This window comes from Coregonus clupeaformis, chromosome 29, assembly GCF_020615455.1.
Source record: "Coregonus clupeaformis isolate EN_2021a chromosome 29, ASM2061545v1, whole genome shotgun sequence".
Lineage (NCBI taxonomy): Eukaryota > Metazoa > Chordata > Actinopteri > Salmoniformes > Salmonidae > Coregonus > Coregonus clupeaformis.
This window is the reverse complement of record NC_059220.1, coordinates 6,504,172-6,563,674: the sequence shown is the minus strand read 5'-3', so window position 1 is coordinate 6,563,674 and position 59,503 is coordinate 6,504,172. Positions and strand designations below refer to the sequence as shown.

General features: G+C 49.0%; 1 protein-coding gene across 1 annotated transcript; it reads right to left on the bottom strand.

Annotated features, from left to right (window-relative positions):
* Positions 1–1,407: 1,407 nt before the first annotated feature.
* On the bottom strand, positions 1,408–57,599 carry znf106a (zinc finger protein 106a). Its single transcript, XM_041854126.2, is given in 21 exon segments — positions 1,408–2,063; positions 8,057–8,203; positions 11,268–11,339; positions 11,421–11,492; positions 15,057–15,176; positions 17,915–18,169; positions 18,408–18,524; positions 18,819–18,953; positions 19,461–19,618; positions 20,399–20,448; positions 28,699–29,593; positions 29,937–30,281; positions 30,463–30,523; positions 30,963–31,117; positions 31,239–31,816; positions 36,226–37,412; positions 37,414–38,842; positions 42,974–43,168; positions 51,009–51,070; positions 51,271–51,365; positions 57,319–57,599. Coding segments are annotated over 20 exon segments (6,150 nt in total). The 5' UTR covers positions 51,325–51,365; positions 57,319–57,599; the 3' UTR covers positions 1,408–2,000.
* Positions 57,600–59,503: the final 1,904 nt, after the last annotated feature.

Here is a 59,503-nt window from a genome sequence, read left to right as displayed (position 1 = left end):
GAAACCCCCGTTTAAAAAAATGAATAAGACAAAGATATGGTAGTGAGGGGGATCTAATGAAAGAAACAATTATCAAAATGGGGCATCACTCTCAAAAACAAAACAAAAAATACAAAATGAACTTCTTAAAATGCAAGAAATTACACTCCATAGCACTGAAATATGTCCCAGAAAAATCTAGGTCATGACACCATTAAAGCCTTCATTCAGCAGACTGGCTAGCCTAGTCTACACAACAAGACACTAGCATCCTGACTTCACTCCAAACACAACAAGACACTAGCATCCTGACTTCACTCCAAACACAACAAGACACTAGCATCCTGACTTCACTCCAAACACAACAAGACACTAGCATCCTGACTTCACTCCAAACACAACAAGACACTAGCATCCTGACTTCACCCCAAACACAACAAGACACTAGCATCCTGACTTCACTCCAAACACAACAAGACACTAGCATCCTGACTTCACCCCAAACACAACAAGACACTAGCATCCTGACTTCACCCCAAACACAACAAGACACTAGCATCCTGACTTCACCCCAAACACAACAAGACACTAGCATCCTGACTTCACTCCAAACACAACAAGACACTAGCATCCTGACTTCACTCCAAACACAACAAGACACTAGCATCCTGACTTCACTCCAAACACAACAAGACACTAGCATCCTGACTTCACTCCAAACACAACAAGACACTAGCATCCTGACTTCACCCCAAACACAACAAGACACTAGCATCCTGACTTCACTCCAAACACAACAAGACACTAGCATCCTGACTTCACCCCAAACACAACAAGACACTAGCATCCTGACTTCACCCCAAACACAACAAGACACTAGCATCCTGACTTCACTCCAAACACAACAAGACACTAGCATCCTGACTTCACTCCAAACACAACAAGACACTAGCATCCTGACTTCACTCCAAACACAACAAGACACTAGCATCCTGACTTCACCCCAAACACAACAAGACACTAGCATCCTGACTTCACTCCAAACACAACAAGACACTAGCATCCTGACTTCACTCCAAACACAACAAGACACTAGCATCCTGACTTCACTCCAAACACAACAAGACACTAGCATCCTGACTTCACTCCAAACACAACAAGACACTAGCATCCTGACTTCACTCCAAACACAACAAGACACTAGCATCCTGACTTCACTCCAAACACAACAAGACACTAGCATCCTGACTTCACTCCAAACACAACAAGACACTAGCATCCTGACTTCACCCCAAACACAACAAGACACTAGCATCCTGACTTCACTCCAAACACAACAAGACACTAGCATCCTGACTTCACTCCAAACACTCCCTTCACCCATGCCATGTAGTGGCAAACATTGTCTTTATAAAACTGAGGGTTGGATTCATTTTGAAAGTGTATTTGCAGCCGTTTGAATAGAAAACATAACAATGACTCTTTCATACCTGGTTTCTTTGCTTGGTGAACGGTTAGTTAGTCAGTCCTGTGTTCCTTTGTCTTATTTGGTCAGTGGTTCGAGCAACTGACATTAAGCAGTGTTCATTCATTCATGATGAGAGAACCATGGAGAGGAAGAGATGTTTTAGTTGGTAAAAAAAACTATAACACTTCACATCTCTCCTTTCATAACAAAACGACAGATTGGATTCCAACAGATTCATCATCATTATTCTCTGGTATGTATGGTCACCTTAGCCTGGATACCCGTCGGTTTGTGCTATCATTCCACTCACTGCCAAACATTGGCAAGAAGTGGAATGTTAGCACCAAACAGGTCTGGTTTTCAGGCTAGCAGTCACCTGGCACCACTTCGTAAAAGTCTTCCAGATGGTAAAACCAAGCTGAGCCACCACTGTTTCAACGATGCGCTCATCATTCAGACTGGTTTAACCAGGCGACCTTATAGACTGGGTCACCCCAATATGGGAGTTAAAGAGGGGGGATGGAGGGGTTACGGGAGGGTGGGGGTCACTCCCTCAGGGTTGGGCTGGTCTACTCCACTCCTCCTCAACATGTTGCAGCATGTGCCTTGGCGCCCCCTGTAGACAGGAGACAGAAACACACACATCACTTGTTATATTTAAGACGGCACAGGAAGAATCAACTGAGACACACAACCCAGATAGTAGATCTGTCAATATAAATAGGGGGTGTTTGGAACATCCATCCATTTAGCAGAAGAAGAAGGTCTGCCTCTGACTGGGGCTGGCACAATTACCATATAACTGTGTAACCGACGGTTATGGATGGAGACCGTCATGAAAATAAAATAGCCGTCATAACAGCTGACTGAAGACGGGAAGGCCGGACATTGGTGCGGTCGAGTCTGTTTCTGAGATAGCATGGACTCTTAACAACGTGATGAAACAAGCAAGGTATTGTAGTGGTCCTCTGTAGCTCAACTGGTAGAGCACGGCGCTTGTAACGCCAGGGTAGTGGGTTCGATCCCCGGGACCACCCATACGTAAACATGTATGCGCACATGACTGTAAGTCGCTTTGGATAAAAGCGTCTGCTAAATGGCATATTATTATTATTATTAGTAGTAGTAAACGATGAATAGAATGGGCTGGGAACCTCTGACCCTGGCAGTTTGACCTAACTCATTGTGTGTACATTCACAATGGCTGCCTGGTATTGTGATGCAATCATTTCCATGGTAATGTAGAATGTTCATTCTAATGATGCTAACTGATGTGGCTCATGCAATGGAATGTTTTTATGGTGCGTACATTTGTTTGATTTGTTATTCTAACAGTTGTTAATGGAGACCGAGGTCATTTGGCTTGCCAATTACCGACACTCAAAATTCCATAACAGTCACAGCCCTACCTCTGGACTAATACATTCTATAACAGTCACAGTCCTACCTCTGGACTAATACATTCTATAACAGTCACAGTCCTACCTCTGGACTAATACATTCTATAACAGTCACAGTCCTACCTCTGGACTAATACATTCTATAACAGTCACAGCCCTACCTCTGGACTAATACATTCTATAACAGTCACAGCCCTACCTCTGGACTAATACATTCTATAACAGTCACAGCCCTACCTCTGGACTAATACATTCCATAACAGTCACAGTCCTACCTCTGGACTAATACATTCCATAACAGTCACAGTCCTACCTCTGGACTAATACATTCCATAACAGTCACAGTCCTACCTCTGGACTAATACATTCTATAACAGTCACAGCCCTACCTCTGGACTAATACATTCCATAACAGTCACAGTCCTACCTCTGGACTAATACATTCTATAACAGTCACAGTCCTACCTCTGGACTAATACATTCTATAACAGTCACAGTCCTACCTCTGGACTAATACATTCTATAACAGTCACAGTCCTACCTCTGGACTAATACATTCCATAACAGTCACAGCCCTACCTCTGGACTAATACATTCCATAACAGTCACAGTCCTACCTCTGGACTAATACATTCTATAACAGTCACAGCCCTACCTCTGGACTAATACATTCCATAACAGTCACAGTCCTACCTCTGGACTAATACATTCTATAACAGTCACAGTCCTACCTCTTGGACTAATACATTCTATAACAGTCACAGTCCTACCTCTGGACTAATACATTCTATAACAGTCACAGCCCTACCTCTGGACTAATACATTCCATAACAGTCACAGCCCTACCTCTGGACTAATACATTCTATAACAGTCACAGCCCTACCTCTGGACTAATACATTCTATAACAGTCACAGTCCTACCTCTGGACTAATACATTCTATAACAGTCACAGTCCTACCTCTGGACTAATACATTCTATAACAGTCACAGTCCTACCTCTGGACTAATACATTCTATAACAGTCACAGCCCTACCCCTGGACTAATAAATTCCATAACCGTCACAGTCCTACCTCTGGACTAATACATTCCATAACAGTCACAGCCCTACCTCTGGACTAATACATTCCATAACAGTCACAGTCCTACCTCTGGACTAATACATTCTATAACAGTCACAGCCCTACCTCTGGACTAATACATTCTATAACAGTCACAGTCCTACCTCTGGACTAATACATTCTATAACAGTCACAGCCCTACCCCTGGACTAATAAATTCCATAACCGTCACAGTCCTACCTCTGGACTAATACATTCCATAACAGTCACAGCCCTACCTCTGGACTAATACATTCTATAACAGTCACAGTCCTACCTCTGGACTAATACATTCTATAACAGTCACAGTCCTACCTCTGGACTAATACATTCTATAACAGTCACAGCCCTACCTCTGGACTAATACATTCTATAACAGTCACAGCCCTACCTCTGGACTAATACATTCTATAACAGTCACAGTCCTACCTCTGGACTAATACATTCTATAACAGTCACAGTCCTACCTCTGGACTAATACATTCTATAACAGTCACAGTCCTACCTCTGGACTAATACATTCTATAACAGTCACAGCCCTACCCCTGGACTAATAAATTCCATAACCGTCACAGTCCTACCTCTGGACTAATACATTCCATAACAGTCACAGCCCTACCTCTGGACTAATACATTCCATAACAGTCACAGTCCTACCTCTGGACTAATACATTCTATAACAGTCACAGCCCTACCTCTGGACTAATACATTCTATAACAGTCACAGTCCTACCTCTGGACTAATACATTCTATAACAGTCACAGCCCTACCCCTGGACTAATACATTCCATAACCGTCACAGTCCTACCTCTGGACTAATACATTCCATAACAGTCACAGCCCTACCTCTGGACTAATACATTCCATAACAGTCACAGCCCTACCTCTGGACTAATACATTCCATAACAGTCACAGCCCTACCTCTGGACTAATACATTCTATAACAGTCACAGTCCTACCTCTGGACTAATACATTCTATAACAGTCACAGTCCTACCTCTGGACTAATACATTCTATAACAGTCACAGCCCTACCTCTGGACTAATACATTCTATAACAGTCACAGTCCTACCTCTGGACTAATACATTCCATAACAGTCACAGTCCTACCTCTGGACTAATACATTCTATAACAGTCACAGTCCTACCCCTGGACTAATACATTCTATAACAGTCACAGTCCTACCTCTGGACTAATACATTCTATAACAGTCACAGCCCTACCTCTGGACTAATACATTCCATAACAGTCACAGCCCTACCTCTGGACTAATATATTCTATAACAGTCACAGCCCTACCTCTGGACTAATACATTCCATAACAGTCACAGTCCTACCTCTGGACTAATACATTCTATAACAGTCACAGTCCTACCTCTGGACTAATACATTCTATAACAGTCACAGTCCTACCTCTGGACTAATACATTCTATAACAGTCACAGTCCTACCTCTGGACTAATACATTCTATAACAGTCACAGTCCTACCTTTGGACTAATACATTCTATAACAGTCACAGCTCTACCTCTGATGGACTAATACATTCTATAACAGTCACAGTCCTACCTCTGGACTAATACATTCTATAACAGTCACAGCTCTACCTCTGATGGACTAATACATTCTATAACATGCACAGTCCTACCTCTAAACTAATACATTCTATAACAGTCACAGCCCTACCTCTGGACTAATACATTCCATAACAGTCACAGCCCTACCTCTGGACTAATACATTCTATAACAGTCACAGCCCTACCTCTGGACTAATACATTCTATAACAGTCACAGTCCTACCTCTGGACTAATACATTCTATAACAGTCACAGCCCTACCCCTGGACTAATAAATTCCATAACCGTCACAGTCCTACCTCTGGACTAATACATTCCATAACAGTCACAGCCCTACCTCTGGACTAATACATTCCATAACAGTCACAGCCCTACCTCTGGACTAATACATTCCATAACAGTCACAGCCCTACCTCTGGACTAATACATTCCATAACAGTCACAGCCCTACCTCTGGACTAATACATTCTATAACAGTCACAGTCCTACCTCTGGACTAATACATTCTATAACAGTCACAGCCCTACCTCTGGACTAATACATTCTATAACAGTCACAGTCCTACCTCTGGACTAATACATTCCATAACAGTCACAGTCCTACCTCTGGACTAATACATTCTATAACAGTCACAGTCCTACCCCTGGACTAATACATTCTATAACAGTCACAGTCCTACCTCTGGACTAATACATTCTATAACAGTCACAGCCCTACCTCTGGACTAATACATTCCATAACAGTCACAGCCCTACCTCTGGACTAATATATTCTATAACAGTCACAGTCCTACCTCTGGACTAATACATTCCATAACAGTCACAGTCCTACCTCTGGACTAATACATTCTATAACAGTCACAGTCCTACCTCTGGACTAATACATTCTATAACAGTCACAGTCCTACCTCTGGACTAATACATTCTATAACAGTCACAGTCCTACCTCTGGACTAATACATTCTATAACAGTCACAGTCCTACCCCTGGACTAATACATTCTATAACAGTCACAGTCCTACCTCTGGACTAATACATTCTATAACAGTCACAGTCCTACCTCTGGACTAATACATTCTATAACAGTCACAGTCCTACCTCTGGACTAATACATTCTATAACAGTCACAGTCCTAACTCTGGACTAATACATTCTATAACAGTCACAGTCCTACCCCTGGACTAATACATTCTATAACAGTCACAGTCCTACCTCTGGACTAATACATTCTATAACAGTCACAGTCCTACCCCTGGACTAATACATTCTATAACAGTCACAGCCCTACCTCTGGACTAATACATTCCATAACAGTCACAGCCCTACCTCTGGACTAATACATTCTATAACAGTCACAGTCCTACCCCTGGACTAATACATTCTATAACAGTCACAGTCCTACCTCTGGACTAATACATTCTATAACAATCACAGTCCTACCTCTGGACTAATACATTCTATAACAGTCACATTCCTACCTCTGGACTAATACATTCTATAACAGTCACAGTCCTAACTCTGGACTAATACATTCTATAACAGTCACAGTCCTACCCCTGGACTAATACATTCTATAACAGTCACAGTCCTACCTCTGGACTAATACATTCTATAACAGTCACAGTCCTACCCCTGGACTAATACATTCTATAACAGTCACAGCCCTACCTCTGGACTAATACATTCCATAACAGTCACAGCCCTACCTCTGGACTAATACATTCCATTCCATAACAGTCACAGTCCTACCTCTGGACTAATACATTCTATAACAGTCACAGACCTACCTCTGATGGACTAATACATTCTATAACAGTCACAGCCCTACCTCTGGACTAATACATTCCATTCCATAACAGTCACAGTCCTACCTCTGGACTAATACATTCCATAACAGTCACAGTCCTACCTCTGGACTAATACATTCCATAACAGTCACAGCCCTACCTCTGGACTAATACATTCCATAACAGTCACAGCCCTACCTCTGGACTAATACATTCTATAACAGTCACAGTCCTACCTCTGGACTAATACATTCCATAACAGTCACAGTCCTACCTCTGGACTAATACATTCTATAACAGTCACAGTCCTACCTCTGGACTAATACATTCCATAACAGTCACAGCCCTACCCCTGGACTAATACATTCCATAACCATCACAGTCCTACCTCTGGACTAATACATTCCATAACAGTCACAGCCCTACCTCTGGACTAATACATTCCATAACAGTCACAGCCCTACCTCTGGACTAATACATTCTATAACAGTCACAGTCCTACCTCTGGACTAATACATTCCATAACAGTCACAGTCCTACCTCTGGACTAATACATTCTATAACAGTCACAGTCCTACCTCTGGACTAATACATTCCATAACAGTCACAGCCCTACCCCTGGACTAATACATTCCATAACCGTCACAGTCCTACCTCTGGACTAATACATTCCATAACAGTCACAGCAGTCTGTAGTGTGTGTTACAGTATATGCCTCATATAGGAACACTCGATGCCAAACCTGCTTGGAGCCGTTGCGAGCAGTGAAATACTCATCGCAGTTCTTCCATCGACACTTGAGGGTCTGTGTGTTGGGAGAGGCGTGGTCTTGGAGCAGGTGCTGCTGAAGGTGCTCCAACACTCCAAAGATCAGGGAACAGCCATGCCACTGGGAGGACGGAAGAGGCAGAGGGAGGGAGTTAGATCAGGGAACAGCCATGCCACTGGGAGGACAGAAGAGGCAGAGGGAGGGAGTTAGATGAGAGAACAGCCATGCCACTGGGAGGACAGAAGAGGCAGAGGGAGGGAGGTCACTAGAAGGAGAGGCGTCGGGGGGAGGGAGTTAGATCAGAGAACAGCCATGCCACTAGAAGGAGAGGAGTCGGGGGGGAGGGAGTTAGATCAGAGAACAGCCATGCCACTAGAAGGAGAGGAGTCGGGGGGGAGTTAGATCAGAGAACAGCCATGCCCCTAGAAGGAGAGGAGTCGGGGGGAGGGAGTTAGATCAGAGAACAGCCATGCCACTAGAAGGAGAGGGGTCGGGGGAGGGAGTTAGATCAGAGAACAGCCATGCCACTAGAAGGAGAGGAGTCGGGGGGAGGGAGTTAGATCAGAGAACAGCCATGCCACTAGAAGGAGAGGGGTCGGGGGGAGGGAGTTAGATCAGAGAACAGCCATGCCACTAGAAGGAGAGGAGTCGGGGGGGAGGGAGTTAGATCAGAGAACAGCCATGCCACTAGAAGGAGAGGAGTCGGGGGGAGGGAGTTAGATCAGAGAACAGCCATGCCACTAGAAGGAGAGGAGTCGGGGGGAGGGAGTTAGATCAGAGAACAGCCATGCCACTAGAAGGAGAGGAGTCGGGGGGAGGGAGTTAGATCAGAGAACAGCCATGCCACTAGAAGGAGAGGAGTCGGGGGAGGGAGTTAGATCAGAGAACAGCCATGCCACTAGAAGGAGAGGAGTCGGGGGGAGGGAGTTAGATCAGAGAACAGCCATGCCACTAGAAGGAGAGGAGTCGGGGGAGGGAGTTAGATCAAAGAACAGCCATGCCACTAGAAGGAGAGGAGTCGGGGGGAGGGAGTTAGATCAGAGAACAGCCATGCCACTAGAAGGAGAGGAGTCGGGGGAGGGAGTTAGATCAGAGAACAGCCATGCCACTAGAAGGAGAGGAGTCGGGGGAGGGAGTTAGATCAGAGAACAGCCATGCCACTAGAAGGAGAGGAGTCGGGGGGAGGGAGTTAGATCAGAGAACAGCCATGCCACTAGAAGGAGAGGAGTCGGGGGGGGACATAAGATACTGAACAAACACACCGTTCAGAATGTGGGACATAGTAGCAACTAAAACTACTGAGCCATAAAGAAAGACCTATCCTCTACTTAGTATTATTAACTTGGTTATCCCAGTAGAACGACGTAGTAGAACATTCCCTTCACATCCCAGTTCCCTGTCTTACCCAGCAGACCCCTTCACATCCCAGTCTCCTGTCTTACCCAGCCGACCCCTTCACATCCCAGTTCCCTGTCTTACCCAGCAGACCCCTTCACATCCCAGTTCCCTGTCTTACCCAGCAGACCCCTTCACATCCCAGTTCCCTGTCTTACCCAGCAGACCCCTTCACATCCCAGTTCCCTGTCTTACCCAGCAGACCCCTTCACATCCCAGTTCCCTGTCTTACCCAGCAGACCCCTTCACATCCCAGTTCCCTGTCTTACCCTGCAGAGGCCCCTTCACATCCCAGTTCCCTGTCTTACCCAGCAGAGACCCTTCACATCCCAGTTCCCTGTCTTACCCAGCAGACCCTTTCACATCCCAGTTCCCTGTCTTACCCAGCAGACCCCTTCACATCCCAGTTCCCTGTCTTACCCAGCCGACCCCTTCACATCCCAGTCTCCTGTCTTACCCAGCAGACCCCTTCACATCCCAGTTCCCTGTCTTACCCAGCAGACCCCTTCACATCCCAGTTCCCTGTCTTACCCAGCCGACCCCTTCACATCCCAGTCTCCTGTCTTACCCAGCAGACCCCTTCACATCCCAGTTCCCTGTCTTACCCAGCCGACCCCTTCACATCCCAGTTCCCTGTCTTACCCAGCAGACCCCTTCACATCCCAGTTCCCTGTCTTACCCAGCAGACCCCTTCACATCCCAGTTCCCTGTCTTACCCAGCCGACCCCTTCACATCCCAGTTCCCTGTCTTACCCAGCAGACCCCTTCACATCCCAGTTCCCTGTCTTACCCAGCCGACCCCTTCACATCCCAGTTCCCTGTCTTACCCAGCCGACCCCTTCACATCCCAGTTCCCTGTCTTACCCAGCCGACCCCTTCACATCCCAGTTCCCTGTCTTACCCAGCCGACCCCTTCACATCCCAGTTCCCTGTCTTACCCAGCAGACCCCTTCACATCCCAGTTCCCTGTCTTACCCAGCAGACCCCTTCACATCCCAGATCCCTGTCTTACCCAGCAGACCCCTTCACATCCCAGTTCCCTGTCTTACCCAGCAGACCCCTTCACATCCCAGATCCCTGTCTTACCCAGCAGACCCCTTCACATCCCAGTTCCCTGTCTTACCCAGCAGACCCCTTCACATCCCAGTTCCCTGTCTTACCCAGCCGACCCCTTCACATCCCAGTTCCCTGTCTTACCCAGCCGACCCCTTCACATCCCAGTTCCCTGTCTTACCCAGCCGACCCCTTCACATCCCAGTTCCCTGTCTTACCCAGCAGACCCCTTTACATCCCAGATCCCTGTCTTACCCAGCAGACCCCTTTACATCCCAGTTCCCTGTCTTACCCAGCAGACCCCTTCACATCCCAGATCCCTGTCTTACCCAGCAGACCCCTTCACATCCCAGTTCCCTGTCTTACCCAGCAGACCCCTTCACATCCCAGTTCCCTGTCTTACCCAGCCGACCCCTTCACATCCCAGTTCCCTGTCTTACCCAGCCGACCCCTTCACATCCCAGTTCCCTGTCTTACCCAGCCGACCCCTTCACATCCCAGGTCCCTGTCTTACCCAGCCGACCCCTTCACATCCCAGTCTCCTGTCTTACCCAGCCGACCCCTTCACATCCCAGTTCCCTGTCTTACCCAGCAGACCCCTTCACATCCCAGTTCCCTGTCTTACCCAGCAGACCCCTTCACATCCCAGTTCCCTGTCTTACCCAGCAGACCTCTTCACATCCCAGTCTCCTGTCTTACCCAGCCGACCCCTTCACATCCCAGTCTCCTGTCTTACCCTGCAGTAATAGTTCTGGATCAGGTTCAGTTTGACCGCCTGCACACTGCCGTCATAGCAACCTGTGTAGACCTAGAACACAGAGAAACGTCAGTGATAAACGGATATGTTTTCTTTATTTCTGTGTATTTGGACTGAGGACAGAGGACTCACCATACTCTTGTGGATAGCCATACACATCACCATGTCCGTGTGTCCACCGTACACCTGCAGACGATCATGTGACTGTGGGGGAAAGAGTTAAATCAAATTCAGAGCACTAACTACTCCATTAAAAAAAACAGGTGATTGTACAGTCTGGCTTTAATGTCGAGGAACAGACACATGGCTACCAACTCTACAGTGGGGCTGGAGAGGGGACTGACCTGTAGTTCATAGACTCTACAGTGAGGCTGGAGAGAGGGGACTGACCTGTAGTTCATAGACTCTACACTGAGGCTGGAGAGAGGACTGACCTGTAGTTCATAGACTCTACAGTGAGGCTGGAGAGAGGACTGACCTGTAGTTCATAGACTTTACACTGGGGCTGGAGAGAGGACTGACCTGTAGTTCATAGACTCTACACTGGGGCTGGAGAGAGGACTGACCTGTAGTTCATAGACTCTACAGTGGGGCTGGAGAGGGGACTGACCTGTAATTCATAGACTCTACAGTGGGGCTGGAGAGAGGACTGACCTGTAGTTCATAGACTCTACAGTGGGGCTGGAGAGAGGACTGACCTGTAGTTCATAGACTCTACAGTGGGGCTGGAGAGAGGGGACTGACCTGTAGTTCATAGACTCTACACTGGGGCTGGAGAGGGGACTGACCTGTAGTTCATAGACTCTACACTGGGGCTGGAGAGGGGACTGACCTGTAGTTCATAGACTCTACACTGGGGCTGGAGAGAGGACTGACCTGTAGTTCATAGACTCTACAGTGGGGCTGGAGAGGGGACTGACCTGTAGTTCATAGACTCTACAGTGGGGCTGGAGAGGGGACTGACCTGTAGTTCATAGACTCTACAGTGGGGCTGGAGAGAGGACTGACCTGTAGTTCATAGACTCTACAGTGGGGCTGGAGAGAGGACTGACCTGTAGTTCATAGACTCTACAGTGGGGCTGGAGAGAGGACTGACCTGTAGTTCATAGACTCTACACTGGGGCTGGAGAGGGGACTGACCTGTAGTTCATAGACTCTACACTGGGGCTGGAGAGGAGACTGACCTGTAGTTCATAGACTCTACAGTGAGGCTGGAGAGAGGGGACTGACCTGTAGTTCATAGACTCTACACTGAGGCTGGAGAGAGGACTGACCTGTAGTTCATAGACTCTACAGTGAGGCTGGAGAGAGGACTGACCTGTAGTTCATAGACTCTACACTGGGGCTGGAGAGGGGACTGACCTGTAGTTCATAGACTCTACAGTGGGGCTGGAGAGGGGACTGACCTGTAGTTCATAGACTCTACAGTGGGGCTGGAGAGGGGACTGACCTGTAGTTCATAGACTCTACAGTGGGGCTGGAGAGAGGACTGACCTGTAGTTCATAGACTCTACAGTGGGGCTGGAGAGAGAGGACTGACCTGTAGTTCATAGACTCTACAGTGGGGCTGGAGAGAGGACTGACCTGTAGTTCATAGACTCTACACTGGGGCTGGAGAGGGGACTGACCTGTAGTTCATAGACTCTACACTGGGGCTGGAGAGGGGACTGACCTGTAGTTCATAGACTCTACACTGGGGCTGGAGAGAGGGGACTGACCTGTAGTTCATAGACTCTACACTGGGGCTGGAGAGAGGGGACTGACCTGTAGTTCATAGACTCTACACTGGGGCTGGAGAGGGGACTGACCTGTAGTTCATAGACTCTACACTGGGGCTGGAGAGAGGGGACTGACCTGTAGTTCATAGACTCTACACTGGGGCTGGAGAGAGGAGACTGACCTGTAGTTCATAGACTCTACAGTGAGGCTGGAGAGAGGGGACTGACCTGTAGTTCATAGACTCTACAGTGAGGCTGGAGAGAGGACTGACCTGTAGTTCATAGACTCTACAGTGAGGCTGGAGAGAGGACTGACCTGTAGTTCATAGACTCTACACTGGGGCTGGAGAGAGGACTGACCTGTAGTTCATAGACTCTACACTGGGGCTGGAGAGAGGACTGACCTGTAGTTCATAGACTCTACAGTGGGGCTGGAGAGGGGACTGACCTGTAGTTCATAGACTCTACAGTGGGGCTGGAGAGAGGACTGACCTGTAGTTCATAGACTCTACAGTGGGGCTGGAGAGAGGACTGACCTGTAGTTCATAGACTCTACAGTGGGGCTGGAGAGAGAGGACTGACCTGTAGTTCATAGACTCTACAGTGGGGCTGGAGAGAGGACTGACCTGTAGTTCATAGACTCTACACTGGGGCTGGAGAGGGGACTGACCTGTAGTTCATAGACTCTACACTGGGGCTGGAGAGGGGACTGACCTGTAGTTCATAGACTCTACACTGGGGCTGGAGAGAGGACTGACCTGTAGTTCATAGACTCTACAGTGGGGCTGGAGAGGGGACTGACCTGTAGTTCATAGACTCTACAGTGGGGCTGGAGAGGGGACTGACCTGTAGTTCATAGACTCTACAGTGGGGCTGGAGAGAGGACTGACCTGTAGTTCATAGACTCTACAGTGGGGCTGGAGAGAGAGGACTGACCTGTAGTTCATAGACTCTACAGTGGGGCTGGAGAGAGGACTGACCTGTAGTTCATAGACTCTACACTGGGGCTGGAGAGGGGACTGACCTGTAGTTCATAGACTCTACACTGGGGCTGGAGAGGAGACTGACCTGTAGTTCATAGACTCTACAGTGAGGCTGGAGAGAGGGGACTGACCTGTAGTTCATAGACTCTACACTGAGGCTGGAGAGAGGACTGACCTGTAGTTCATAGACTCTACAGTGAGGCTGGAGAGAGGACTGACCTGTAGTTCATAGACTCTACACTGGGGCTGGAGAGAGGACTGACCTGTAGTTCATAGACTCTACAGTGGGGCTGGAGAGAGGACTGACCTGTAGTTCATAGACTCTACAGTGGGGCTGGAGAGGGGACTGACCTGTAGTTCATAGACTCTACAGTGGGGCTGGAGAGAGGACTGACCTGTAGTTCATAGACTCTACAGTGGGGCTGGAGAGAGGACTGACCTGTAGTTCATAGACTCTACAGTGGGGCTGGAGAGAGAGGACTGACCTGTAGTTCATAGACTCTACAGTGGGGCTGGAGAGAGGACTGACCTGTAGTTCATAGACTCTACAGTGGGGCTGGAGAGAGGACTGACCTGTAGTTCATAGACTCTACAGTGGGGCTGGAGAGGGGACTGACCTGTAGTTCATAGACTCTACACTGGGGCTGGAGAGAGGACTGACCTGTAGTTCATAGACTCTACAGTGGGGCTGGAGAGAGGACTGACCTGTAGTTCATAGACTCTACAGTGAGGCTGGACAGAGGAGACTGACCTGTAGTTCATAGACTCTACAGTGGGGCTGGAGAGAGGACTGACCTGTAGTTCATAGACTCTACAGTGAGGCTGGACAGAGGAGACTGACCTGTAGTTCATAGACTCTACAGTGAGGCTGGAGAGAGGGGACTGACCTGTAGTTCATAGACTCTACACTGGGGCTGGAGAGAGGACTGACCTGTAGTTCATAGACTCTACAGTGAGGCTGGAGAGAGGGGACTGACCTGTAGTTCATAGACTCTACAGTGAGGCTGGAGAGGGGACTGACCTGTAGTTCATAGACTCTACAGTTAGGCTGGAGAGAGGGGACTGACCTGTAGTTCGTAGACGCGGACCAGTTTGTCAAGACAGGCAGTGACCATCACCTTCCCCAGGATGGCCACCACTGTGACAGCATGACTATGTCCTTTATAGATCCGCACCAACTCTCCAGTCTAGAGAGAGAGAGAGACAGAGAGAGAGACAGAGAGAGAGAGAGAAAAACACTCATGCCAATAAATATCTATACAATTACTGATAAGAGACTCTAGGAAACATGTGACCAGATAAGGGACTCTAGGAAACATGTGACATGTTTTGAATGAATCATCACCTCAGAAACCGCTGTCCATTTCATTGTGTTTGGCTTTGAAACAACATCAGCAACAGCTATGTTTAAACACTCAGTTTCAACCCGTTGTTGAACTTTATTTTCTTCAAATGGATTGATCACAGTGACGTCAAAGAAATGTAGCCTGACGGTGAGTTTTAAAAGCATGATACTGTTTTGATGATAAGTGTTTGATGTGATTTTTTGATTGTTATTTGCATTGATGTCAGAGTCATTAGAGGGACAATAGAGTGCTGAGTACCAGGCCATTAGGACCTGATGGTTAGAGGGACAATAGAGCCCTGAGTACCAGGCCATTAGGACCTGATGGTTAGAGGGACAATAGAGCCCTGAGTACCAGGCCATTAGGACCTGATGGTTAGAGGGACAATAGAGCCCTGAGTACCAGGCCATTAGGACCTGATGGTTAGAGGGACAATAGAGTGCTGAGTACCAGGCCATTAGGACCTGATGGTTAGAGGGACAATAGAGTGCTGAGTACCAGGCCATTAACGACCTGATGGTTAGAGGGACAATAGAGCCCTGAGTACCAGGCCATTAGGACCTGATGGTTAGAAGGACAATAGAGCCCTGAGTACCAGGCCATTAGGACCTGATGTTAGAGGGACAATAGAGTGCTGAGTACCAGGCCATAGGACCTGATGGTTAGAGGGACAATAGAGCCCTGAGTACCAGGCCATTAGGACCTGATGGTTAGAGGGACAATAGAGCCCTGAGTACCAGGCCATTAGGACCTGATGATTAGAGGGACAATAGAGTGCTGAGTACCAGGCCATTAGGACCTGATGGTTAGAGGGACAATAGAGCGCTGAGTACCAGGCCATTAGGACCTGATGTTAGAGGGACAATAGAGTGCTGAGTACCAGGCCATTAGGACCTGATGGTTAGAGGGACAATAGAGCCCTGAGTACCAGGCCATTAGGACCTGATGGTTAGAGGGACAATAGAGCCCTGAGTACCAGGCCATTAGGACCTGATGGTTAGAGGGACAATAGAGCCCTGAGTACCAGGCCATTAGGACCTGATGGTTAGAGGGACAATAGAGCCCTGAGTACCAGGCCATTAGGACCTGATGGTTAGAGGGACAATAGAGCCCTGAGTACCAGGCCATTAGGACCTGATGGTTAGAGGGACAATAGAGCGCTGAGTACCAGGCCATTAGGACCTGATGGTTAGAGGGACAATAGAGCGCTGAGTACCAGGCCATTAGGACCTGATGGTTAGAGGGACAATAGAGCGCTGAGTACCAGGCCATTAGGACCTGATGGTTAGAGGGACAATAGAGCCCTGAGTACCAGGCCATTAGGACCTGATGGTTAGAGGGACAATAGAGCCCTGAGTACCAGGCCATTAGGACCTGATGGTTAGAGGGACAATAGAGCGCTGAGTACCAGGCCATTAGGACCTGATGGTTAGAGGGACAATAGAGCGCTGAGTACCAGGCCATTAGGACCTGATGTTAGAGGGACAATAGAGTGCTGAGTACCAGGCCATTAGGACCTGATGGTTAGAGGGACAATAGAGCCCTGAGTACCAGGCCATTAGGACCTGATGGTTAGAGGGACAATAGAGCGCTGAGTACCAGGCCATTAGGACCTGATGGTTAGAGGGACAATAGAGCCCTGAGTACCAGGCCATTAGGACCTGATGGTTAGAGGGACAATAGAGCCCTGAGTACCAGGCCATTAGGACCTGATGGTTAGAGGGACAATAGAGCCCTGAGTACCAGGCCATTAGGACCTGATGGTTAGAGGGACAATAGAGCCCTGAGTACCAGGCCATTAGGACCTGATGGTTAGAGGGACAATAGAGCCCTGAGTACCAGGCCATTAGGACCTGATGGTTAGAGGGACAATAGAGCCCTGAGTACCAGGCCATTAGGACCTGATGGTTAGAGGGACAATAGAGCCCTGAGTACCAGGCCATTAGGACCTGATGGTTAGAGGGACAAAAGAGCGCTGAGTACCAGGCCATTAGGACCTGATGGTTAGAGGGACAATAGAGCCCTGAGTACCAGGCCATTAGGACCTGATGGTTAGAGGGACAATAGAGCCCTGAGTACCAGGCCATTAGGACCTGATGGTTAGAGGGACAATAGAGTGCTGAGTACCAGGCCATTAACGACCTGATGGTTAGAGGGACAATAGAGTGCTGAGTACCAGGCCATTAGGACCTGATGGTTAGAGGGACAATAGAGCCCTGAGTACCAGGCCATTAGGACCTGATGGTTAGAGGGACAATAGAGCGCTGAGTACCAGGTCATTAGCGACCTGACGGCCGTTAGCGTGTTGGTTACTACTAACGCATGTCTACAGTGCATTAGAGGAGAATACCGTGACTCAATAATCACATGGAATGTGACTGCGGTCATGACTCGTGGTAATACAGTCACTACAACAGCCCTATGAATAACACTGGAGAGAGAGAGAGAGAGAGAGAGAGAGACACCCAGGCCAATGAATCAAGCATTATTCATCAGAATGACTTCTATACAAAACTAAATGTAGATATACTCTATTAGGTTATCAAACATGAACTGAATATTGTATTTCAATAACTCACGTGTATATTGTGTGCATGGACCGACTGGTCGCTGGAGCCACTGAAGACCAGGTCATTGACCACCTTCATACATAGTACTGTCTTGGTGTGGCCCTCTAGAGTCCGTAGCAACAGGCCACTCTTGGCATCCCGAACACTAATGGTGCTGTCGTAGGATCCCACCAATAGGATGCGGCGAGTTCCTTCCTGGGCTGTCGCTAGGCAACTCACCGCCCGCGGCCCGTGACACTCGAACACATCCAGCTGCTTGTTGGTCTGAACAAGAACAACAACACAGGAAAAACAAATACGACAAATAACAAATAAGATCTCAAAATGTGTTTGAAGAATAGCCTCTGGTAGTAACTGGGGTGGTTCCATAATGTTATAATTCCAGTTGGGTTCTAGAATGTGTTCTAGATTACAATGCATTCTAGACTGTGTTCTATTGTCGGTTTTACACAATGTGTTCTAGATGGTGTTCTAGTGACGGTTCTAGAGTTCTGGTTCTGACCTTGAGGCTGAAGGTGACCACGGAGCCGTTGGCTAGGCCAGCATACAGAACTTTCCAGCGGTTGTGGAGGCAAAGAACCCGGTCTGGGAGAGAGAACTGATCCACACACTCCCTGGACTGTGGAGAACATAGAACACAGTCAGAGAACATAGAACACACTAGTAGGAGTAGTGTAGTATTAGTATTAGTATTAGTATTAGTGTAGCAGTGTAGTAGTATTAGTGTAGTAGTGTAGTAGTATTAGTGTAGTAGTATTAGTGCAGTAGTATTAGTATTAGTATGTAGTAGTAGTAGTAGTAGTAGTAGTAGCAGCAGCATTAGTAGTATTAGTGTAGTAGTATTGGTGTAGTAGTAGTAGTAGTAGTATTAGTGTAGTAGTATTAGTGTAGTATTAGTAGTATAGTTACTTACCCTGAGGCTGTAGCAGCGGATTGTCTGGTCACTGGAGCCAGAGTAAAGGCGTTGTTGTAGACCTGGTCCAGAAGAAACCAGCAAACAGTTGACCTTGGTGCTGTGGCCCTCAAACACAGCCACACACTCACGGCTCTGCAGGGGAGAGGACAGACTGTTAGAGAGGACAGTCTGTTAGAGAGGACAGTCTGTTAGAGAGGACAGTCTGTTAGAGAGGACAGACTGTTAGAGAGGACAGACTGTTAGAGAGGACAGACTGTTAGAGAGGACAGACTGTTAGAGAGGACAGACTGTTAGAGAGGACAGTCTGTTAGAGAGGACAGTCTGTTAGAGAGGACAGACTGTTAGAGAGGACAGACTGTTAGAGAGGACAGTCTGTTAGAGAGGACAGTCTGTTAGAGAGGACAGTCTGTTAGAGAGGACAGTCTGTTAGAGAGGACAGACTGTTAGAGAGGACAGTCCCTTTGGATAGAATTCACTTGGTATGATGTAGAAGTCAATGTCTTGTCTGAGTTTGTTTTCTAAATTAACTAAGACATTTATATAAATGCTTTGTAGTCAAATAATGGTGAGGGCAGCAACAGACAGACAGACAGACAGACAGAGACAGACAGACAGACAGACAGAGAGACATGGACTTACCACCAGGCTGAAGGCTCTAACAGTGCGGTCTCCAGAACAGGTATAGAGCAGACCCATGTGGACCTGCATGGCATTAACAGTCTCCTGGTGACCCTCAAACACCCCCTCAGACGGCAGCTCCTCCTCCCCATGCTCTGACGACGCATCTAGAGACAGATCTAGAAAGACAGAGATGCACATGTACTGAAATATACACATATCAAAACAGCTTCTCTCCTCCACAAGCTTACAAGGTTAATTCCATTTCAATTCAGTCAACTCCAAATGTCCTTATTGAAATGCAGAGGGGGACATTTGAGGGGGGGGGATTGATAGTAGACATCCATTTGCTTAGTTAAATATACACTCACAAATATGCCCATAATTTATCACAGGCCATTACCATGCTGTCTGTCTAGTTGAAGACGAACCAGCAAGGGGGTCTGGGTATTGTAACTATCAGGTCCAATGGACTATTCTGGTCTGGATCTAGCCTATCCTACCTGAGCATGTGAGATCATGTGACCTACCTGAGGAAGTATTGGACCAGTGTGGGTACTGTGACCTATCTGATGAAGTATTGGACCAGTGTGAGTACTGTGACCTACCTGAGGAAGTCTTGGACCAGTGTGGGTACTGTGACCTACCTGAGGAAGTATTGGACCAGTGTGGGTACTGTGACCTAACTGATGAAGTATTGGACCAGTGTGGGTACTGTGACCTATCTGATGAAGTATTGGACCAGTGTGGGTACTGTGACCTACCTGATGAAGTATTGGACCAGTGTGGGTACTGTGACCTATCTGATGAAGTATTGGACCAGTGTGGGTACTGTAACCTACCTGATGAAGTATTGGACCAGTGTGGGTACTGTGACCTACCTGAGGAAGTCTTGGACCAGTGTGGGTACTGTGACCTACCTGATGAAGTATTGGACCAGTGTGGGTACTGTGACCTACCTGAGGAAGTCTTGGACAGATTGACAGACGTCAGGGGCAGCTGGACTTCACTGTAGGAGAAGACAGGACAGGCATGTCAAGAATGAGAAACCTCCCATTCCTTTGATGCTGCTGGTGGCAGAGGGACAGGGGAGCTGGGGGCAGGGGAGCTGGGGGCAGAGGGACAGGGGAGCTGGGGACAAGGGAAGCTAGGGGCAGAGGGACAGGGGAGCTAGGGACAGGGGAGCTGGGGGCAGAGGGACAGGGGAGCTGGGGGCAGAGGGACAGGGGAGCTGGGGGCAGAGGGACAGGGGAGCTAGGGCAGAGGGACAGGGGAGCTAGGGACAGGGGAGCTGGGGGCAGAGGGGCAGGGGAGCTAGGGGCAGAGGGACAGGGGAGCTAGGGACAGGGAGCTGGGGGCAGAGGGGCAGGGGAGCTAGGGGCAGAGGGACAGGGGAGCTAGGGGCAGAGGGACAGGGGAGCTAGGGCAGAGGGACAGGGGAGCTAGGGGCAGAGGGACAGGGGAGCTAGGGGCAGAGGGACAGGGGAGCTGGGGGCAGAGGGACAGGGGAGCTAGGGCAGAGGGACAGGGGAGCTAGGGGCAGAGGGGCAGGGGAGCTAGGGACAGAGGGACAGGGGAGCTAGGGGCAGAGGGACAGGGGAGCTGGGGGCAGAGGGACAGGGAGCTAGGGGCAGAGGGACAGGGAGCTAGGGCAGAGGGACAGGGGAGCTAGGGGCAGAGGGACAGGGAGCTAGGGGCAGAGGGACAGGGGAGCTGGGGCAGGGGAGCTAGGGGCAGAGGGACAGGGGAGCTAGGGGCAGAGGGACAGGGGAGCTAGGGGCAGAGGGACAGGGGAGCTGGGGGCAGGGGAGCTAGGGGCAGAGGGACAGGGGAGCTAGGGGCAGAGGGACAGGGGAGCTGGGGGCAGGGGAGCTAGGGGCAGAGGGACAGGGGAGCTAGGGCAGAGGGACAGGGGAGCTAGGGCAGAGGGACAGGGAGCTGGGGGCAGAGGGACAGGGGAGCTGGGGGCAGGGGAGCTAGGGGCAGGGGAGCTAGGGGCAGAGGGACAGGGGAGCTAGGGGCAGAGGGACAGGGGAGCTAGGGCAGAGGGACAGGGGAGCTGGGGGCAGAGGGACAGGGAGCTGGGGGCAGAGGGACAGGGGAGCTAGGGGCAGAGGGACAGGGGAGCTGGGGGCAGGGGAGCTAGGGGCAGAGGGACAGGGGAGCTAGGGGCAGAGGGACAGGGGAGCTGGGGGCAGGGGAGCTAGGGGCAGAGGGACAGGGGAGCTAGGGCAGAGGGACAGGGGAGCTGGGGGCAGGGGAGCTAGGGGCAGAGGGACAGGGGAGCTAGGGCAGAGGGACAGGGGAGCTGGGGGCAGAGGGACAGGGGAGCTGGGGGCAGGGGAGCTAGGGGCAGGGGAGCTAGGGGCAGAGGGACAGGGGAGCTAGGGGCAGAGGGACAGGGGAGCTAGGGCAGAGGGACAGGGGAGCTGGGGGCAGAGGGACAGGGGAGCTGGGGGCAGAGGGACAGGGGAGCTAGGGACAGGGGAGCTAGGGACAGGGGAGCTAGGGCAGAGGGACAGGGGAGCTAGGGGCAGAGGGACAGGGGAGCTGGGGGCAGAGGGACAGGGGAGCTAGGGCAGAGGGACAGGGGAGCTAGGGGCAGAGGGACAGGGGAGCTAGGGCAGAGGGACAGGGGAGCTAGGGCAGAGGGACAGGGGAGCTGGGGGCAGAGGGACAGGGGAGCTGGGGGCAGGGGAGCTAGGGGCAGGGGAGCTAGGGGCAGAGGGACAGGGGAGCTAGGGGCAGGGGAGCTAGGGGCAGAGGGACAGGGGAGCTAGGGCAGAGGGACAGGGGAGCTGGGGGCAGAGGGCAGAGGGACAGGGGAGCTGGGGGCAGAGGGCAGAGGGACAGGGGAGCTAGGGGCAGAGGGACAGGGGAGCTAGGGGCAGAGGGACAGGGAGCTGGGGGCAGGGGAGCTAGGGGCAGAGGGACAGGGAGCTAGGGGCAGAGGGACAGGGGAGCTGGGGGGCAGGGGAGCTAGGGGCAGAGGGACAGGGGAGCTAGGGCAGAGGGACAGGGGAGCTAGGGGCAGAGGGACAGGGGAGCTGGGGGCAGAGGGACAGGGGAGCTGGGGGCAGGGGAGCTAGGGGCAGGGGAGCTAGGGCAGAGGGACAGGGGAGCTAGGGGCAGAGGGACAGGGGAGCTGGGGCAGAGGGACAGGGGAGCTGGGGGCAGAGGGACAGGGGAGCTGGGGGCAGAGGGACAGGGAGCTAGGGCAGAGGGACAGGGAGCTAGGGCAGAGGGACAGGGGAGCTGGGGGCAGAGGGACAGGGGAGCTGGGGGCAGGGGAGCTAGGGGCAGGGGAGCTAGGGGCAGAGGGACAGGGGAGCTAGGGGCAGGGGAGCTAGGGGCAGAGGGACAGGGGAGCTAGGGCAGAGGGACAGGGGAGCTGGGGGCAGAGGGCAGAGGGACAGGGGAGCTGGGGGCAGAGGGACAGGGGAGCTAGGGGCAGAGGGACAGGGGAGCTGGGGGCAGAGGGACAGGGGAGCTAGGGGCAGAGGGACAGGGGAGCTAGGGCAGAGGGACAGGGGAGCTGGGGGCAGAGGGACAGGGGAGCTAGGGCAGAGGGACAGGGGAGCTAGGGCAGAGGGACAGGGGAGCTAGGGCAGAGGGACAGGGGAGCTAGGGGCAGAGGTAGGGGCAGAGGGGCAGAGGGACAGGGGAGCTAGGGGCAGAGGGACAGGGGAGCTAGGGGCAGGAGAGCTAGGGGAAGAGGGACAGGGGAGCTAGGGGCAGAGGGACAGGGGAGCTGGGGGAAGAGGGGCAGGGGGCAGAGGGACAGGGGAGCTGGGGGCAGAGGGACAGGGGAGCTAGGGCAGAGGGACAGGGGAGCTGGGGGCAGAGGGGCAGGGGGCAGAGGGGCAGGGGAGCTGGGGGCAGAGGGGCAGGGGAGCTAGGGCAGAGGGACAGGGGAGCTGGGGGCAGAGGAGCTGGGGGCAGAGGGGCAGGGGAGCTGGGGGCAGAGGGACAGGGAGCTAGGGCAGAGGGACAGGGGAGCTGGGGGCAGAGGAGCTGGGGGCAGAGGGGCAGGGGAGCTGGGGGCAGAGGGACAGGGGAGCTGGTGAAGGGGAGCTGGGGGCAGAGGGACAGGGGAGCTAGGGGCAGGGGAGCTAGGGGCAGAGGGTCTGGAAGCTTGGGGTTGGACGCTGGTCTACTGCCTTTTAACCTACAGCCTAATCTACTGCCTTTTAACCTACAGCCTAATCTACTGCCTTTTAACCTACAGCCTAATCTACTGCCTTTTAACCTACAGCCTAATCTACTGCCTTTTAACCTACAGCCTAATCTACTGCCTTTTAACCTACAGCCTAATCTACTGCCTTTAACCTACAGCCTAATCTACTGCCTTTTAACCTACAGCCTAATCTACTGCCTTTTAACCTACAGCCTAATCTACTGCCTTTTAACCTACAGCCTAATCTATAACCTTTTAACCTACAGCCTAATCTATAACCTTTTAACCTACAGCCTAATCTACTGCCTTTTAACCTATAGCCTAATCTACTGCCTTTTAACCTACAGCCTAATCTACTGCCTTTTAACCTATAGCCTAATCTACTGCCTTTTAACCTACAGCCTAATCTACTGCCTTTTAACCTACAGCCTAATCTACTGCCTTTTAACCTACAGCCTAATCTACTGCCTTTTAACCTACAGCCTAATCTACTGCCTTTTAACCTACAGCCTAATCTACTGCCTTTTAACCTACAGCCTAATCTACTGCCTTTTAACCTATAGCCTAATCTACTGCCTTTTAACCTATAGCCTAATCTATAACCTTTTAACCTACAGCCTAATCTACTGCCTTTTAACCTACAGCCTAATCTACTGCCTTTTAACCTACAGCCTAATCTACTGCCTTTTAACCTACAGCCTAATCTACTGCCTTTTAACCTACAGCCTAATCTACTGCCTTTTAACCTACAGCCTAATCTACTGCCTTTTAACCTACAGCCTAATCTACTGCATTTTAACCTACAGCCTAATCTACTGCCTTTTAACCTACAGCCTAATCTACTGCCTTTTAACCTACAGCCTAATCTACTGCCTTTTAACCTACAGCCTAATCTACTGCCTTTTAACCTACAGCCTAATCTATAACCTTTTAACCTACAGCCTAATCTACTGCCTTTTAACCTACAGCCTAATCTACTGCCTTTTAACCTACAGCCTAATCTACTGCCTTTTAACCTACAGCCTAATCTACTGCCTTTTAACCTATAGCCTAATCTACTGCCTTTTAACCTACAGCCTAATCTACTGCCTTTTAACCTACAGCCTAATCTACTGCCTTTTAACCTACAGCCTAATCTATAGCCTTTTAACCTACAGCCTAATCTACTGCCTTTTAACCTACAGCCTAATCTATAGCCTTTTAACCTACAGCCTAATCTACTGCCTTTTAACCTACAGCCTAATCTACTGCCTTTTAACCTACAGCCTAATCTATAACCTTTTAACCTACAGCCTAATCTACTGCCTTTTAACCTACAGCCTAATCTACTGCCTTTTAACCTACAGCCTAATCTATAACCTTTTAACCTACAGCCTAATCTACTGCCTTTTAACCTACAGCCTAATCTACTGCCTTTTAACCTACAGCCTAATCTATAGCCTTTTAACCTACAGCCTAATCTACTGCCTTTTAACCTATAGGCTAATCTACTGCCTTTTAACCTACAGCCTAATCTACTGCCTTTTAACCTACAGCCTAATCTACTGCCTTTTAACCTACAGCCTAATCTATAGCCTTTTAACCTACTGCCTTTTAACCTACAGCCTAATCTATAGCCTTTTAACCTACAGCCTAATCTACTGCCTTTTAACCTACAGCCTAATCTACTGCCTTTTAACCTACAGCCTAATCTATAACCTTTTAACCTACAGCCTAATCTATAACCTTTTAACCTACAGCCTAATCTATAACCTTTTAACCTACAGCCTAATCTACTGCCTTTTAACCTACAGCCTAATCTATAACCTTTTAACCTACAGCCTAATCTACTGCCTTTTAACCTACAGCCTAATCTACTGCCTTTTAACCTACAGCCTAATCTACTGCCTTTTAACCTACAGCCTAATCTATAACCTTTTAACCTACAGCCTAATCTACTGCCTTTTAACCTACAGCCTAATCTATAGCCTTTTAACCTACAGCCTAATCTACTGCCTTTTAACCTACAGCCTAATCTACTGCCTTTTAACCTACAGCCTAATCTACTGCCTTTTAACCTACAGCCTAATCTACTGCCTTTTAACCTACAGCCTAATCTATAACCTTTTAACCTACAGCCTAATCTACTGCCTTTTAACCTACAGCCTAATCTACTGCCTTTTAACCTACAGCCTAATCTACTGCCTTTTAACCTACAGCCTAATCTATAGCCTTTTTAACCTACAGCCTAATCTACTGCCTTTTAACCTACAGCCTAATCTACTGCCTTTTAACCTACAGCCTAATCTACTGCCTTTTAACCTACAGCCTAATCTACTGCCTTTTAACATACAGCCTAATCTACTGCCTTTTAACCTACAGCCTAATCTATAGCCTTTTAACATACAGCCTAATCTACTGCCTTTTAACCTACAGCCTAATCTACTGCCTTTTAACCTACAGCCTAATCTATAACCTTTTAACCTACAGCCTAATCTACTGCCTTTTAACCTACAGCCTAATCTATAACCTTTTAACCTACAGCCTAATCTACTGCCTTTTAACCTACAGCCTAATCTACTGCCTTTTAACCTATAGCCTAATCTACTGCCTTTTAACCTACAGCCTAATCTACTGCCTTTTAACCTACAGCCTAATCTACTGCCTTTTAACCTACAGCCTAATCTATAGCCTTTTTAACCTACAGCCTAATCTACTGCCTTTTAACCTACAGCCTAATCTACTGCCTTTTAACCTACAGCCTAATCTACTGCCTTTTAACCTACAGCCTAATCTACTGCCTTTTAACCTACAGCCTAATCTACTGCCTTTTAACATACAGCCTAATCTACTGCCTTTTAACATACAGCCTAATCTACTGCCTTTTAACCTATAGCCTAATCTACTGCCTTTTAACCTACAGCCTAATCTACTGCCTTTTAACCTATAGCCTAATCTACTGCCTTTTAACCTACAGCCTAATCTACTGCCTTTTAACCTACAGCCTAATCTATAACCTTTTAACCTACAGCCTAATCTATAACCTTTTAACCTACAGCCTAATCTACTGCCTTTTAACCTACAGCCTAATCTATAACCTTTTAACCTACAGCCTAATCTACTGCCTTTTAACCTACAGCCTAATCTACTGCCTTTTAACCTACAGCCTAATCTACTGCCTTTTAACCTACAGCCTAATCTATAACCTTTTAACCTACAGCCTAATCTACTGCCTTTTAACCTACAGCCTAATCTATAGCCTTTTAACCTACAGCCTAATCTACTGCCTTTTAACCTACAGCCTAATCTACTGCCTTTTAACCTACAGCCTAATCTACTGCCTTTTAACCTACAGCCTAATCTACTGCCTTTTAACCTACAGCCTAATCTATAGCCTTTTTAACCTACAGCCTAATCTACTGCCTTTTAACCTATAGCCTAATCTACTGCCTTTTAACCTACAGCCTAATCTACTGCCTTTTAACCTATAGCCTAATCTACTGCCTTTTAACATACAGCCTAATCTACTGCCTTTTAACCTACAGCCTAATCTATAGCCTTTTTAACCTACAGCCTAATCTACTGCCTTTTAACCTATAGCCTAATCTACTGCCTTTTAACCTATAGCCTAATCTATAGCCTTTTTAACCTACAGCCTAATCTATAACCTTTTAACCTATAGCCTAATCTGCTGCCTTTTAACCTATAGCCTAATCTATAACCTTTTAACCTACAGCCTAATCTATAGCCTTTTAACCTATAGCCTAATCTATAGCCTTTTTAACCTATAGCCTAATCTACTGCCTTTTAACCTACAGCCTAATCTATAGCCTTTTTAACCTATAGCCTAATCTACTGCCTTTTAACCTACAGCCTAATCTATAGCCTTTTTAACCTATGCTCAGATAAACTAAAATGAGCGGAAGCCTTTGTTAAATATTAACAGTGGATCACCACCACCTCCTGTTGCATAGGAGTGTCAACTAAAATACTCTTACAGGCATAAGAGTTGCAGTCAAAGCAGCACTACCAGGACAGTTCCAGACAGATCCATCTACCCTTCCACTTTTCAGAAATAACTTCCTATTTCTTCTACAATAAATAAGACATTTCAAAACTACTTTTGGACTCCACACCTTGTTATTGGATTTTCAACATCGCAGAACCAAATTGTTTATTTTTGTAAACTTAAGTTCAGAAAATAAAGACGAAAGGCATGGACAGAATGATTGGCACCACGGAGCTGGGACTTGGACAGCCTTTGGACAGAATGATTGGCACCACGGAGCTGGGACTTGGACAGCCTTTGGACAGAATGATTGGCACCACGGAGCTGGGACTTGGACAGCCTTTGGCTAAGATAATTGGGGACAAAAGATCCTTGTAGCATACATTACATTTGGGACGACCCTCCCATGTTCCAATTTGCGTGCTCAGAGCACAGAAACAAATATTTTTTTATAACCAATCCAAGGTAGACCACAGCCTGTCGTTACCAACGGGAGCAAATGAATCATAGTGGGCAGGACAAGCAAGGAGGTGGGCAGAGCCAAGCACGAGCTAGTGACACCCTATTGGCGCGTTCTAGCATGTATTTGCATATTTCCGTTAGGGAACGCCTACTCTGAAATAACCCAATGCACCCTTTCACTCCTTCTAAACAACGCAATTTTTGGAAACTTTGGCAAAGGGTAACGTCTACAATACGCTGTCCACTCTGTTACCGATTCTAGTTTTGGAAAAAAGAAAACTGTATGGAGATCAAATGTTTTTCATAGATGAGAAAATTAGCAAAATGTCGGCCAACATTTTTTGAATTAGAGCAATTTGATGCTGAAGAGTGGCCCAAACTTCCACTAGAAGTTGCAGCAAGCTCATTGATGGCTACAATAATCATTTGTCTGCCGTTATTTTGGCCAAAGGCTGTTCAACCAAGTACTAGTGCAGTGGTGGCAAAAATAAAATTGGTTCTGAAATGTTGAAAATCCCAAAACTTTATTTTTTTTCATTCAACTTATTTTAGAAGAAATAGGGAATTATCTGAGAAACGTGTAACGGTGCCAATTTATCTGTCCAGAACTGTACGGGACATATCACTCTCACCTCTCACAGGTCCTGACTACAGAGCTGACATCCATCTCGCTGGTGGAGGTGACCTCATTGCAGGCCAGCTTCTGGGGCTCTGTCTTCAGTGTGTCTGGGGCTGAGGCTGGGGCTGGGGGTAAGACAGTGGGCTGGGGCTGTGGAGAGGCAATGCTGCACACTTCCATGTCTCTATCCTCTGGGCCTGAGGTGTCGATGGTAACCACCTCAGCTGGAGCTGCCTGGGGGAGCATTACCATCTCTAGAGAGGAGTCAGAGTCCTCCTGCCTCTCCTCAGGCCTAGTGGCTGGAGGTCCTGGAGGTCCTGGAGCCTCTACTCTAACCTCCCCCCTGTCCTCTGCTGCTCCGGGCGGGCTGGAGGTGGATGTGGTGACCTGGGGCTGGGATCCTCCGCTGGCTTTCTTGCGGGTGCGGAGGAGTCTGACGGGTCGGGAGAGGGTCGTCTCCGCCTCCAGTTCTGTGTCGCTGTTGTCAAGCTGTTGCTCCGCCCCCTTGGCCTTCCTCAGCACCCTCTTCTTCTTCAACTTCCTCACGCGCTTTACGGTCGTCACCTCCGCCTGGGGCGGAGCGTGGGATGGAGGGAGGCCGGGGGAGGTGTGCGAGGAGAGGACGAGGACAGGGGAGGTTTCTAGGTCCTGGACCCCGGTCCTGGAGCTCTTGCGGCTGGACGGGCCTGACAGCGGGGCCGGGTGGGGCTCGGAGTTACCCCTGTCTTCTCTGGTAACCTGGACACCCCTCTCTACCGACTGGGCCAGGTCTGGTGAGCCTGCTGAGGGTTCCTTCCATTCTGCAGATGCTCCTACAGGTAGGCCGCTGTCCTCCTGAGAGAGCGCTCTGCTGGCTCTGTGATGCTCAGACCTCATCCCGCTGACCGATTGGCAGCTGAGGGCACAATCTAAGAGAGAATGAGAAACAGCTGATTCAATTCAGGCCATTTCTGAATGAACGTTTACTAGTGTGTGTGTGTGTGTGTGTGTGTGTCTCTGTGTGTGTGTGTGTGTGTGTGTCTGTGTCTCTGTGTCTGTGTGTGTGTGTGTGTGTGTGTCTGTGTCTCTGTGTCTGTGTGTGTGTCTGTGTCTCTGTGTGTGTGTGTGTGTGTGTGTGTGTGTGTCTCTGTGTCTCTGTGTCTCTGTGTCTCTGTGTCTCTGTGTCTCTGTGTCTCTGTGTCTCTGTGTCTCTGTGTCTCTGTGTCTCTGTGTCTCTGTGTCTCTGTGTGTGTGTGTGTTGACAGGCCATACCTGTGCGAGGGTCTGTACGGATTGGCGTGGCCTCTGGCGTGGGGCAGTGAGGAACTTGCTGGTGGACTGTGACTGTGCTCTCTGCAGCCTCCGTCTCAGTGGTCACCCTACCAGGGGACAGAGGCTCCTGCTTCACAACTACTGACTGTGTGACCGCCTGGGGCTGGGCGTGGGGGCTAGGGGACAGGGAGGGGGGCGTGGAGCAGGGGGGGAGGTAGAGGGGAACCTGGTTAGGTCTGGGGACAGGGGCTTCTGTTAGAGACGACAGCAGGGAGGGGGGCATCTCTAAAGGCATCTCCTCTTCACAGCTCTTCACTCTGGGCAGGGAAAGGCTCTCGACACCACCTGAGATACACACCAAGAGCCAAAACAGAACATATTAAAAGCTGTATTGTAAGACATTACAAAAGGTTCATACACGCTTAAAACAAGTTACCCAATACCCATATTTCAAATAGTGAGAAAAGACAAGATGTCAAATCCATACTTACACCAGACTCATCCATTAAAGCCTGGTGGGTCTTACCTTGGATCCCTTGGAGCAACTCAATACGCTTCCTTCTGAGAGTGCTCATCTCCATGGAAACCTGAGACCATCAAAACAATAACACGAAGTCAGGCCAAGGCTTTTGGATGGGTTAGTTCGCCGTTATCATGTTATCATGGACCATTTCTATCTGGGGATATTGTCTACAGCTGCTCCCTCCCGTTTCTAGTCCCAACAGATCTCACCACATGGTAGGGACACACACACTGACAAGGACTTTATGATCGTCACTCGGATTAATGATGTCATTTTTCAACTGAAATGAATGGAATCCGACAGGGCCAGTGTGGTCCTCTGTAGCTCAGCTGGTAGAGCACGGCGCTTGTAACGCCAGGGTAGTGGGTTCGATCCCCGGGACCACCCATATACAAAAAAAAAATGTATGCACACATGACTAAGTCGCTTTGGATAAAAGCGTGTGCTAAATGGCATATTATTATTATTATTATTATTATAGGCTGGGGGTGAAGATGTAATACCTGCTGTTTGACCACTAAGAGGCGCTGGACCTCCATGTAGGCAGTCTGAAGAGCAGCCCTGGCCTGGATCAGGCTGATGTCGACCCCCTGTAGAGACCGGCTCAGATCCTCCTCTCTGAGAGACACAGCCAGGAGTTGTTCCAACTGCACACGCTCTGGAGAACAATACAACAGAATAAAATGGTTTACTGAGCGAGAAAAAGACTTGGACCTGAGCCATGACCATCTGGATTGGACTGCCGTCACGTATTATTATAGACAGCGTGCTGAGTTCACCTTTCTTGGACTTGACCTTCATTCTTTTATTCTTCCTCTCTAAATGAGGAATGTCCCCAGCTGCTCGTCGTTTGGTCCTGGCTCCCTGCGTGTCGTTCTGCTCCGTCCCGGAGCTGCTGTCCCCCATCACTGAGTCAGGTCTCTGCTGGACCAGGGCCCCTGGTGGCCCCTGTGCTAGTGGCCCCTGTACTTCTCTCTGTGCTCTGTCCTCACACTGTGTCCCCTCACACTGTGTCCCCTCCACCTCAGGCTGCTCGGGGTCTCCGAAGGACGAGGAGCTTTGCTGCTCTGAGCTTAGTTTCCCTTTCCTGCCAGCCCCATCTCTGGGTGCCCTCTCCCCCGGCATCGCCTGACCCTGGGTCTGACCCCCGAAGAGAGAGGAGAGGTTGGCGGACGAGCGGTCAGGAGCCACGCTGCTCTCCGAGAGGCTGCGTTTGCGAGGAGTCACGGGGGCAAGGGAAGGTCCAGAGTCTCCGAGGCCGAAGAGCGTCTCCCACTGGAACCCCTCGGTCAGAGGGATGTCTTCTTCCTCCTGGCTCAACCCCTCCTGGTCACAGGACACCATCTCTATACCAAACCTGACAAGACAGACAGGATACATCTCACGTTAAGTCAGCCATTACCATCAACGACAGATATTTAACACGACTGACAGAACAGGACACGTGTACTTTTAAAAAAGGTCCCAGATCTCTAAGTGCTTTTGTCTACTCTATTGTCCTTGTCAAGCCGGGCATTATGGATTCCATCAAGAGAGGAGAAACAGACTGGTACCTAGACTATTGTTAAAGGTCTTCAAAAGTCAAGGTTTCAGTACCGGGTCGGACCCCCCTTTGCCTACAGCACAGTACAATTCTTCGGGTCAAACGTTGATCAATTGGTATCATTCCCCCACCGCCACCAGCCTGTACTGCTGACACCAGACAGGATGGGGCCATTCCCCACACCATTCCACCACCGCCACCAGCCTGTACTGTTGACACCAGACAGGATGGGGCCATTCCCCACACCATTCCACCACCGCCACCAGCCTGTACTGTTGACACCAGACAGGATGGGGCCATTCCCCACACCATTCCACCACCAGCCTGTACTGCTGACACCAGACAGGATGGGGCCATTCCCCACACCATTCCCCCACCGCCACCAGCCTGTACCGTTGACACCAGACAGGATGGGGCCATGGGACTCTGACATCAGCATGGCGCAACAGGAACCGGGATTCGTCGGACCAGGCAATGTTTTTCCACTCCTCAGTTGTCCAGTGTTGGTGACGGCGTGCCCAATGGAGCCACTTCTTCTTGTTTTTAGCTGATAGGAGTGGAACCCGGTGTGGTCGTCTGCTGCATTCTCCTTCGACCTCTCATCAACGAGCTGTTTTCGCCCACAGGACTGCCGCTGACCGGATGTGTTTTGTTTGCCGCACCATTCTCGGTAAACCCTAGACACTCGTGCATGAAAAGCCCAGGAGGCCGGCCGTTTCTGAGATACTGGATCCGGCGCGTCTGGCACCGACGATCATCCCACGCTCAGTCGCTTAGGCCACTCGTTTTGACCATTCTAACGTTCAATGGAACAGTAACTGAATGCCTCGATGCCTGTCTGCCAGCTTTATATAGCAAGCCACGGCCACGTGACTCACTGTCTGTAGGAGCGAACCATTTTGGTGAACGGGGTGTTGTACCTAATAAACTGTCTGTAGGAGCGAACCATTTTGGTGAACGGGGTGTTGTACCTAATAAACTGTCTGTAGGAGGGAACCATTTTGGTGAACGGGGTGTTGTACCTAATAAACTGTCTGTAGGAGCGAACCATTTTGGTGAACGGGGTGTTGTACCTAATAAACTGTCTGTAGGAGCGAACCATTTTGGTGAACGGGGTGTTGTACCTAATAAACTGTCTGTAGGAGGGAACCATTTTGGTGAACGGGGTGTTGTACCTAATAAACTGTCTGTAGGAGCGAACCATTTTGGTGAACGGGGTGTTGTACCTAATAAACTGTCTGTAGGAGCGAACCATTTTGGTGAACGGGGTGTTGTACCTAATAAACTGTCTGTAGGAGCGAACCATTTTGGTGAACGGGGTGTTGTACCTAATAAACTGTCTGTAGGAGCGAACCATTTTGGTGAGCAGGGGTGTTGTACCTAATAAACTGTCTGTAGGAGCGAACCATTTTGGTGAACGGGGTGTTGTACCTAATAAACTGTCTGTAGGAGCGAACCATTTTGGTGAACGGGGTGTTGTACCTAATAAACTGTCTGTAGGAGCGAACCATTTTGGTGAACGGGGTGTTGTACCTAATAAACTGTCTGTAGGAGCGAACCATTTTGGTGAACGGGGTGTTGTACCTAATAAACTGTCTGTAGGAGCGAACCATTTTGGTGAACGGGGTGTTGTACCTAATAAACTGTCTGTAGGAGCGAACCATTTTGGTGAACGGGGTGTTGTACCTAATAAACTGTCTGTAGGAGCGAACCATTTTGGTGAACAGGGTGTTGTACCTAATAAACTGTCTGTAGGAGCGAACCATTTTGGTGAACGGGGGTGTTGTACCTAATAAACTGTCTGTAGGAGCGAACCATTTTGGTGAACGGGGTGTTGTACCTAATAAACTGTCTGTAGGAGCGAACCATTTTGGTGAACGGGTGTTGTACCTAATAAACTGTCTGTAGGAGCGAACCATTTTGGTGAACGGGGTGTTGTACCTAATAAACTGTCTGTAGGAGCGAACCATTTTGGTGAACGGGGTGTTGTACCTAATAAACTGTCTGTAGGAGCGAACCATTTTGGTGAACGGGGTGTTGTACCTAATAAACTGTCTGTAGGAGCGAACCATTTTGGTGAACGGGGTGTTGTACCTAATAAACTGTCTGTAGGAGCGAACCATTTTGGTGAACGGGGTGTTGTACCTAATAAACTGTCTGTAGGAGCGAACCATTTTGGTGAACGGGGTGTTGTACCTAATAAACTGTCTGTAGGAGCGAACCATTTTGGTGAACGGGGTGTTGTACCTAATAAACTGTCTGTAGGAGGGAACCATTTTGGTGAACGGGGTGTTGTACCTAATAAACTGTCTGTAGGAGCGAACCATTTTGGTGAACGGGGTGTTGTACCTAATAAACTGTCTGTAGGAGCGAACCATTTTGGTGAACGGGGTGTTGTACCTAATAAACTGTCTGTAGGAGCGAACCATTTTGGTGAACGGGGTGTTGTACCTAATAAACTGTCTGTAGGAGCGAACCATTTTGGTGAACGGGGTGTTGTACCTAATAAACTGTCTGTAGGAGCGAACCATTTTGGTGAACGGGGTGTTGTACCTAATAAACTGTCTGTAGGAGCGAACCATTTTGGTGAACGGGGTGTTGTACCTAATAAACTGTCTGTAGGAGCGAACCATTTTGGTGAACGGGGTGTTGTACCTAATAAACTGTCTGTAGGAGCGAACCATTTTGGTGAACGGGGTGTTGTACCTAATAAACTGTCTGTAGGAGCGAACCATTTTGGTGAACGGGGTGTTGTACCTAATAAACTGTCTGTAGGAGCGAACCATTTTGGTGAACGGGGTGTTGTACCTAATAAACTGTCTGTAGGAGGGAACCATTTTGGTGAACGGGTGTTGTACCTAATAAACTGTCTGTAGGAGCGAACCATTTTGGTGAACGGGGTGTTGTACCTAATAAACTGTCTGTAGGAGCGAACCATTTTGGTGAACGGGGTGTTGTACCTAATAAACTGTCTGTAGGAGCGAACCATTTTGGTGAACGGGGTGGTGTACCTAATAAACTGTCTGTAGGAGCGAACCATTTTGGTGAACGGGGTGGTGTACCTAATAAACTGTCTGTAGGAGCGAACCATTTTGGTGAACGGGGTGGTGTACCTAATAAACTGTCTGTAGGAGCGAACCATTTTGGTGAACGGGGTGGTGTACCTAATAAACTGTCTGTAGGAGCGAACCATTTTGGTGAACGGGGTGTTGTACCTAATAAACTGTCTGTAGGAGCGAACCATTTTGGTGAACGGGGTGTTGTACCTAATAAACTGTCTGTAGGAGCGAACCATTTTGGTGAACGGGGTGTTATACCTAATAAACTGTCTGTAGGAGGGAACCATTTTGGTGAACGGGGTGTTGTACCTAATAAACTGTCTGTAGGAGCGAACCATTTTGGTGAACGGGGTGTTGTACCTAATAAACTGTCTGTAGGAGCGAACCATTTTGGTGAACGGGGTGGTGTACCTAATAAACTGTCTGTAGGAGCGAACCATTTTGGTGAACGGGGTGGTGTACCTAATAAACTGTCTGTTTCAAGCATCTTAGAGTAGCAGTGCTGATCTAGGATCAGGTACCCCTTATCTCTAAAATCACTAAACACTGACTATACCAAACATTAGGAACACCTTCCTAATATTGAGTTGCACCCCCTTTTGCCCTCAGAACAGCCTCAATTCGTCGGGGCGTGGACTCTACAAGGTGTCGAAAGCGTTCCACAGGGATGCTGGCCCCACGTTGACTCCAATGCTTCCCACGGTTGTGTCAAGTTGGCTGGATGTCCTTTGGGTGGTGGACCATTCATGATACACACGGGAAACTGTTGAGCATGAAAAACCCAGTAGCGTTGCAGTTCTTGACACAAACCGGTGCGCCTGGCACCTACTACCATACCCCATTCAAAAGGCACTTAAATATTTTGTCTTGCCCATTCACCCTCTGAATGGCACACATACACAATCCATGTCTCAATTGTCTCAAAGCTTAAAAATCCTTCTTTAACCTGTCTCCTCCCCTTCATCTACACTGATTGAAGTGGATTTAACATGTGACATCAATAAGGGATCCATAGCTTTCACCTGGATTCACCGGGTCAGTTTATGTCATGGAAAGAGCAGGCGTTCTTAATGTTTTGTACACTCAGTGTATATTACTAATCTAAAAGGCTAATCTGATCCTAGATGAGATGCGTCATACATTCTGCTCCAGATGACCTCTCACCTGGGCATGCCTTTCCCCTGCTCCTGCTTCTTCCTGTGGACTTCCTGGTACACCTGGTCCCAGTTGACACAGCGCCGTGACCCCGAGGAGCTGATGAGCTGTCTTAACGTCGGCTTCAGACCCGAATCCTTCTCCGCATCCCCTCTCACATTCCTGATCCGCCGGGCGATGTTCAGATTGGGCTCGTGGCTGCCGCTCTTGGTCTTGGAGCCGATGTGTCGGGTGAGGTCCCTCTTTAGGCCGAGGGGTAGGGTGGGTTTGGTCAGGGTGGAGCCTGAGGAGGGGTCAGAGGTCGTGTGGAGGTCAAGGTTAGGGTCGATGGTTCTCAAGGGGTCACTGTCTGACCACAACCCTGCGTCTGCTACCTCCATGGCCTCCTCTCCATCTCCATCACCAGCCACCCTGGGAGAGAGAGAGAGCGCAGCCCCACCTGGGGACTCCATGGTGGAGGTGCTGACCTGGACAGACTGGACAGAAAGGTGATTGTCTGAGGGAGACGTCTCACTGTCCCCAGCTGGGTTAGCGCTGCTGCTAGCTCTGTCCTGTCTGGTCGGTCTAGAGGTCTTCCTTCTATTCTGTCTGTTGTTGGCTCTGACCTCGACGCCCTCAGAGCTCTCCACCTGCTGCTGCGGTTCCTCGATGTGTAGCACCGTCTTCCTCTCCCCGTTCTCCATCCTCTGGCCGTTAGAGTTCGTTGTCTTCTCTCGCTCCGTCCTGTGGTTAGCAGCAGACAGATCCACGGAGCTCCTCTTGTCTAGCAGCGTCTCCTTGGCTCTCCTCAGCATCTCGGTCAGCTGCTGCTCCTGGTCCTGCTGTGGGGTAGAGGACTTTGATCCCAGCCTCCTCCCCAAATCCTGGCTGCTGTGTCTGGACGACCCGGGCTGGTCCGAGTCCTGGCTGGAGGCTCGGCTCAGCTGGGTCCTGGGGGTGGTGGAGGGGCTAGGGCTGGAGGCCCCACTGAGGTGGGTCTTGGGGCTGGGGGCTAGGTTGAGGGTGGGGCTGGAGGCCCCACTGAGGTGGGTCTTGGGGCTGGGGTCTAGGTTGAGGGTGGGGCTGGAGGCCCTACTGAGGTGGGTCTTGGGGCTGGGGTCTAGGTTGAGGGTGGGGCTGGAGGCCCTACTGAGGTGGGTCTTGGGGCTGGGGGCTAGGTTGAGGGTGGGGCTGGAGGCCCTACTGAGGTGGGTCTTGGGGCTGGGGGGCTAGGTTGAGGGTGGGGCTGGAGGCCCTACTGAGGTGGGTCTTGGGGCTGGGGGCTAGGTTGAGGGTGGGGCTGGAGGCCCTACTGAGGTGGGTCTTGGGGCTGGGGGCTAGGTTGAGGGTGGGGCTGGAGGCCCCACTGAGGTGGGTCTTGGGGCTGGTAGTAAAAGGGAAGGACAGGCCCTTCTCAAGGCACTCTGATGGCTTAGCTGCCCTCCGTCTTGTGGAGGTGGACCCAGAGGAGGAGGAGTCTGTCCTCAGACTGTTCCTGGTAGAGACGTCTCTACACTTCCTGTGTTCCCTCCCTTCTACAATGTGATCAGGAGACCTCTGCTGCGGTGCTGCTCGCTGGTCCCATCTGGACTGGGTCGGCTTCAGACCCGAGGAGCGGTGGGGCTCCAGCGCTATGTCGCGTCTGGGCCTCAGGTCCACATCTCTGCCCTGGGCCGAGGGGATCTGGGGGGTCTGGGTCTGGAGGGTTGGGGGAGGAGGAGGACCCTTTGGGTGCCTCTCTGAGGGGGGAGGATGAGGGTGGGGGTGAGTCTCCTTATGGGACGGATAAGGTGACCAGCGACAGGCCTTGTCTAGTTTAGGATTACTACCAAACGCCTTGGGCCCCATCCCCATGACGTTGTTACGATCTCGTTCTGCTCCACCGCCTGGCCCTTCCTGGGCCATGTTCTGGTGTCCACCCTTCCTACCGTCATCCTGACCGTCTTGACGGAGCTGGTCGAAGGACCCGGCTGGAGCCAGCTGGTCGCTGGTGAAGTCCATCCTGTGAAGAGACTCTGTGCTGCTCAGCCCTTCTCTCATGACAGGTTCAGCAAGCAGACCAGGCGGTCTGTTACCCCCTCTGCTGTTGCTGCTGCTGTATAGACCGGTGGTACCACCTCCTCTGCTGTTCTGCTGCCAGGGTCCCCTCCCTCCTCTCTGCTGCTGGGCTGGGGGGTGGAGATACACCTCCTGCTCCCATCTCTTATTGGTCCCTTCCCTGCTGTGCAGGCTGCCGCTGCCCCTCCCTCCAGCGCTCCACTTGGAGAAGTTGGGTGGTTCCTGGGCGTGCCAGGTGGCGCTGCGGCCCTGTTTCCTGTTGTGCCAGTTAAACCTGATGTCCTCCTGGGTCCCCCATGGACCTGGACCCCCAGCGGGGATTGAGCTCCAGTCCCAGCACCCCTGCCAGGCGGGCCCTTTGCATTTTCGAGGAGGGGGTGGTGGAGGGGTGTTGCTGGGGTCTCTCCAGCCCCACGACGCCCCCTTCTGGCAGAAGTACTGCCGTGCGTCACTCCACTTCTGGATCTGTTGCTGCTGTTTCCTCCGCTCCTCCTCCTCTCTCCTCCTCTCCTCCTCCTCTCTCCTCTTCTCCTCCTCCTCTCTCCTGCTCCTCTCCTGCTCCTCTCTCCTCCTCTCCTCCTCCTCTCTCCTAGAGAGATGAGAGAAAACACAAGTGTAAGTCAAAGCTCACTCACAACAAGCCCCAGTTCAATAAATGCTAGCCTTCATGATATAACTACTAGTGTAGCACCATGGGATCGTACTGGAACATTGGAGACTGTCCAGGAAATAATCATTCATAGATCTAGTCTACAGGGGCTTCATGATCTGTGGTTTGATGACAGGTAGTACGTTCACGTGCACACTAATAATTCAATATTTAAATGATTATGGCAGTAGGCCCGAATATGGCATTAGTCATGCAAACACCTTACTATGCTTATCTTAAAATCTGCCGTATGGTCAACATCGAAGTAAGCATACGCCGATTAAAACAGCTGATTTTCTGAGCAATCTTTCAAATGATTAGGACATGTGGATCAGAGTTCCAGCGGTGTGTTTGATATGTGCCTGTATCAGCACAGTAAGCTTCCCTCTTATAAAGCCACTGATGTGAGTTTCGGAAAAACTGAACGTTTGCATCGAACTCAGAATCAAATAGGCTTCCCAAAAATAACATGGTCGCTGTGGCAGAACGTTTAAATCGATTGGACTTTTGATAAATGCAGAAAATCTCCATCAGGTAGCCTAATTTCAGACGTGTCCATGTAAAAACAGGATTATTAGAGAAATCGTTCTTCTTGCAAAGCACGTAAACATTCAAATCAAACTATTATATAAAAAATCTGACTATTCACAATAAAAACGTATTATTGTGTGCATGTAACTGTCCTAATTGTGACATTTGAAAGTCTGCCTAGCAACAATATCTATTTCCCCCCCAGAGTTTTGGCATGGTCCTCCTGTGCCCCAGCGTGCATACCAAATGGCACCCTGTATAGTGCACTACTTTTCACCAGGTTCCAGTGCACTATAAGGAATAGGGTGTTAATTGGTACGGGCCCCAGAGTGCTAACCCCCATGAGGCCTCGGGTATCTGGTCGAAAGTAGTACACTATATAGGAAATAGGGTGGCATTTGGGACGGGACCAAGCCCAGAGTGTTAAACGCGGGGGGACAGGGACAGCTGCAAGCCAACTGCTGCTGGTGACGATCGTAACACACCTTCCCCTACTGCTCTAGTTGGCCAAGGCTCAAACATCCTTTCGGCCTCTTAAGATTAATTAGAGAGACACGTGATCATTTAAAAAAAACGTAAGCTGGATTTATAATTGTGTTTTAGTCAAATATTATATCTGTTTGGGCTTCTTGCGGTCAATTTGCATTTTGTAATTGCTATTTGTAATTATGTTCTGGAACCCCAAACATCCGCTCAAGAATTGAGTTGATGATCCCCTGGCCTTTAGTCTTTCAACGCTGTGTGGAACCTGTGGCATATAATATGTAGGTCAGAAACACAGGTCAAAGGTCTATGGAAGGCCGATGTGTTTCCAACTGAACATCCTACCGCCACTATGTTCTCTGTGACTCAGCCCTCTCTTCAGAAAGGTTAAGCCAGTGATCATGGCAGCCCTGCGATCTTGGCAGCCCCGTGATCTTGGCAGCCCCGTGATCTTGGCAACCCCGTGATCATGGCAGCCCCGTGATCATGGCAGCCCAGTACATCACTGGGGCAAAGCTCCCTGCCATCCAAGACCTCTATACCAGGCGGTGTCAGAGGAAGGCCCTCAAAATTGTCAAAGACTCCAGCCACCCTAGTCATAGACTGTTCTCTCTGCTACCGCACGGCAAGCGGTTCCGGAGTGCCAAGTCTAGGTCCAAAGACTTCTCAACAGCTTCTACCCACAAGCCATAAGACTCCTGAACAGCTAATCATGGCTACCCGGACTATTTGCACTGCCCCCACCCCATCCTTTTTACGCTGCTGCTACTCTGTTAAGTATTTATGCATAGTCACTTTAACTCTACCCACATGTACATATTACCTCAACTACCTCAACTAGCCGGTGCCCCCGCACATTGACTCTGCACCGTTACCCCCTGTATATATAGCCTCCCTACTGTCACTTTATTTTACTTCTGCTCTTTGTTTTCTCAACACTTTTTTTGTTGTTGTTTTATTCTAACTTTTTTTTTTTTTTTGTTTAAAATAAACGCACTGTTGGTTAAGGGCTGTAAGTAAGCATTTCACTGTAATGTCTGCACTTGTTGTATTCGGCGCATGTGACCAATAAAATTTGATTTGATTTGATTTGATTTGATCATGGCAGCCCCGTGATCATGGCTGCAGTTTCTGGTGCAATGCAGATACTGAGTGACACAGCATACATTCTATAGGCAACATTCAATGCTATTATTATCTATCAATATTATCAATATAAAAAATGATAACTTATCAATATCTTTATAATCAGCTATCATTATCATCTATTACTATGTTGAGATGCCCCAAAACCAAACATATGTTCAACTCCTATACATTAGGCCAGTGAGAGGACGGTTTTCCACTCCTATTCATTAAATTAGGCCAGTGAGGACGGTTTTCAACTCCTATACATCAGGCAAGTGAGGACGGTTTTCAACTCCTATATATTAGGCCAGTGAGAGGACGGTTTTCCACTCTTATACATTAATTAGGCCGGTGAGAGGACGGTTTTCAACTCTTATACATTAATTAGGTCAGTGAGAGGACGGTTTAACTCTTATACATTAATTAGGCCAGTGAGAGGACGGTTTTCAACTCTTATACATTAATTAGGTCAGTGAGAGGACGGTTTTCAACTCCTATACATTAATTAGGTCAGTGAGAGGACGGTTTTCAACTCCTATACATTAATTAGGTCAGTGAGAGGACGGTTTTCAACTCCTATACATTAATTAGGTCAGTGAGAGGACGGTTTTCAACTCCTATACATTAATTAGGTCAGTGAGAGGACGGTTTTCAACTCTTATACATTAATTAGGTCAGTGAGAGGACGGTTTTCAACTCCTATACATTAATTAGGTCAGTGAGAGGACGGTTTTCAACTCCTATACATCAGGCAAGTGAGGACGGTTTTCAACTCCTATATATTAGGCCAGTGAGAGGACGGTTTTCCACTCTTATACATTAATTAGGCCAGTGAGAGGACGGTTTTCAACTCTTATACATTAATTAGGCCAGTGAGAGGACGGTTTAACTCTTATACATTATTTAGGCCAGTGAGGACGGTTTTCAACTCCTATACATCAGGCAAGTGAGGACGGTTTTCAACTCCTATATATTAGGCCAGTGAGAGGACGGTTTTCCACTCTTATACATTAATTAGGCCAGTGAGAGGACGGTTTTCAACTCTTATACATTAATTAGGTCAGTGAGAGGACGGTTTAACTCTTATACATTAATTAGGTCAGTGAGAGGACGGTTTTCAACTCCTATACATTAATTAGGTCAGTGAGAGGACGGTTTTCAACTCCTATACATTAATTAGGTCAGTGAGAGGACGGTTTTCAACTCCTATACATTAATTAGGTCAGTGAGAGGACGGTTTTCCACTCCTATACATTAATTAGGTCAGTGAGAGGACGGTTTAACTCTTATACATTAATTAGGTCAGTGAGAGGACGGTTTTCAACTCCTATACATTAATTAAGTCAGTGAGAGGACGGTTTTCAACTCCTATACATTAATTAGGCCAGTGAGAGGACGGTTTCTGTGAACACCTTCTAGAAGCCATAGAGGGCATGGTGTGGAATGTTGCCGGGCTGTAGAGAGGGAGTGAGAGGGTGAGAGGGTGCTGTGACTGTAATGCTTTTTTTAGTCCGTAACTCTGACATGTGACCCCTCCCTCCCTCCCTCCCTCCCTCCGCCCTGGGCTCTATGAGCAGCAACCATAGAGATATAAAAGAGGACTCATCTTTGTCGCTGTGCCATTACGGCGTGTGTGACATGCATGATGCCTTATATTCATCTAGAGGCCTCTATCTACCTCTATGAGCTGCATGTATGGTTCACGTCACAGCTAAATGAGAAGCCTTGACCACCATCACACAGAATGTGACTATACATGGTCCACTAGTCCAGACAGACAGACCAAACCCCAGACAAACAACAGCGTTTGGTTTCTACATTATGATCAGACTATGACCATTGAGACGTTCTTAGCACCCATGTTCCCTACTCAGCAGAGTTAGATGAGAACCTTTAGCAGACAGACAAACAAAAATCATCCTCTCTTACCTGATGAGTTCCTTCCGGTTCTCGATCAGTTTGACCAGTTCCTTGTCGAAGTACTCCTCTTCCTGGTCGTTCCCCGCACCCTCCCGTTCCGCCGTCTCCACGCGCTGCTTGTGCACCCTGCTGGAGATGTGGTTGGCGTAGTCCGTTAGGCTCACCATGGTCACCCGGCACACCCGGCACTCATGGCCACAGTCCCTGGGGAGGGAAGGGGACAGTGGGCGCTCAATAACCCCCTCTGGCATGGTGATATCTGCTTCTAGTCACACCTGACAAGTAACAACTGGTCTGGTCTGGTCTCCCTGTTCGTCTGCAGAGCCTTGGACAATACAGGCTCTAGGGTTAAAGGTATATTATATACTCAACAATCCTTATTTAAAAAATGCTCTTCCGGTTTCTTATATTCTTCTTCAGAGATCAGGAGGCAAACTGACGTATTATTTTCTGTTGTTTAAGAAAAAGAAAAATAGTTAAGATCAGCTGGTTAAGTCTTCCTGATAAAGAGTTAAGATCTGCTGGTTAAGTCTTCCTGATAAAGAGTTAAGATCTGCTGGTTAAGTCTTCATCTGCTCTTCTAGTCGTTTCCAGCGGGCCGGTGGTGGCAGTTTGGCGGAGGCAGGAGGCTGTGCGTCAGTAGCATGGTAACATTTATCCCACGATACACCACTACGTAGCCATCCAGGCAGCTAACGGAGCACAGTAGTGTGGTGGGCTATGTGGAGACACAGGCAGGGAGGGGAGGAGGCCTCAGCCTAGCACTCTGCTGCTGTCATGATGGTAGTCTGCTGTGCTCTGGGGCTGTGCTCAGCCAGCCTCTCTCTATTTCTGCTATGTCCCTCAGACAACCCCCAACCCCCCACTGCAGTATCGGTCTTCACTTCATCCCACTGAATACCCAACTGTGGAGCTGCTGAGGCTGTGGACCAATCATTAGGCTGGTTGTAACCGGACCCTTGGCCAAGCAGCAGCTGTCGATAATTCACCACAGAAGTCTGCGTCCCAAATGACACCCTATTCCCTATATAGTGCACTACTTTAGACCAGAGAACGGCACCCTATTCCCTATATAGTGCACTACTTTAGACCAGAGAATGGCACCCTATTCCCTATATAGTGCACTACTTTAGACCAGAGAATGGCACCCTATTCCCTATATAGTGCACTACTTTAGACCAGAGAACGGCACCCTATTCCCTATATAGTGCACTACTTTAGACCAGAGAAACGGCACCTATTCCCTATATAGTGCACTACTTTAGACCAGAGAACGGCACCTATTCCTATATAGTGCACTACTTTAGACCAGAGAACGGCACCCTATTCCTATATAGTGCACTACTTTAGACCAGAGAATGGCACCCTATTCCCTATATAGTGCACTACTTTAGACCAGAGAATGGCACCCTATCCCCTATATAGTGCACTACTTTAGACCAGAGAACGGCACCCTATTCCCTATATAGTGCACTACTTTAGACCGGAGAATGGCACCCTATTCCCTATATAGTGCACTACTTTAGACCAGAGAATGGCACCCTATTCCCTATATAGTGCACTACTTTAGACAGGAGAATGGCACCCTATTCCCTATATAGTCCACTACTTTAGACCAGAGAATGGCACCCTATTCCCTATATAGTGCACTACTTTAGACCAGAGCCCTTTTCCAAAGGGAATAGGGAGCCATTTGGGACGCCTCTCCTAGAATGTCCCACTGTAGAGGGGCTGAGAGGTCTGGTGACTTTATTGGCTACGGTTCAACCTCTAAGACACTGTCATTGGCTCCCTCCGACGTTCTGTTAACTCATTGATAAGGTTGGGGTTTGATTTGGAAGTGTACTGTTTGTTTCTTGTGCAATGGTACGAAGGCAAAAACAATGGGTTCAATAATGTAATCAGTGAATCAATACAGGCTATATCTTCACGTCTCTAATCAAACGTGTTTTTCATAGGTTCGCCGTGACTTTATAACAAAAAAAAGATAACGTCTATTTTACTGTCAATGACAAAGATGTTAATGAATTTTAAGGAACAATATTTTAAACTCATAAGCAAGAGTTACATCTCAACTAGACTAGGAACTAATGATTATATAGTGTACTTATTTATCTTAAAAACAACCAGACCAAGAACTAACAAATGTATGCTAAATTGTAACACATTCCCCTCTCCTTTCCCCTAGATGTTAGTTACGGTTAAGAGCCTGCCCGCTGCCATCACATATTTCAGTAATCTCCAGCATAGTCACTTGAAATAGTTGCAGACTGCGTCCCATAACACCCTATTTCCCATTTAGTGCACTTCATTTGACCAAGGCCCATTGGGCTCTAGTCTAAAGTAGTGCACTATGTAGGGAATAGGGTGTCATTAGGGATATACCCGCAATCAGTTGGTCGTCGGTCCGGGCCTGTTGTTCCAGTCAGTCGGTCCGGGCCTGTTGTTCCAGTCAGTCAGTTGGTCCGGGCCTGTTGTTCCAGTCAGTCGGTCCGGGCCTGTTGTTCCAGTCAGTCGGTCCGGGCCTGTTGTTCCAGTCAGTTGGTCCGGGCCTGTTGTTCCAGTCAGTTGGTCCTGGCCTGTTGTTCCAGTCAGTTGGTCCTGTTGTTCCAGTCAGTCGGTCCGGGCCTGTTGTTCCAGTCAGTCGGTCAGGTCCTGTTGTTCCAGTCAGTCGGTCCGGGCCTGTTGTTCCAGTCAGTTGGTCCGGGCCTGTTGTTCCAGTCGGTCGGTCCGGGCCTGTTGTTCCAGTAAGTCGGTCGGTCCGGGCCTGTTGTTCCAGTCAGTCGGTCCGGGCCTGTTGTTCCAGTCAGTTGGTCCGGGCCTGTTGTTCCAGTCGGTCGGTCCGGGCCTGTTGTTCCAGTAAGTCGGTCAGTCCGGGCCTGTTGTTCCAGTCAGTCGGTCCGGGCCTGTTGTTCCAGTCAGTTGGTCCGGGCCTGTTGTTCCAGTCGGTCGGTCCGGGCCTGTTGTTCCAGTAAGTCGGTCGGTCCGGGCCTGTTGTTCCAGTCAGTTGGTCCGGGCCTGTTGTTCCAGTCAGTTGGTCCGGGCCTGTTGTTCCAGTCAGTTGGTCCTGGCCTGTTGTTCCAGTCAGTTGGTCCGGGCCTGTTGTTCCAGTCAGTTGGTCCGGGCCTGTTGTTCCAGTCAGTTGGTCCGGGCCTGTTGTTCCAGTCAGTTGGTCCTGGCCTGTTTTTCCAGTCAGTTGGTCCGGGCCTGTTGTTCCAGTAAGTCGGTCGGTCCGGGCCTGTTGTTCCAGTCAGTTGGTCCGGGCCTGTTGTTCCAGTCAGTTGGTCCGGGCCTGTTGTTCCAGTCAGTTGGTCCTGGCCTGTTGTTCCAGTCAGTTGGTCCGGGCCTGTTGTTCCAGTCAGTTGGTCCGGGCCTGTTGTTCCAGTCAGTTGGTCCGGGCCTGTTGTTCCAGTCAGTTGGTCCGGGCCTGTTGTTCCAGTCAGTTGGTCCGGGCCTGTTGTTCCAGTCAGTCGGTCCTGTTGTTCCAGTCAGTCGGTCCGGGCCTGTTGTTCCAGTCAGTCGGTCCGGGCCTGTTGTTCCAGTCAGTCGGTCCGGTCCTGTTGTTCCAGTCAGTCGGTCCTGTTGTTCCAGTCAGTTGGTCCGGGCCTGTTGTTCCAGTCAGTCGGTCCGGGCCTGTTGTTCCAGTCAGTCGGTCCGGGCCTGTTGTTCCAGTCAGTCGGTCCGGGCCTGTTGTTCCAGTCAGTCGGTCCGGGCCTGTTGTTCCAGTCAGTTGGTCCGGGCCTGTTGTTCCAGTCAGTCGGTCCGGGCCTGTTGTTCCAGTCAGTCGGTCCGGGCTTGTTGTTCCAGTCAGTTGGTCCGGGCCTGTTGTTCCAGTCAGTTGGTCCGGGCCTGTTGTTCCAGTCAGTTGGTCCGGGCCTGTTGTTCCAGTCAGTTGGTCCTGTTGTTCCAGTCAGTTGGTCCGGGCCTGTTGTTCCAGTCAGTTGGTCCGGGCCTGTTGTTCCAGTCAGTTGGTCCTGGCCTGTTGTTCCAGTCAGTTGGTCCTGTTGTTCCAGTCAGTCGGTCCGGGCCTGTTGTTCCAGTCAGTTGGTCCGGGCCTGTTGTTCCAGTCAGTTGGTCCGGGCCTGTTGTTCCAGTCAGTTGGTCCGGGCCTGTTGTTCCAGTCAGTTGGTCCTGTTGTTCCAGTCAGTTGGTCCGGGCCTGTTGTTCCAGTCAGTTGGTCCTGGCCTGTTGTTCCAGTCAGTTGGTCCTGTTGTTCCAGTCAGTCGGTCCGGGCCTGTTGTTCCAGTCAGTTGGTCCGGGCCTGTTGTTCCAGTCAGTCGGTCCGGGCCTGTTGTTCCAGTCAGTCGGTCCGGGCCTGTTGTTCCAGTCAGTCGGTCCGGGCCTGTTGTTCCAGTCAGTCGGTCCGGGCCTGTTGTTCCAGTCAGTCGGTCCGGGCCTGTTGTTCCAGTCAGTCGGTCCGGGCCTGTTGTTCCAGTCAGTTGGTCCTGTTGTTCCAGTCAGTTGGTCCGGGCCTGTTGTTCCAGTCAGTTGGTCCGGGCCTGTTGTTCCAGTCAGTCGGTCCGGGCCTGTTGTTCCAGTCAGTTGGTCCTGTTGTTCCAGTCAGTCGGTCCGGGCCTGTTGTTCCAGTCAGTTGGTCCGGGCCTGTTGTTCCAGTCAGTTGGTCCGGGCCTGTTGTTCCAGTCAGTCGGTCCGGGCCTGTTTTTCCAGTCAGTCGGTCCTGTTGTTCCAGTCAGTTGGTCCGGGCCTGTTGTTCCAGTCAGTTGGTCCGGGCCTGTTGTTCCAGTCAGTTGGTCCGGGCCTGTTGTTCCAGTCAGTCGGTCCTGTTGTTCCAGTCAGTTGGTCCGGGCCTGTTGTTCCAGTCAGTCGGTCCGGGCCTGTTGTTCCAGTCAGTCGGTCCTGTTGTTCCAGTCAGTCGGTCCTGTTGTTCCAGTCAGTCGGTCCTGTTGTTCCAGTCAGTCGGTCCTGTTGTTCCAGTCAGTCGGTCCTGTTGTTCCAGTCAGTCGGTCCGGGCCTGTTGTTCCAGTCAGTCGGTCCTGTTGTTCCAGTCAGTCGGTCCGGGCCTGTTGTTCCAGTCAGTCGGTCCTGTTGTTCCAGTCAGTTGGTCCGGGCCTGTTGTTCCAGTCAGTCGGTCCGGGCCTGTTGTTCCAGTCAGTCGGTCCTGTTGTTCCAGTCAGTCGGTCCTGTTGTTCCAGTCAGTCGGTCCTGTTGTTCCAGTCAGTCGGTCCGGGCCTGTTGTTCCAGTCAGTCGGTCCTGTTGTTCCAGTCAGTCGGTCCTGTTGTTCCAGTCAGTCGGTCCTGTTGTTCCAGTCAGTCGGTCCTGTTGTTCCAGTCAGTCGGTCCTGTTGTTCCAGTCAGTCGGTCCTGTTGTTCCAGTCAGTCGGTCCTGTTGTTCCAGTCAGTCGGTCCTGTTGTTCCAGTCAGTCGGTCCTGTTGTTCCAGTCAGTCGGTCCTGTTGTTCCAGTCAGTCGGTCCTGTTGTTCCAGTCAGTCGGTCCTGTTGTTCCAGTCAGTCGGGCCTGTTGTTCCAGTCAGTCGGGCCTGTTGTTCCAGTCAGTCGGTCCGGGCCTGTTGTTCCAGTCAGTCGGTCCGGTCCTGTTGTTCCAGTCAGTTGGGCCTGTTGTTCCAGTCAGTTGGTCCGGGCCTGTTGTTCCAGTCAGTCGGTCCGGGCCTGTTGTTCCAGTCAGTCGGTCCGGGCCTGTTGTTCCAGTCAGTCGGTCCGGGCCTGTTGTTCCAGTCAGTTGGTCCGGGCCTGTTGTTCCAGTCAGTCGGTCCTGTTGTTCCAGTCAGTCGGTCCTGTTGTTCCAGTCAGTCGGTCCTGTTGTTCCAGTCAGTCGGGCCTGTTGTTCCAGTCAGTCGGGCCTGTTGTTCCAGTCAGTTGGTCCGGGCCTGTTGTTCCAGTCAGTTGGTCCGGGCCTGTTGTTCCAGTCAGTCGGTCCGGGCCTGTTGTTCCAGTCAGTCGGTCCGGGCCTGTTGTTCCAGTCAGTCGGTCCTGTTCTTGTTAGTTTGAGTCTACAGCTTCAACTGATAATGAAGAGACGCCCTAGTCAGATCCCAAATCTCACACGCAGACCCTAAACAGACAAACGTGACACGTTGCGAGTGGCCCCGTTCCTGGCCTGTTGTTCCAGTCAGATTGTGTCTATACATACAGTGGGGAGAACAAGTATTTGATCCACTGCCGATTTTGCAGGTTTTCCTACTTACAAAGCATGTAGAGGTCTGTAATTTTTATCATATGTACACTTCAACTGTGAGAGACGGAATCTAAAACAAAAATCCAGAAAATCACATTGTATGATTTTTAAGTAATTAATTTGCATTTTATTGCATGACATAAGTATTTGATACATCAGAAAAGCAGAACTTAATATTTGGTACAGAAACCTTTGTTTGCAATTACAGAGATCATACATTTCCTGTAGGTCTTGACCAGGTTTGCACACACTGCAGCAGGGATTTTGGCCCACTCCTCCACACAGACCTTCTCCAGATCCTTCAGGTTTGGGGCTGTCGCTGGGCAATACAGACTTTCAGCTACCTCCAAAGATGTTCTATTGGGTTCAGGTCTGGAGACTGGCTAGGCCACTCCAGGACCTTGAGATGCTTCTTACGGAGCCACTCCTTAGTTGCCCTGGCTGTGTGTTTCGGGTCGTTGTCATGCTGGAAGACCCAGCCATGATCCATCTTCAATGCTCTTACTGAGGGAAGGAGGTTGTTGGCCAAGATCTCACGATACATGGCCCCATCCATCCTCCCCTCAATACGGTGCAGTCGTCCTGTCCCCTTTGCAGAAAAGCATCCCCAAAGAATTATGTTTCCACCTCCATGCTTCACGGTTGGGGTGGTGTTCTTGGGGTTGTACTCATCCTTCTTCTTCCTCCAAACACGGCGAGTGGAGTTTAGACCAAAAAGCTATATTTTTGTCTCATCAGACCACATGACCTTCTCCCATTCCTCCTCTGGATCATCCAGATGGTCATTGGCAAACTTCAGACGGGCCTGGAGATGCGCTGGCTTGAGCAGGGGGACCTTGCGTGCGCTGCAGGATTTTAATCCATGACGGCGTAGTGTGTTACTAATGGTTTTCTTTGAGACTGTGGTCCCAGCTCTCTTCAGGTCATTGACTAGGTCCTGCCGTGTAGTTCTGGGCTGATCCCTCACCTTCCTCATGATCATTGATGCCCCACGAGGTGAGATCTTGCATTGAGCCCCAGACCGAGGGTGATTGACCGTCATCTTGAACTTCTTCCATTTTCTAATAATTGCACCAACAGTTGTTGCCTTCTCACCAAGCTGCTTGCCTATTGTCCTGTAGCCCATCCCAGCCTTGTGCAGGTCTACATTTTTATCCCTGATGTCCTTACACAGCTCTCTGGTCTTGGCCATTGTGGAGAGGTTGGAGTCTGTTTGATTGAGTGTGTGGACAGGTGTCTTTTATACAGGTAACGAGTTCAAACGGGTGCAGTTAATACAGGTAATGAGTGGAGAACGGGGGCTTCTTAAAGAAAAACTAAAAAGTCTGTGAGAGCCGGAATTCTTACTGGTTGGTAGGTGATCAAATACTTATGTCATGCAATAAAATGCAAATTAATTACTTTTAAAAAAATCATACAATGTGATTTTCTGGATTTTTGTTTTAGATTCCGTCTCTCACAGTTGAAGTGTACCTATGATAAAAATTACAGACCTCTACATGCTTTGTAAGTAGGAAAACCTGCAAAATCGGCAGTGTATCAAATACTTGTTCTCCCCGCTGTATGTATATGCCATAGTTGTGGCAGCTGTGCCCCTACCCATTTTCCAGATAATGCTAGGCTGGGCACACGTGACGAATCACACACGTGACCAATCACACAATTGACCAATCACACACGTGACCAATGTCTAGGGCCGGAAAGGTTTTCCTGATCAACAAGACTTGACAGCAGTTGCACCATCATCTCCTGAAACATTTGTGGAAATTCATTAATCTCAAGCAAACCTATTCCAATTTGCTCTGCAGGCTAAATTAGGCTAAATGTGCAACAATTTGTGCAACCTGTGCAGGTTGAGTTACTGTAAGTTCAGTAGATGGTAGTTCTCACCGGCCTTTCAGGTTCTCCAGTTCACGGTGATGTAGCATACTCTTCATATGCTCATCCATCTCCTGGGAGACAAGGACAGAAACTCTTTTAGTTCATTCATATCTAAAAGACAGCATGATATTATCAAAACAAAAAAAGGTAATGGTGATAAAAGCGTAATCTTTAGGTTTTTAGAAAAGCGCTATAAAAATAAAATTTTATAAATCACATGTAGACCGATAATCATTCTGTTTCTTTCCAGGAGGCTTTGAAGCGGTTTTACCTGTTTGGAGCTGTATACGATCTGACAGAGGATGCACTTCCTTTCTCTCCCCATGTTGGATGATGGTGGTGGGTTTCAAATCAGGCCATTACGTACTGTTGGGAGGAAATAAAAGGAGAATTTGTGAAAATAGTCTGTATGAAAAGCATCCCTGACTGAACGGACACTGGGCAAATTGTTTGTGTAATACTGCCGCCTCAATTATAAATAAACGTCAGCTGCCCAAATTATGTTTATTACAAGCATGCAGGACTGCTGCCAGTGGCCAGCTATCCTCTGACCCAGCAGAGTGTGTGTGCATGCTACTGGGCTGGCAAAGCCCCATCAGCTGGGACAGAGGGGAGCGGAGGTCATCTCTTTCCCACCTCCCACGTCTAGCTGGCTCTTCCTCAACATGCCACCCAACCCCGTCCCCAACCCCATCTGGCCTGCCCTGAATGCCAGCCCTGCAGCAGACTCTGTCAGGCCACAGTCTAATTCCAGAGCCAGCATACATCCCAAATGGTCCTATTCCCTATATATAGTGCACTACTTTTACAAATTAGTGCATTTTATAGGGAATAGGGTGCCATTTTATAGGGAATAGGGTGCCATTTTATAGGGAATAGGGTGCCATTTGGATGACCAGTCTGCTGATAGAACAGCTCTAGAGCCCGCAGCAGGGCTAGTGGAGAGGCTAATGGAGAGGCTAGTGGAGAGGCTAGCGGAGGCTAGTGGAGAGGCTAGCGGAGAGGCTAGTGGAGAGCCTAGCGGAGAGGCTAGCGGAGGCTAGTGGAGAGGCTAATGCAGAGGCTAGTGGAGAAGCTAGTGGAGAGGCTAATGCATGGCTAATGCATGGCTAGTGGAGAAGCTAATGCAGAGGCTAGTGGAGAAGCTAGTGGAGAGGCTAATGCATGGCTAATGCATGGCTAGTGGAGAGGCTAGTGGAGAGGCTAATGCATGGCTAGTGGAGAGGCTAGTGGAGAGGCTAGTGGAGAGGCTAGTGGAGAGGCTAATGTATGGCTAGTGGAGAAGCTAGTGGAGAGGCTAGTGGAGAGAATAATGCATGGCTAGTGGAGAGGCTAATGCATGGCTAGTGGAGAGGCTAATGCATGGCTATTGGAGAGGCTAGTGGAGAGGCTAATGCAGAGGCTAGTGGAGAGGCTAATTAATGGCTAGTGGAGAGGCTAGTGGAGAGGCTAATGCAGAGGCTAGTGGAGAGGCTAATGCATGGCTAGTGGAGAGGCTAGTGGAGAGGCTAATGTATGGCTAATGCATGGCTAGTGGAGAAGCTAGTGGAGAGGCTAATGCATGGCTAATGCATGGCTAGTGGAGAAGCTAGTGGGGAGGCTAATGCATGGCTAGTGGAGAGGCTAGTGGAGAGGCTAATGCATGGCTAATGCATGGCTAGTGGAGAAGCTAATGCAGAGGCTAGTGGAGAAGCTAGTGGAGAGGCTAATGCATGGCTAGTGGAGAGGCTAGTGGAGAGGCTAGTGGAGAGGCTAATGCATGGCTAGTGGAGAGGCTAATGGAGAGGCTAATGCATGGCTAGTGGAGAGGCTAGTGGAGAGGCTAATGCATGGCTAGTGGAGAGGCTAATGCATGGCTAGTGGAGAGGCTAGTGGAGAGGCTAGTGTATGGCTAGTGGAGAGGCTAGTGGAGAGGCTAATGCAGAGGCTAGTGGAGAGGCTAATGCATATCTAGTGGAGAGGCTAGTGGAGAGGCTAGTGGAGAGGCTAGTGGAGAGGCTAGTGCATGGCTAGTGGAGAGGCTAGTGCATGGCTAGTGGAGAGGCTAGTGCATGGCTAGTGGAGAGGCTAGTGTATGGCTAGTGGAGAGGCTAGTGGAGAGGCTAGCGGAGAGGCTAGCGGAGAGGCTAGTGTATGGCTAGTGGAGAGGCTAATGGAGAGGCTAGCGGAGAGGCTAGCGGAGAGGCTAGTGTATGGCTATGGGTGGGAGAGTCAAGCAGGGCTAATGGAGAGGCCCTGTTCCTGGAGAGCTTCCATCCTGTAGGTTTTCGCTCCAACTCCAGTTGTAACTAACCTTATCCAGTTTATCAACCAGCTAATTATTAGAATCAGGTTCCGAGATTAGGGTTGGAGTGAAAACCTACAGGACGGTATCTCTCCAGGAACAGGGTTGGAGTGAAAACCTACAGGAGGGTAGCTCTCCAGGAAGAGGGTTGGAGTGAAAACCTACAGGAGGGTAGCTCTCCAGGAAGAGGGTTGGAGTGAAAACCTACAGGAGGGTAGCTCTCCAGGAAGAGGGTTGGAGTGAAAACCTACAGGAGGGTAGCTCTCCAGGAAGAGGGTTGGAGAGCCCTGAGCTAGATCTACTCAGGGTTTTCTAAAGCTAGCCAGCTTCAGTTTGCTTCAGATTCCAGCTCAGGTTTCTACGATGGTGGGTATTGCTTGTCCGCTTGGCGCTAACTCTAGTAAGCTTGTAACTGCGCGTGCATGTCGCACGGGGCTGGTCGAAGGACAAACTCCTCATTGAGACAATGCTGAAACCATCAATCCATGGGAGAGTCAGTGCCACAAACTCCTCATTGAGACAATGCTGAAACCATCAATCTATGGGAGAGTCAGTGCCACGAACTCCTCATTGAGACAATGCTGAAACCATCAATCCATGGGAGAGTCAGTGCCACGAACTCCTCATTGAGACAATGCTGAAACCATCAATCCATGGGAGAGTCAGTGCCACATTTTCATTTTTGTCGAAATCAACATGAAAGATAGACTGAAGTGCCATCTTAAATTGTATTATGTATTGTTAATGCAGACTGATGGTGTGGTTATCAATGCATACGAGCACCCCCCCCCCACTCTTATCGATACAATTATTGTATAGTCATACAAGTTTTACTGTGCGTTTACTTTTAAATGAATCCTGTCATTACTAAATGTGTAACGTGATAGCTATTTTAATATGAAGTTATTTATTTTTCCCCACACACAAAAAAAAATGTGATTCATAAAATATTTTAAAATCAGTCGTCTTCCTCAAACGAAGGGGATGGTGACACAATCTTTGTGAATCTGATTTAATTTCATTCAGGGTAAATTGAGTTAGCCTGCCCGGGAGCAGATTAGTTCTGAAGGTTTTGTTGCCATAGAAATTTACCAGGCTAAAAAGGTGAGCCACTTCCGTGTGACCGGTTATCCCGAGTTTAACTCAGAGTTGACCAAAGTTACCTCGCTAACTGCTCAAACCTGATTCATAGTATACCCCGCTTGTCAAATGAACTATTATACTGAACAAAAACATAAAAACGCAACAATTTCAAAGATTTCACTGATTTACAGTTCATATAAGGAAATCAGTCAATTTAAATAAATTCATTAGGCCCTAATCTATGGATTTCACAACAGGGAAAACAGATATGCATCAGTTGGTCACAGATATGTTTTAAAAAAAGAGGGTTGTGGATCAGAAAACCAGTCAGTATCTGACCACCATTTGCCTCATGCAGCGCGACGCATCTCCTTCGCATAGTTGATCAGGCTGTTGATTGTGGCCTGTGGAATGTTTCACCACTACTCTTCAATGGCTGTGCGAAGTTGCTGTATACTGTCGTACATGTCTATCCAGAGCATCCCAAACATGCTAAATTGGTGACATGTCTGGTGAGTATGCAGGCCATGGAAGAACTGGGACATTTTTCAGCTTCCAGGAACTGTGTACAGATCCTTGCGACATGGGGCCGTGCATTATCATGCTGAAACATGAGGTGATGGCGGCGGATGAATGGCACGACAATGGGCCTCAGGATCTCGTCACGGTATCTCTGTGCATTCTAATTGCCATTGATCAAATGCAATTGTGTTCGTTGTCTGTAGTTTATGCCTGCCCATACCATAACCCCACCGCCACCATGGGGCACTCTGTTCACAACGTTGATATCAGCAAACCGCTCGACCACACGACGCCATACAAGCTTGTCAGCCATCTGTCCAGTACAGTTGAAACCGGGATTCATCCGTGAAGAGCACACTTCTCCAGCGTGCCAGTGGCCATCGAAGGTGACCATTTGCCCACTGAAGTCGGTTACAAAGCCAAACTGCAGTCAGGTCAAGACCCTGGTGAGGATGACGAGCACGCAGGTGAGCTTCCCTGAGACGGTTTCTGAAAGTTTGTGCAGAAAAACCCACCGTTCATCAGCTGTCCGGGTGGCTGTTCTTAGACCATCCCGCAGGTGAAGAAGATGGATGTGGAGGTCCTGGGCTGGTGTGGTTACATGTGGTCTGCGGTTGTGAGGCCGGTTGAACGTACTGCCAAATTCTCTAAAACAAAGTTGGAGGCAGCTTATGGTAGAGAAATGAACATTCAATTCTCTGGCAACAGCTCTGGTGGACATTCCTGCAGTCAGCATGCCAATTGCATGCTCCCTCAAAACTTGAGACATCTGTGGCATTGTGTTGTGTGACAAAACTGCACATTTTAGAATGGCCTTTTATTGTCCCCAACACAAGGTGCACCTGTGTAATGATCACGCTGTTTAATCAGCTTCTTGATATGCCACACCTGTCAGGTGGATGGATTATCTTGGCAAAGGAGAAATGCTCACTAACAGGGATGTAAACAAATTTGGGAGAAATAAGCTTTTTGTGCATATGTAAAAATTCTGGGATCTTTTATTTAAGCTCATGAAACATGGGACCAACACTTTACATGTTGCATTTACATTTTTGTTCAGTGTAAAAATTTAGTCACTCTGAGAAACAAATTGACTCTTGCATCAGTAAAAAGATTGAATCGTTCGTGAACTGCCCATTCCTACTGCACATCACAATTAATTGGTATACAGCCTAAAACTAATGCCTTCAAAATTATGTAAACATTCCGTACAATGTTGAATAAAATTACATTTAGATGTACTCTAGCGGTTGTCTGTGCGGTTTGTCCTTCAACTGCTCCACGAGGCACAATATCCCCAGGAAAGTAATGTTCACTCGACTTGAGTTATTCCACATGTTGTTGGTACAGCCTGAATTCAAAATGGTTTAAATAGATTTGTATTCTCACCGATCTACACACAATACCCCATAATGACAAAGTGAAAATATGTTTTTAGAAACTTTTGCAAATGTATTGAAAATGATATACAGAAATATCTAACTCAGTGCTAGTCAGTGGAGTGGGTGTGTGGTCCAAGTCTGGGTTTAAGGGTCTCTTTTCCAAGCTTAAAAGGATAAACATTCACATGCAACGCCATCGGCCAGAAAATATTGAATACATTGGCCTTGCTGTCAATCCAGCATGACTTCTGCCGCATTCAAAACAACTGGAAACTCGGAACTGGGAAATCTCAGACTTCAGTGAGTTCAAGACAACTGGGAACTCGGGAAAAAAAACTAGCTCCGACTGGGAAAACACGTTTTGAACTGTCATCCAACTCGGAATTCCAAGTCGGTAACTCAGGCATTTTTCTAGAGCTCCAACCTGAAGATCACTGACGTAATAATTCGACCTTGTTTTTTCCCCCGAGTTCCCAGTTGTCTTGAAAGTGCCAGACTTTGATGACAAAATTTGCCCACAAGAACCGCCGCACCACCTTCCTGTTCAAGTGAGCGCAGCACAACAAGGGGGCTGTCAATACATGCGTGGCTAACAACAAACACACCCGCCATAGCCAGTCCATTGTTTTGCTAGCAAGCTAACGTTAGCTTTGCTTAGGATAGAGCCTTGCCCCACACATGGCTCTGTTCACAACTAACTACGCTAGCTAGCTAACTGGTTTGGCGAAAAAGTGGCTAGCAAACGTTAGCTACTTCAGACACAAATGTAAGTATTTGGCTAACTTGTTTTATTTTTGTTTGTGTATGCATGAGGTTAGCTACTAACTAGGTAGATAACTAACATTAGCTAAAACATGTATATCAAACTAGCGAACGTTAGCTACGTTGGCTAACTAGCTAGCTAACGTTACTTCTATCTAGCGATGAAACAAACACACAGTTCTCACCACAGCTCTTCAAACTTACCCCCAAAACTCTTCTAATCTAAAATGAGAACCGCTTGTATGTAGCTAACTCGTGTACATTTAGCAAGAATACCTTTAAATACCTCGTTTACTGGCGCAAGTTCATCCACTTCCCGTCTTGCCGCTGGATCGACCCGGCTGCCCTTCCCCTTCCAGATGGGTTTCCTCCAGATGGGTTTCCTCCAGATGGGTTTCCTCCAGATGGGTTTCCTCCAGATGGGGTCTGGGCTGTGTTCCCGAACGTCAGCGTGTGAGAGGAAGAGGCGAAGCCAACGGTTGTTGTTTTTTTACCACAGATGGATCAACGAGACAAATATTTCACCGGATGTGTACCTGTGAAGTGGCCGGCAGTGGGAGAAGATGGAACGAGATGGATTTTCACCGACATTCTGCTGATTTTCTCATCGATGAAACGTTTGATCTCAATACAGTTTTTCTGTTCCCAAAACAAAAAATGTGTTATGACAGACTTTACCCTGTTAGATTTTTACCCTTTACTAAAGTAAAAAAAAAAAAAGTGCGTTGTTTAGACCGGGCGAAGGCGAATTGCGTCACTCCCGCACTTCGCAGAGTAGGCGTTCCCGAACGGAAATATGCAAATATATGCTAAACGAACCAATAGGATCTCGCTAGCTCGTGCTTGGCTCTGCCCACCTCCTTGCTTGTTCTGCCCCACTATCAATCATTTGTTTCCGTTTCAAACGACAGGCATGTAACCAGGTAAATGCTGAGGCACATATACAGAATTATCGAAGAAGTAACAAAATATTAGAATATTATAGTGGTAACTAATTGGGAAGATGAGCTGCAAACAGTAATAACCCAAGAGGACTGGGAGGACATATCTAGAAGCACGTCCAAGACAACCAACTCTGTACTCTGGAGGTAATACTCTCGGAAAACTCAAATAATACAATCAAAATACAACCGTGACATCACACCAAGTTGCTGGCGTAACTATGGGGACAGCAGAGCTAACCACACCCACATATTATATTCCTGCCCAATCCTCAATCATTTCTGGATTGAAGTATACAAAGTATTGGAAGAGAGATTGACTTCATCGCTGCTTGTTTTTGTGAGAGGTGTGGACGAGCTGAATGTACCAAGCGGACTGTTTGGGATACTGGCACACAGCTCGGACACCCATGCATACCCCACAAGACATGCCACCAGAGGTCTCTTCACAGTCCCCAAGTCCAGAACGGACTATGGGAGGCGCACAGTACTACATAGAGCCATGACTACATGGAACTCTATTCCACATCAGGTAACTGATGCAAGCAGTAGAATCAGATTTTTAAAAATAGGTAAAAATACACCTTGTGGAACAGCGGGGACTGTGAAGAGACACACACACAGGTAGGGCAGGTAGCTTAGTGGGTAAGAGCGTTGTGCCAGTAACCGAAAGGTCGCTGGTTCTAATCCCCGAGCCGACTAGGTGAAAAATCTGTCGATGTGCCCTTGAGCAAGGCACTTAACCCTAATTGCTCCTGTAAGTCGCTCTGGATAAGAGCGTCTGCTAAATGACAAAAAAAATAAAAAAAATAATAAAAAAAAGGTACATACACATAGACACTCACTCTACACACACGTACACATGGATGTTGTATTGTAAATATGTGATAGTGGAGTAGTGGCCTGAGGGAACACACTGAATGTATTGGGTAAAGTGTTATGAAATATAATGTCATGTAATGTTTTTCAATTGTATATAACTGCCTTAATGTTGCAGGACCCCAGGAAGAGTAGCTGCTGCCTTGGCAGCAGCTAATGGGGATCCTTAATAAATACAAAATACTAATACATAAAAGTTGTTTAGTTTATTTATTTACTATTTGGTCGTTGTTTTGGTATTTTGTTCCTTTTTGGGGAATCCTGTTTGCATCCCTCACAGTAGGTGGCGGAATGCACATGAAATTGTGCGATCGCCAATATACCATAGAAGAAGACGAAGATCAGACTGCAACACACCATTAAAAGGTGGAAATATTTGTTCCATTCATATGGTGATATTTGGTACCACACGCGCCACCTATGTTGTTGTACATCAAACATTTGAATGGCGACTCAGAACCACACGTCGGATTATGTGATAGACCACCATTTATTTAAATGGTGATTTTTGAGCCCGGGGGGCATAGGGTCTGAGCAAGCGAATCGAGGAATCCGGGAGAAAGAGAGTGCACTTGTTTGAAATGAAAAAGCTTTGCAGTAACTATTGATAAAGAAGAACATAAAAACTAAGCAGCTGCTTTACAAGTGGGA